The 56090-nt window shown below is 39.0% G+C and overlaps 2 protein-coding genes across 13 annotated transcripts in view; both read right to left on the bottom strand.

The window, feature by feature from the left end:
* Positions 1–4796, bottom strand: part of SLC17A1 (solute carrier family 17 member 1) — a 76958-nt gene extending 72162 nt beyond the window's left edge. For 4 of the 9 annotated variants that reach the window (XR_012025663.1, XR_012025662.1, XR_012025661.1 and 1 more), the window contains exons 1-2: positions 4615–4782; positions 3381–3460 (exon numbers count right to left, since the gene is read on the bottom strand). Coding sequence is in view for 4 of the 9 variants with exons in the window: in XM_072814321.1 (XP_072670422.1) it covers positions 3381–3414 (34 nt within the window). In the remaining 5 variants the exon portion in view is untranslated. Of the gene's footprint in view, positions 1–3380; positions 3461–4614 lie in introns of all 9 variants that reach the window. The other 5 variants (XR_012025664.1, XM_072814322.1, XM_072814325.1 and 2 more) reach the window with 3 other exon arrangements.
* A 6750-nt stretch (positions 4797–11546) lies between these two features.
* Positions 11547–51574, bottom strand: SLC17A3 (solute carrier family 17 member 3). Of its 4 annotated transcripts, none has more exons than XM_072814081.1 (14): positions 51457–51571; positions 34906–35019; positions 28457–28566; positions 24684–24883; positions 24250–24483; positions 24071–24158; positions 19005–19091; positions 14404–14528; positions 14128–14289; positions 13708–13837; positions 13466–13613; positions 13105–13195; positions 12042–12178; positions 11549–11958 (listed from the first exon to the last, which is right to left on the bottom strand). In XM_072814081.1, exons 3-13 carry the CDS (start codon positions 28536–28538, stop codon positions 12044–12046), a joined length of 1482 nt encoding a protein of 493 aa, XP_072670182.1. In that variant the 5' UTR covers positions 28539–28566; positions 34906–35019; positions 51457–51571; the 3' UTR covers positions 11549–11958; positions 12042–12043. The 4 variants fall into 4 exon arrangements, with proteins under 4 accessions (XP_072670185.1, XP_072670184.1, XP_072670182.1 ...); XM_072814082.1 differs by lacking the exon at positions 51457–51571 and adding an exon at positions 50531–50549; XM_072814084.1 differs by lacking the exon at positions 14128–14289 and having other exon boundaries at positions 11547–11958; positions 51457–51574.
* Between the last annotated feature and the right edge of the window lie 4516 nt (positions 51575–56090).

The raw sequence follows: 56090 nt of genomic DNA, 5'->3' as shown, positions 1-56090 counted from the left end.
AAGTGTGTTCATTTTCTATTGTGTAAAAAAATTTCCGCAAATGTAATGGCTTAAAACAACATCCCTTTACTAACTCACAAAGTTAATAGTGAGCATAGAGTTTAGCATAGTGTGGTTGGGTTTTCTGGTCATGGTCTCATAGGCTAAAATCAAGGGATCAGCCCAGAGGAGTTCTCAGTGGAAGGTTCTAAGCAAGGAGCAAGTTCCAACCTCATTCAGGTTATTGGAAGAATTCAGTTTTTTTCTATGAATGTGGTAGTGAGGTTGCTGTCTCCCTGCTGGCTATCATCTGGGAGCTGCTTACAGTTCCAAGATGCTGTTCACATGGCCTCCTCCAGTTCCCAAACCAGCCAGAAAGAATCTTTTATCTTGAACCCTCTCACACTTTGAGTATCTCTAACTGCTTGGTCTCTGATCTCTACTCCAGATTTAAGGGCTGGGTAATTGCCTGGATAATTGCCCTATTTTAAGACCAGCTGATTTAGGACCATATTTAAAACTGCTAAATCCCTTCAGGCAGCACTTAGCTTAGGGTTTGCTTAAATAACTGGCAGAAGGTGCGTGTACACCAGGGGCCAGAATCTTGGGGGTTATCTTAGGATTCTGACTACCATATCCCATTTTCCCCCTTCTGGTCCTTAAAGATCCATGTTCATCCCACATACAAAACACACTCATCCTCTTCCAGGGTTCTTTGAAAGTCTCATCTTATAATATCAGCTCAACTCCATTGCCTCCTCAAAATCTCATTAGCTCAAAGTCACAAATCTCTTCATCTAAGTGATCTAAAACTGATGTGAAGGGCGTTCCTAGAAACAATCCATGCTGGGGCACAATATTTCTCTATCTATGGACTTGTGAAAGGAGAGGCAAGCTCTATGGCCCCAGTACTCCTGGTAGTACAGTGGTGGAGCAGGCATTGGGCAATTGCTGTAGACGTTCCAGAAGGGGGAGCAGGAGGGTAAAAGGGCATTGCTGACTCCTAGAGTTTTAAAGTTCAGCTAGACAAATTTTGGATTTACTGCTAAGTGAGGGAAAAAAAGCACTAATACCTGGAAAACTAGTTTTCTGGACTAATCTCCCTTTGTAAATAGATAGAAACATTAGATGAAATATATTTAAAATACATTTCAGGGCATCTGGTTGGTTAAGCATCTGATTCTTGATTTTGTCGTGATCTCAGTGTCATGAAATTGAGCTCTGTGTTGGCTCCATTCTGTGCGTGGAGGCTGCTTGAGATTCTCTCTCCCTCTCCCATAAAAATCAATCAATCAGTCAATCAAATAAAATATTTCATTGAAAGTATGGATGATCTGTCAGAAAGAATGAAATATTCAGGCTAAGGGTATAGTGCAGATAGGCTTTCAAGGCATGAACTGATCATTGAAGGCAGATTTTTTTCTGAAGACATTTGATCTCAGAGATTTTTACTTGTTTTTGCTTTTGTTCTGCCTCCCAGGGCGCAGGGACAATAGGAGTCAAGTGCCAAGGCCCGGCAATGGGAGAGTCTATTAAGAGAATCTCTTCCCAGACATTTAGATGCCAAAGACCTACTGGCTTGTTGAGGGCTGAACACATTGACCCCCACTTTGCCGGGGGACCATGGAAACTTGCCCATGGTGAATGAACCATGGAGCTAGGCAGAGGGGAAAAAAAAATTCAGTCATCAGCCAGTTCTTCCTTTGGCTTGCAGCCTAAAACTCACTGTTCTTGGGCCATCAGAAAAAAACTTCTCCAACTACACATGTAGGCATATACACTGAGGATGGCTTGTTTCAAAGCTTTCTAAACCTAATCTTTAAAATTAAAAGGAAGGTGAATGGACCTGGAAAACTAACAGAAATGCTTGCAGGGGTGAGGGAATCCTTGGAGGTGAGGGGGAAAAAAAACCCTCTATAGAGCAAAGGGGAAACAGTCCTCACCATGTGCAAAGGAGGCAGACTTGATGTTATGGTTAGGGCACCCTTTCGAGTTTATCCACTTGTCTCCTCCACATTGCTCCAGGAAGAACATGAATTACTTCTAAATAAGCCTTGAGTTAAAAAGTAAACTACAAGGGAAATTCCAAAGGGCTTGGGATGAGCAAAAGTAAATACTGTGTGTCCAACTCATGGATTCTCAAGGCCAAAGATAAAATCCTGAGGATATTTGTCAAAAAAGAAGAGAGAATTTGAAGACCAAAAACTAATAAAGGTACTGAAAGAAATGTTAGCCAAAGAACTGAAAAGAAATGTTAAGCAAAAGGGCAGAAATAAATTTATGTATATGTAAATTGATTATATATAAATTATATATAGATATAAATTGATATATATCAGTTAATATGTTTTATATGCTTGTATGTAAGTTTGACTATAGATTAAACAGAAATAGAAAACTATCAAAATCAATAAATATCAAAAATAATACAAGAAGAAAATTTAAAGATAATAGACCACTCATCTTTAGATAAATCGAAAAAGAATATAATTCATTGCCCACCCCCACCTCTGGGAGGGGTGAGACACATACATAGCTCTAAGACAATAATAATTGCTTATTGTCCTTCCCCTGCCTTGGTCAAAATAAACAGTCTGCCTAAAAAAAGTTTTCAGGATATGCAAGTATTGATGCCCAAGGATAGAATGACTCAAGAACATTCATCCTGCCTAGGCTCTATCCAAGGGTCTGTCTCTTTCTCCTTGAGCTGGAACAAAAATAGAGCACTTCTGTCTCATGTTCTCCACCAAATGATTAAACTAAGTATACAAGAATCACAGTGACTTAAAGTATATGAATTTTTTTATTTGAGGTTTTTCTAATGGGAAACTATAGCAGAATTAATTTTTTCACTTTCTTTCCTAACATTTCTAAGATTCTTTATAAGGTTTTTAAAAAAGATTGTATTTATTTATTTGAGAGAGAGAGCAAGAGTGAGGGAAAGGGCAGAGGGAGAGGGAGAGAAAGAAGCTCAAGCAGACTCTGTGCTGGGCATGGAGCCTTGATATGGGGCTTGATGCCATGACCCTTAGATCATGACTTGAGCAGAAATCAAGAGCTGGATACTCAACTGACTGAGCCACCCAGGCACCCCAACCCTTTATATGTTTTTATGAAAAAAATCTTCTCACCTAGAATCTATGATGTCTCTCTCTCTCTCTCTTTAAGAGAGGGAGTTCACATGCATGTGGGGGGAAGGGGCAGAGGGAGAAAGAGAATGCTAAGCAGGCTCCACGCCCAGTGAAGAACCCTATGTGGGGCTCAATCCCATGACCCTGAGGCCATGACCTGAGCTGAAATCAAGAGTCAGAGGGCTTAACCGACTGACCACCCAGGTGCCCCTATGATGTCATATTTAAGACAGAGAAAGCCTATGTAGTGGGATAGCGAATAATTTCTACCTTTCTTGGGAGTGATCTGGTTGTCCATTTGCATAATGGATTCCAGTTTCTCCTCTTCTGACTGAAGGGTTTGGTCTCCACTGTAAGTATAAAACACTTTGGTGTCAGCATAACCCACGGAAGAACTGACCAAAAACCACCCAGTACTCCTTTTAAATCAGAAAGATTTAAAACATGCATCAAAGGGAGGCCTCCTCCTTTCACCAGTACCCATTTAACTCAACCATCTGCTTCCCTTAACATTGCACTTTTATGCTTTTTTAGTTGATTAAAAATATACATGGGCCCCTGAAAATTATTTAAAAAGAAAAAAACTCTGCCCGCCCATAATTCCATGTCCAGTGAAAACATCTCTCAAAAGTGAAATGAACAAAAACTGAGGGAATTCACCGATGGTAAACTTGCCCTGCAAGGAATGCCAAACATGTTTTTAGGCAAGAAGAGATGGCTCAAGGTCAGAAATTTGAATGTACAAAAAGAACATTGGAAAAGGAATAAGTAAAGGTAAAATAAATTAGCTGTCTTATATCTTAATAAGGCTGAAGGTTAACTGTCTACCTATTAATTTTGCCTTCTCAAGGAGAGCCAGGTCATTCCTCACGCACTCTCCCTCTTGGGCACAACCACCACTGCCAACAGGCACTGATCATGTGCTCATCAACACCTTGAGCTTTGGCCACATCAGTTTGTGTGAGCGGATTCTCAAAGGTTGGATTTGCAAAATATTTTTGAATGAGTAGCTGATCAACCACCATTATCACATGCTGAAGCATCTTTTGGGCTGCTGTTTATTTCAAAATACACACACACGAAAACACCCGTACCCACACACCACACACATAATACACATATGTCCTGTACACACATACAAACACAGCTCAACACAACACATATATATATAAACTACACACTCCACACTGCACACATCGCAAACATACTTATGCATATCTTTCACCATGCACACCAGACACCCCACATCACTCACAGATACACAAGCATCATACAACACGCACCACATGCCTCTCTTTCTTTGTCTGCCTCACACTAATCCCTAGAAATATGTTCTTTTTAATTTTCCTTGGGAACAAAAATCTGTGGAAATAGATTCCCCCCCCCCCAATTTCCCCAGCTTGCTAAACATATTTGATAAGATCTTTAACATAGAAGGCTCCCTTATCACTCTGTGGAATTGTTCGTTTCATGTCATGAGTAGCAACTGAAGAGTAAGACTGACCTGATTGAGGAGAAGCAATCCTGTCTTCCCTTGGGAAGCCTTCAAACTTTAAAATGTACTGAATTTCTGGAATTTCCAGTTTTAGTCCATTAATCCTTCACTAAATCCTTTGACTTCACTCTATCAAAAGCTTAATTTTTAACTTCACTTTCATCTTTCCTTGAATCTTCTGGGGAGGAGTGTGGGTCTTACCACCTCCCAATGGACTAGAAACCTCCTAGAAATAGGCAAACATATAACCATAGTAAACAGACATCACTCATTTCCTCCTGCCAGGAGGGAGAACCAGCCTGTTGTGTCAGTGCTCCCAGAGCAAATGTTTTCTCTTAAGCATGGCTCTGGGTATACAGTACTCTCTGACAGGCATGCCAAGGCTGTTTAAATGCCCCTAAATGCCCTATTAACATTTTGCTTTCCTGCCTGCCTTCTTCTTCCCCTTCCCTTCCATTCCATTCCTTCTCTTCCCTACCTTCCCTCTCTTTCCCTTTTGCAAAGGCTGCATCTGTCTGACATTCAAACTACTCAGAGAGAGGTACATTTTATTAAGGCATATCCTCCAAAGGCAGTGACTTCCCCAGAGGCTTCTGCGGTGACTAAGTTCTCCTGGTTCCTGCCACCTGTCATAGCAATACCCGGGGATGCTTTTACCCCGTAATTCTTTGAAGGCAATCTACTGATCAAATAGGAACATAGCCCTTAAAGCATAATAATAAATGTTTGGCACATAGCAGATACTCTATTAATTGAACCAGTTATTTTCTCTCTAGAGAAATCTTGAAAACCTTTAGCCTATTTGACCAAAGGACTTTGATGTCTTATATAGTCAGCTGGATTGTTTTGTCAGAAATCCAGGCTCTGGCTATTACAGCATGTTTGTACAGATTGATGCCAAGGCTGACAGTTTCTGGCATTCTCAGGCCTTTTAGTGATTGAGGGCCCCAGATCAGCAGTTGCTCAATGTTCGTATTTTAAATAAACAACATTCCCATCTGATGTCAATGTCTCAGGTCCTAGTTACTGATTACTCAGAGGGAACTGTCTTCCTCTGTTTGGCTCCAAAGCTTTATGTTGCTCTGTGATATACTTTAAAGGCACTTCTGGATTCTACATCTGGATTCATATTAAGTTTTTTTTTCACTTTTTTGTTTGATTTTTTTAAAAATTCAATTAATTAACATATAATGTATTCTTAGTTTCAGAGGTATAGTTCAGTGATTCATCAGTCTTATATAACACACAGTGCTCATCACATCATGTGCTCTCCTTCATGCCCATCGTCCAGTTACCCCATCCCCCATCCCCCCTGCTCTAGCAACCCTCAGTTTGTTTCCTATAATTAAGAGTCTCTTATGGTTCATCTCCTTCTGATTTCATCTTGTTTTTTATTTTTCCCTCTGCTCCCCTATGCTCCTCTGTTTTGTTTCTTAAATTCTACGTATGAGTGAGATCATATGTTAATTGTCTTTCTCCGATTTATTTATTTCTACTAGCATAATACCTTCTAGTTCTATTCACGTTATTGCAAATGGCAAGAGTTCATTTTTTTGATGCCTGAGTAGTATTCCATTGTGTGTGTGTGTGTATATACCACATCTTCTTTATCCATTCATTTGTTCATGGACATCTGGGCTCTTTCCATAATTTGGCTACTGTGGACATTGCTGCCATAAACATTAGGGTGCAGGTACCCCACTTTTCTAACTAGGTGTTTTTTTTTAAAGATTTTATTTATTTATTCATGACAGAGAGAGAGAGACAGGCAGAGGGAGAAGGAGGCTCTGTGCAGGGAGCCTGACGTGGGGCTCGATCCTGGGTCTCCAGGATCATACCCCGGGCTGAAGGCAGCGCTAAACCACTGGGCCACCAGGGCTGCCCCTAATTAAGTTTTTAAATTTAACATTGTATAGAAATTTTCAAACTTATGAGAAAGACAGAACACTCTAATATAACCATATACCCATTAACCAGCTTCAACAATTATCAATATTTGGCCAATGATAACTTGATTTATATATATATATATATGTGTGTGTATATATCTCCAGGGGTTATTATGTAGTATTTTATTTTATTTTCAAATAAAATAAATAAGATAATTTTATTTTTAAATAAAATAAATAAGATAAATAAAATAAACAAAAATAAGATTTTATTTAGTTATTTGAGAGAGAATGAGAGCATGAGTAGGTGAGTGTCAGAGGCAGAGAGAGAGGGCAAAGTAAGCTCCCCAGTGAACAGGGGCCCTACGCTAGGCTCGATCCCAGGACCCTGAGATCAGCCAGACACTTAACCAACTGAGCCCCCGAGGTGCCATTTCTGTAGTATTTTAAAGTACATCTCAGATATTATGTTATTTATCCCATAAAAAGTACAGCATGGATATATGACTCATTAGTGCTTAAAAAAACATAACTAGCGTACCATCAGTGCATCTACTAAGCAATAATCTCTTAATATCATCTAATAGCTAATTATTATGAAGGTTTCCAATTGCATCAAAGTTATCTTTTTATACTTTAATACTTGACTTATTTATTTGTTTTAAAGATTTTATTTATTTATTCTTGAGAGACACAGAGAGAGAGCAGAGACACAGACAGAGGGAGAAGCAGGCTCCATGCGGGGAACCTGATGTGGGACTCCATCGGGGTCTCCAGGGTCACACCCTGGGCTGAAGGCAGCGCTCAACCGCTGAGCCAGTGAAACGCCGGGACACCTGCACCCCGATGTTTCTAGCAGCAATGTCCACAATAGCCAAACTGTGGAAGGAGCCTCGGTGTCCATCGAAAGATGAATGGATAAAGAAGATGTGGTTTATGTATACAATGGAATATTACTCAGCCATTAGAAATGACAAATACCCACCATTTGCTTCAATGTGGATGGAACTGGAGGGTATTATGCTGAGTGAAGTAAGTCAATCGGAGAAGGTCAAACATTATATGTTCTCATTCATTTGGGGAATATAAATAATAGTGAAAGGGAATATAAGGGAAGGGAGAAGAAATGTGTGGGAAATATCAGAAAGGGAGACAGAACATAAAGACTCCTAACTCTGGGAAGTGAACTAGGGGTGGTGGAAGGGGAGGTGGGCGGGGGTGGGGGTGACTGGATGACAGGTACTGAGGGGGGCACTTGGGATGAGCACTGGGCGTTATGCTATATGTTGGCAAATTGAACTCCAATAAAAAAAATAATAATAAACCGCTGAGCCACCTGGGCTGCCCAATACTTATTTAAATAAGGATCCAAACAAGATCCACATGTGGCGTGTAGTGTTATTATGGCTTTCACCTCTCTTTAACTTTGCAACCATTCCTTCCTTCAGTTTATATTTGCTGTTACTTAGTAACAACAACAACCAAAGGAATAAAATGAGATCATTTGCAGAGTGACTCTCATGGCTGATTTGGCTAATTGCTTCCTTGAGCCTCATTTGATGAATTTTTTATCCCTATGCCCTAGAAACTGCTGGTAAATGGAGTGGCTTGCTTAGATCCAGGATAAGAATACTTTGTGCAGGTGCTGGATACTTCCACAGGGGCAGCTCATCTCACTTAGTAAGATAGGATTGCTTAGTGGGTTCAGATATTCTCAGCTTGATTTGTCCACTAATGAGGTTCTCATTTAGCCTTCACCTATGGCCTTCAATGGTTGTTAGTAAATGCTGCCTAGATCCATTAATTTATTAGAAGTTTTATTAGAAGTTTCTAATTCTATCCTGCCTTCTTCATGTAGGAACTGGAATTTTCTGCAAAATAGGAAATTTGCCTAATTGAATATTTGGTTAGTCTGAAATATAGATTTAATAGGAAAGCCAGGGGTGCCTGGGTGGCTCTGTTGATTAAATATCTGGGTTTGGCTCAGGTCATGATCTCAGGGTCCTGGGACTGAGTCCCACATCATGCTCCCTATTCAGTGGGGAACCTGCTTCTCTCTCTCCCCCTGCTTGTGCTCTCTCTCAAATAAATAATAGTCTTTTTTTAAAAAAATAGGAAAGCCAGGATACTTTATGAAGTTGTAGAATAATAATTTAGTGTCTTAACAAAAATTACCAAGGAAAATTATGATCTCATGGGTTTTACTCGATGTATTTCAGTATGTCAAGTCCCTATTTTTTATGCTTAAATTGTCCCTTCTTTGGCCAGTAGGAAGCTATTCAAGCTCTTTTTAAAAGACACAGAAAGAGAGGCAGAGACCCAGGCAGAGGGAGAAGCAGGCTCCCCGGGGGAGCCTGATACCAGACTGATTCCAGGACCTCAGGATCACGACCTGAGCCAAAGGCAGATGCTCAACCACAGGAGCCCCAAGCCCGTTTCTATTGGCCTTAAGACCTGACCCTAATTGTCTGGGATAGCTTCCGTGTTTTCTAACACACACACACACACACACACACGCGCCACATGCATGCATGCACATTCCCTATTCCAGGCTCCTCTAGTGTATTTTCTGTTCTTAGACCTGGGCTTTCTTACAGACTGCTGTTTTCTTTTAGCAAATAACACTCTAGACATAGAGATGGTCCTTGCTCCTAGGTCTCATTGCTTCTAGGCCCTTTCAGTGGAAGAACTTAAAAGAAGTATTTTTTTCAGAAAAAAATTAAGAATTCTGTCTGATATCTCCAATTCAAATTGAATGTTAGAGTGATTTTTAAAACTTCTTGACTTTATGCTTCTGAATTTTTCTCATATGTTAAACATCTGGATTCCTAATAAATAGAATTATCTTTATATGATAATGTACCTATATTAATGCTCACAAGATACTTATTAAGTGTCTACACTGAAGACTCAAAAATGTATGGCACTGCCTCAGAGCCTCAGAGACTTCAGCATATTGGTCATATCCATTTAGTACTCTCAGCACAACATTAGGAACCTGTCATTAGCGGGGCACCTGGGTGGCTCAGTCAATTGAGTGTCAAACTCTTGATTTTCACTCAGATCATGAACTCAGTGTCATGAGATCCAGCCCTGGGTCAGACTCTGTACTGAGCACAGAGCCTGCTTAAGACTCTCTCTCTCTCTCTCTCTCTCTCTCTCCTCCCTCTCCCCTCACATGTACACACTTATTCTCTCTCAAATTAAATTAATAAAATCTTTAAACAAACAAACAAACATGGGACATCCTTATAAGAAGGGGAAATTTTGACAAAGAGACAGATATGTGCAGAGGGAAGATGATATGAAGACACAGGGGGAAAGATATCTATAAGCTAAGGAATTCCTGAGGCTTCCAAAAGAGAGGCATAGGACCTATTCTCCCTCAACACTCAGAAGGAACCAACTCTGATGACATGTTCAAACTTCTATAATTGTGAGACAATAAATTACTGCTTTTAAGCCATCTAATTTGTAGCGCTTTGTTATGGCCATCCCAGGAAACTAATACATATGCATACATTTGATTATCTCATTATTAGCATTAACATAACATGGCCCCAAGTCAACTCATTATCTTCCTTTAAAAAGAACTCCTTTCCTGCATTCTCCAGCTTAGGTGTTCAGACACTCTCTGTGTAGTGTCTCAGGTTAGAGATCCAGACTCCCTAACTCCTTTCTTCTCCAGCATCCATCTAGCCAAATGCCAAGACCTTTCAACTTTCCCTCCTAAGCATTATTCATGTGTCTCTTCTCTCCATGCCACTATTACTTGTAGGGTACTCTTCAAGCTCCTTAATGTGGCAAACACAACCTTTGTGCACTGGTCGTACCCACCTCCCTAACCTCATCTTCTGTTCTTTCCTAACTGACCATGCAGGCAGGTAATTCCTTTCAGAACCTATCCTGTTTCTTGCTTTTGTACGCGTTGGGCTCCAGTGCAGGCAATCTTACCATAAAACTGCCCATTTAGCTCAAGAGTTCCTTGTGGAATGAGATCTCCCCACCCTCACCCCATGCTCTTCCACTTGGGATCAGAATTGCTTGTGTCATCTCCCCTAATGGCCTGTATGTCCGCTGCTATTGTGCTTAAGACAGTGCTGTGGCAGGCATTCTGTCTGTCCTCCACATCGGACTGGGGAATAGTGACTATGTCTAGCTTGCTTTTGTGTCCCAGTAGCCTAGTTTCTAGACAAGAACAAGACCTCAGTAATTGGTTTTTGGTTTATTCAGATTTGGCCTGTGTCTGCTTGCCCTGGTTTTCCACTCAGAACTGTGCCCATCACATCACCTCTACATGAAATGGCGTGATATCTCTACTGTCTATGTGGTAAGGATCACCAAGAGAACCAATTAAGAAAATAGCCCTGCCTCCCTGCATGTGCTCTGACCTAATGAAACCCATACATTACCATTTGACAAAAATACCAATCCTTTTTATGTTTTGAGCTTTATGTATGATTAAACGACTGAAGTAGTTGGATCCCAGAAGGAAAGTATGGCAGATTCACAGTAGGTATTTTGAAGACAGTGTTAAAAGAGACAATTTACACAGGACTGGGAATGTGGCAAAGACAAAAAAAAAAAAAAAGGCCTGAAGGCACAAGTAAAGAGAGAAGTGACCAGAATGTGTGGAGGGATTGGTAACTGTGAATTGTAGGGGAAGAATCAACCACCTACAGATCCCACAGGGAATGACCTTAGAGATAGATATTCCCTGTCCTCACTCTTTGGCCTTCATTGAAAATCCAGCAGAGGCCACTGGACAAAGCAGTGTGGAGGCAAACCATGCAAGTCAGCCTGCTGGGGCCTAAGCAGGATGAAGAGTGGAACACAGAAAGGGAGGGGCATATGGACAATATCCATCCAACAAATAGAAATTAATATTCACTTTTAAAATAGGAAACATGATCATCGTAGTGAGGTTACTGCCCTGGATTAAGAGCTTCCCAAACATTGTTTCCTGTTTTGAGATCTGGAAACTGTGAGTCTGGCCTATTTTTTTTTAAATTATTTTATTATTATTTTTTTTATGATAGTCACAGAGAGAGAGAGAGAGAGAGGCAGAGACACAGGCAGAGGGAGAAGCAGGCTCCATGCACCGGGAGCCTGACGTGGGATTCGATCCCGGGTCTCCAGGATCGCGCCCTGGGCCAAAGGCAGGCGCCAAACCGCTGCGCCACCCAGGGATCCCGAGTCTGGCCTATTGACTCTGATATAGCCATTCCTCCAATTCCACTGGTGATTCTATGAAGATGACAATTTTGTTCTTGGCTATCACTTTATTTGAAATTTCATTTGTCTTATATTTTCCTCAAAAATAAATCTTAGTAACATAAAGAACTGATCTCAGATTTGAAAAGAACTGCAGCAAATGAAATTCTTTGGGTGTGTTCATCACCATAGGCTTCTCATTTGTGAAGAAAGATGTCCGGTGACTTTCCATCATATCAAGATGGAGTAACTAAGGAAGAAAAGTGATGTGGAATTAAAAATTTCAATAGTGCTTCCCTTGTTAAATCCATAGATGAAATCACTATCCTTTACCTTCATAAACGAGTGAGTTTCCTCCCTTTTGCCCAGTCTTGGACAACTGCATCTCCACATATAAGGTAGAAGATCAATCCTGAGAGGTTAATGGCAAACAACAACAAGAAGACATTTCGCCACCCAAATTCAGAGTCCTGAGGACACAAAACCTCAAGTAAATATTACCTCTTTCATCATCATTTTCTCTATGACATCATATTAATAGTTTAGAAGACCATGTTTGCTAGTGGGTTTCCATGCCCAAATTGACAAAATAATAATTTCAAAGTGCATTTAGAGTATTCTTAATAAATATTCTTAATAAATTTCTAAGTGCATTTAGAATATTCTTAATAAATGGGACCACTACAATTAACCTATAGAACTGCATTGGTCACTGTTTACCGGAGTGTCATACATTTCCTCTTTTGTGCAAATCATCATGACACAAAATATGCTATGAGTGCTTTCTTCTTGCATTGCAACAGCATGGTGGCAACATTGCAGGCTTTGGAGAGAGGACTAAAAAGGAAGAATTCTGATTCTACATCCTCTTAGTGGAGAGACTTATTCTATCAGATTTTCAGTTTAATCATCAGGAAGTCAGGGTAATGATATACCATTCTCATAAGTGGTGTGAGAATCAGTAATTAAATGAGATCACTGCATACAATATACTTATACTCATGCCTGTATATGTCACATACTTCAGCACATCTGCTTTTATTATCTCTTTGCTTTGGGATGGTTGTGCAAATGAAAATTTCAAAATGTTGCAGAAGACGTGACAAGTTGCATCTATGCATGGAATCATCATCTCATGACATCTGTATGGCTGTATGACTTCTGTTTCAAAGACTGAATATTACCAGTAGAGCATTGGGTCCCTGGCTTCAAAATGAGTCAAGACTGAGGTCATGAAAGAAATTGTTCTACATTTTTCTTTGCTAGGCCAATCTTCATGACAAAGTTAACCCACAATTTAATCGTATTTTCTAAGATGCAAATACAATCTTTAGGTACTACCTTTATAAATGGATTTGGCAGAGCATTTTAAGAGTCCGTGACAAGAAAATTCTACCTGATTGAGGAGAAACCCACTGACAGTGGGTGCCAGGAGAGCTGCTATGTTTGCTAATCCCCTTGTGGTTCCCATGAGAAAACTGGAATATCTGTGGGTGACAGGAATGTTCCAGGCTAGATCCAGAGATGCTTCACAGTATTCTTCAGCCTTGCTCTTCTAATTACATCAAAAAGGATTTGCACTGTGTATGTTTAATAAGAGGCACTAAGACAAATCCATAATACCCCTCCCCTCATATACCTGAAAAAATGGCCACAGGACCATCTATGGTTTATTATTTCCCAAAGTTTGTGGCTCCCAGAAAACTTCAGGCTAAACCTTTTTCAGGTGTATATAAGAGTGGAAATTACCATCCTACCTTGGAGCAAGATCTAAGGCATTGATATAGATCCCTGACTGACATAAGGGGCTTAGTCCACAGGAGAGTGTTAGGAAGGTCATTGTCGTGATGTAGCTAGGGGGAAGGTAAGGCAGAGCCACAAGCAGCGCTGAAGATGGGAAATTTCCTAGGGAATGAGGAACAGACAAATTCAACCATGAGATACATCTTTGGCTGTTGTATGCTTTGTGAATCATCCGATCTTCAAGCCCTGTTCTTACCTAGAAATGTGGCAATTTTCCTCACAGTAACGAGCCTAACATTCTTGGTCAGGAGGAAATCTGCCAGGTAGCCTCCCAGGATACCAATGACCCAGGCAATGATAAAAGGAAGGGCAGACAGGAGCCCATTCTGAGGGGAAAAAAATTGAGTAAACCATTATAATAGGGGCAATGAGCCCATACCTCTTGTTGTTAAACCACTGATCATCATACTGAAAACCCTGAAATCTTACTCTTTTAAGAAAGTCAGTAGCCTCTTCAGTCATATCCTTAGAAAAAGCTACTGGCATTAGTGTTAAATATTTGATTGTTTTGTGGTAAGTGTAAAGGATAAACTTTTCTGAATGGAATGGTTCATGAAGACAAAGTGATTGGTGGGTGGTGCATACTGGAGAATGGCACAGAAGGAAAGGCACTCACATCTCTGATGTTAACACTGAACACAGAGCTGATATAAGTTGGTGTGTATGTAATCAGTATGGCAACTAGCCACTGATGGCCGAAAGAGCAGACACAGATGGACCAAAGGGGTAGAGACTTGAGCATGGCCTTGATGGGAAGAGGCTGCTTTTGAGAGCTGACCTGAAAACAAATGTACTGATTAGAACAGTAAGATCCGAAACATGCTCATGTTCATGTGACCCCGAGAAATCCCGAGGCTGCCACAAGATCTCTGGAGATGGTTGGAGTCCTTACATGTATCTGTTGGGCCAAGGAGGATATGATATATTCTTTTTCTGTGACGTTTATCCATGGATGAGAGACGGGGTCATCATAAATCAGAATAAACCAGAAAGGGCAGTAGACACAGCCGATGCCTCCTGCAAGCAGAGGATAAAATTGGTAACTGAGCTGGTTTCTGCTTTTCTTTTGTGTTGGGACATTTTTGAGTACAGGTCCTGGGCAAAGCCCATGCTCATAACATCCTCTTCCCACCCGCCACCCCCCCAAATTAGCAGGAACATAACAGTTTTCTAGAACCCTCTTTTTTTTTTTTAACATTTCTTAATTATTTGTGTTTATGGAAAGCACAGACCCTAGTGATGGCAGAAAACTTTGTATTTCAATCTTTTTAATATTATCAAAGGAAAACTACTTTTTCAACACTGTTCATACCAAATATGTGGGTTTTTCACACTAAGAAATTCTCCAATTCTCTGTGGACACCAGCTCGGCTCAATTTTTTTTTTAAAGATTTATTTATTTATGATAAACATAGAGAGAGGCAGAGACACAGGAGGACGGAGAAACAGGCTCCATGCCAGGAGCCCGATGTGGGACTCAATTCCCGGGACTGCAGGATCGCGCCCTGGGCCAAAGGCAGGCACTAAACCGCTGAGCCACCCAGGGATCCCCCAGCTCGGCTCAATTTTGACACTAACTACTGGTAATTAGTACAGACCTCATAAGGTAAGGACTTATCTTACAAGACTGTTCCACACTTCAGGTGTTAGTCATAAGCATTGGGTCCCCAGATTACCCACACTCTGACTTGACAACCAAGTTGGAGGTTCCTACAGTCCACTCAGTTTTGATAATTTCTTGGAACAGCTCACAAAAGTCAGGGAAACATTTACTTATGTTTACCAGTTTGTTATAAAGGCTATTATACAGGAGAGAGATGAATAGCCAGATGAAGAGAGATACACAGAGCATGGTCTGAAAGGGTTCTGAGCAAAAGAGGGAGGGTCATTCCCTATGGAGTTGGGATGAGTCACCCTCCCAGCACATGGATATGTTCACCAATCTGAAAGGTCTCAGAACCCTAAAGTTTAAGGATCTTTATAGAGGCTACAAAAGGTAGGCATAATCGAGTATTAACTCATTCTGCAGCCTCCTTCCTTCCTGGAGGATGGAGGATGGGCCTAGAGGTTAGGTTCCAAGCGTCCAAGCAAGATTTATTTTTTCTGGTGACAAGCCCTCATCTTGAAGCTCTCTAGGGGGCACCAAGTGTTGCCTCATTAGGACAGAAGATGCTTGTATCACTCAGGAAATTGCAAGGGTTTTAGAAGCTCTGTGTCAGAAACTGGGGGCAGAGACCACATATACATTTCTTATTGCGTCCCACTTAGCCATTGTTAAGAGGTATACAGAGGTATCTTTTTGTTTTCACTTGCATTTCCCTAAGGACTAAGGACGTTGAGCACTTTTCCCTGTGTTTATTTTCCCTCTCTAGATCTTCTTTGGTAAAATTTCTTTGTCGTTTTTTAAATCATTTTTTGTTGTTTTCTTATGATTAAGCTTTGAAATTATTTACTCATTCAGGATAAAAGTCCTAATTGTATATGTATTTTGCAAGTGTTTTCACCCTGTCTTTATTATCCTAATAATGGCTCATAAAGGCAAAGTTTTCACTTCGATGAAATCCAGCCTATCAGTCCGTAATTCATGGATCAAGCCTTTGGTGTCCTATCTAAGAAATCTTTGCCTAACTTACAAAGATTTACTCAGGTTTTCTTCTAGAAGGATACCAACTTTCGATTTTAGAATTAGGTACAGGATTTATTTTGAGTTTTTTTTTCCTTTATTTATTTTTAAGATTTATTGAGTTGGGCACCTGGGTGGCTCAGTGGTTGAGCGTCTTTCTTCGGCTCAGGTCGTGATCCCAGGATCCTGGAGTTGAGTCCCATCCGGGACTCTGCTACTCCCTCTGCATGTGTCTCTGCCCCTCTCTCTGAGTCTCTCATGAATAAATAAATAAAATCTTTAAAAATATATAACGATTTATGGATTTATTTGAGAGAGAGCATGTGAGCAGACCTGCACATGTGCACATGTCAGTGAGGGGAGGGGCAGAGGAAGAGAGAGCCAGACAGAAATTCACTGAAGTGGACTTCCTGCTGAGGCCGGAGTCCGAGCCTGCTGATCTCATGACTCTCAAATCACCAATTGAGCAGAAACCAAGAGTCTCTCACCTAACGCTGTGACACCCAGGTGCCCCTGAGTTCATTTTTGTATAGGATACAAGAAAATGGACCAAAGGTCATTTTGTGTGGGGTTTATTTTGGGGGTGGGGGACATATGAATATTTAATTTTTGAGCACCATCTGTTAAAAAATTTATCTTTTCTCCATTAAATTTCCATTGCATCTGTATGGAAAATTAGTCCACCTTCCCTGAGTGAGTCTATTTAGGACTGTATTCTGCTGCAGTGATCTACTTCCTATCTCTATGCCAATACTACCCTGTCTTGGTGACATATCATATATCTTGGCTTCAGGCACTGTTAGTCAGTCCTCCAACTCTGTAAGTCATTTGCAAAATAGTTTGGCTATTCTAGAATTTTTTTTTTTTCATGAGAATTAGGTTTCAGTGTATAGGTCTTTCACATCTTTTGTCCTATTTATCCCTATGTTACATAGTTATTGATGCTACTGAAAATGGAACTACTATCTTTAATTTACATGTCTGATTCTGGGGTGCCTAGATGGCTCAGTCCATGAAGTGTCTGCTTTTGGCTCACATCATCATCTTAGGGTTCTGGGATCAGGCCAGGTGTAGGGCTCCCTGCTCAGGAGGGAATCTGCTTCTCCCTTTTGTGCTGCCCCTCCCCCTTTCCCTGGCTTGTGATCTCTCTCTCTCTCTCTCTCTCAAACAAATAAAAAATAAAATCTTTTAAAAACAAATAAATATGTCTGATTCTTTCAACTTTGGTATGTCTAAAAATGTCTTTATTTTGCCTCTGTCTTTGAATTTTTTTTTGGTCTGGCTCCAGAGTTCTATGTTGACAGATCCCTCTTTTTTTTTCCCCCCTTTCAGGACTTGAAAGATGTTCCACTGCCTTCCTACTTGCGTTGCTTCCTAGGAGAAGGATGCACTCCTTTATTGCCTCTGTTCTCTGTGTGTCATGTAGTTTTTAGCTCTGGATGCTTTTAATATGTTCTCTTTAGCACTGGTTTTGAGCCATCTGATTACCATGTAACCTGGTGTCATTTTCTTCATGTTTCCCGTGCTTGAGGCCAAGAGACCTTCTTGGGTCTGTGAGTTTATAGTTTTCCTCTTTCCCCATGATTTCCTCAAAGACTTTTTCTGTTCCCCCATACCACTCCTCTTCTCTGAGCACACTGCTCCGTCCTGTTTCTTATCCACTATTATTGTTTTTTCCAAGGGTGATCCATTCTGGCTGATTTATGCTGCTCTTTTTAGGTTCCTAATCTTTTCTCATGGTGTGTCTAATCTGTCTTTAACTCCATCCATATATTGCAGTTCTCATCTCTAAAAGTTTGATTTAGGTCTTTTAAAAAAGATTTTCCATGTCTCCACTTATCTTCCAAACAAATTGACTTATGCTATAACACAGTTAGAATAACTGTCTATTTTAATGCCCTTGTCTGCTATTCTAACATTTGTGTTAATTCCAGGTTGGTTTTCATTGATTATTTCTTCTGATTCTGATTCTGATTCTGATTCTGATTCTGATTTGATTTTGATTCTGAGTCTGATTCTGTTTGCCTGTTTCCCTGCCTTCCCCCATGCCTGGTAATCTATGATTGGAACAATCTTGTGAATTATATTTAGTTGGGTGCTGAATATTTTTGTCTTCCTATACATATTTTCAAGCTTTTATCTGGGCTCCAGTTAAATTACATAGAAACAGTTTTATCTTTTAGGTCTTGTGCCCTCATGTTGTCAGAGGGACCAGAGCTTCCTCTGGAGCTAATTATCTCTCACTACCAAGGAAAGTTGATGGTAGTGAACTATAAGTGTTTTCAGTTGTCTTGTGGCAACAGGTACTATCTCTGATTCTCTGTAAGTACTGGATACTGTTCTTTAATCTATACCCGTGATATTTTCCCCCCTCTGGGCTCAGATGATGCCCTGATAAGTGTGCTGTTGCAGATCAAGGAGGGACCCTGTGGAGAACTGAGTTTCCTCTGCACAGTAGTCTCCCATGGGTGCTCTTTCCTGTCTCATGCTCTCTGGGCTTTGAACTTTGTCTCCTCTATTCTTTTTCTGCAGAGTTCCCTTTTCCTGTGCCCTGCCTTAGACCTTACCTCTCACAGGTCATTGTTCCTCACGGTCTTCATCCAGTTGGTGTTTAGTGTTTTCTCTCCTTAGGAAGCTGGCATCTGACCCGGGACCCCAGCATGGATGCACTTACCCTGAGACACAGCCCACAGCAGCGGCTGCGTGTCTCTCTTTCTCAGGACCCACCACTCTGCAAGCCTGTCACCTGCAGCCTGCAGGGGAGGCAGAGCACGCCCAACCACATTGTGCTAATAATGCTTATGATGGGTTAATAGCATCAGAGACTGACACTGGGAAGAAACCCCTGGGATGAGGAGATAGTTGCTTACCAAAGATATAGAAAGCAAAAGGCCACCCAAGGGTTTGACTGATGAGGCCACCCACGAGGGTGATGGTGAAGGTTCCCAGCAGCATTCCTGCAGACAGAGAGTAAGCTGTAGGGCTCTGAACCACCACTGGAGACACCGACAGAATGACAGATGACATGCAGCATCAGCAGCCACAATGAGACAGGCATATTGGAACACGTGAACTTCAGATGTATCACTTCACATGTTCTCCTGAGAATCCATTTTTCTGGCAGTTCCCTAATAACATTGCAGATGACAGCCATGCTTCTTCCTTTCATGCTACTTTAATTTTTAACCACACAAGTCATGTGATGTATGCTTATTATAAGAGTAAATTGCCACAAAGAACCAAAGTTCCCTTCATTTGTCCCCCAAACCATTTCCACTGTCTCTAATGTTAACCATTCCACATTGGCACAGAGTTGCATGCCTTTCCTCTCATTTATAATACACATCTACATGCACACTTACCTCTTTGTAAAGGCATTATGCAACAGGCAGACAGCTAGATTTGTCTGTGAGGGTGCTAATAACACTGTTTTAATTTCTCTGGCTTCACAGAGTATTCTCATACATAGTAGGGCACACTTCCTTTTTACAACTTTTTCAAAATGGGGCTGTTGTTATTTCTGAACATAGATTTAATCATCATTTCTGAACATAAGCATAATTTATTTTGGTATAATAGAATATCAGCAGTGGATATGCTAGATCAAACACTATGTGCATTTTTAATTTTGATAGATACTGTTGAAGTATCTTGCTAAAAGGCTATACCAAACCAAATTGCCAAAAATAATTGTTTTTTTTCTTCTGATCTCCTTGAGACCCTTTGATATCCTCAGAGTTTCTAAAATGTCTTCCAAATATGCATGCAAACAGTTATCTTATTATTTTCTATTTAGGATGAAGTCGAGTGTCTTTTCCTATGTTTATAATTGTTATTTCTTCTGTGAACAAAGAAAGGCAGCATTTGAAAACAGGCTGCCTGACTTTGGAGCACAGTAGATAAAGATGGAAATCAGTACCTTTTCCACCACGAAGTCCACCAAACCTTCATATTCCCCCTGAACTCTCTGCCTTTAATCCTGTTACAGTAGGGGACAGGTTCCTGCATCCTTCCAAGACCATGTCTCCTCCAGTCTGGCCCAGGCCCAGGCCACTGTGAGGATGTGCCCTCACATCTATATCTTCACTAAATTCCTCAGCAACTTGATCAGCACCCATCCATGCACAAACTTTTCTTCGTACAGCCTGGGCTCAAAACAAAATAAAACTTTCCACCTCTTCAGAGCTCCCTCCATATACTTTGACATTTTTTTCTGTTCCTTTTCAGTGTAGAAGAAAACTTCTCCAAACTTTATGCTTACTGCCTCCATTTCCTGCCCTTACATTCTTGTCAGGCCTTTAAAGAACTCCCACTTGCCAGATCCACAGTAATTTTCTCCAGGCCAGCAGCAGGTGGCTCTGTTGAGCCATCACCTCAGATTTTGTCCAAGCACTCCCTGGGAGGTTTCCCAGTCCCTTCTGCCTCTCCTTCTCTGTCTGAGGCCCAGATATTGGAGGGTCATGGAGCTCTTTCCTTGGGTTTCTTTTCTGAGCGGTCACACTCAACCAAGGGCTTCGAATACAATCTGTATCCCGAGAAATTTTGGTATGTCTTGTTACTGTCTTATTTCTACTGAATTGCAGACTATTCCACTCATAGTTCATAGCTAATGGTTCATTTATACATATTGTAAATTAATGCTCAAATATGTCACTGCAATTGTTCTCTTTGTCAATGCAAGTTGTACCATGTATGTAAGTGTATACGTAAAGTCTGTGTTTTTACTTTCTGACCTTTATTAAAGTGATATCATCCTGTATGTTCTCTTCAGGACATTGCAATGTGTGTCTTAAATGTGTTAATTTACCCCATTTTCCATCTTACATCTCTGTGTTTTAAAGTATTTTAATTGTACAATGAGAGTACCTAATTTAGCCTGTGAGCCTATCTGTTCCATGACCACTGTGATAGCTTGCCAGGTAGTGTACTTGGGGCTAACATTGCATCAAGGTGATTCTCCACCATGACAGAAGTATTTTGTTCATTCAACATTTGTGTTTCTAACACTTAGCCATGTTGCTGTATGTAATTTCAGGTGGTTTTTTTTTGTTTTCATTTTCACTTGTGTATGTTGTTGCATCATCTTCAGACTGTGTGCGTGTGTGTGTGTTTCTATCACCTCAATTATGAGCTGCCAGTTCTGTTTTATCTGCTTAGTTTGCTTGCCTTAAGTGGCTACAAAGTTTCTTGCCTATAGACGTGCCTTTGTGGTACCCCCGAGAGGAAGATTTAATATGTTTTGTCCCAGAGGCTGGCAGTACCTGGGCACTTCCACTGTTAAATGTCCTTCTAAGAAGTCTTCCTTCCATCTCATGGGCTGAATGAGTCATCCTGTTCACCAGTGTAGCCTGCTGAGTGAGAATCCCCGGGTCCCTAGAAGTGGCCATTTCTATAAGAACTATGGAGGCAGGTGGGTAGCCTTAGCTGACTCCACCTGCCAGTGGCTTCCTCTTGGCCCCCCAGACAGCCATTGGCTTTGTGTTCTCTGAACCAGAAAAGGTTTCTAGAGGCCAGTAGAGACTACCTGCTTGGGGACACTAAGATATTCCCCTAACACCAAAAACAAGGAAGCCTCTGGAATTTGCAGACTTGTAGATTCCTAAGTCTCCTCGATAGTCAGTTGACCTATTCCAGTAGCTCTATGCCTATTTAACAGGAAATGAGAGGGAAGGGAGTTGCCACTTCTATAAAGTCACTATCTTTCTTCCAAGATTTTTAAACTTGCTTTCCATCTCCTGATTCTTATATTGTATTCTGGGATAATCTCTCAACTTATTTGTCTACCTTGCTAATTTGATAGTCATTTCCCTTCATTTAGGTGTTCAGACCATTCATTGCAGTTAACTATATTAGCAATTGTATTTTTTGGCAACTATATTTATAGCAATCTGTTTTCTAAATTACTTTTTTTACATCTTTAATTGAAGTATAGTTGACATATATTAGTTTCAGGTGTACAAGATAGTGATTTGACAATTATGCACATTGCAAAATACTGCAGTAAATATAGTAGCCATCTATCATCATACAAAATTATTACAATATATTTTGATATATTCCCTACGCTGTTCTTTTCATCCCCATGATTATTTATTTTATAACTGAAGTTTGTATGTCTTAATCTCCTTCACCTGTTTGACCTGTCCTTCCCACCCTCTCACTCCACCTCTGGCAATCACTAGTTTGTTCTCTGTATTTATGAGTCTGTCGCTCTTTCCTGTTGTTATTGTTATTTGGTTGTTTGGTTGGTTGGTTTCTTAGATTCCACATGTAAATGAAATCATAGGTAATTGTCTTTCTCTGTCTGACATATTTCACTTAGCATAATACACTCTAGGTCCATCCATGTTGTTGCAATTGGCAAGATTTCATTCTTTTTTATGACCAAACAATATTTCATGATGTATACACCACATCTTTTGCCATCCATCTATCGATGGACACTTGGGTTGCTTCCATATCTTTTGCTATGGTAAAGATCGCTACAGCAAATATATGAATGCAAATATTTTTTGTATGAGTGTTTTTGTTTTCCTCAGATAAATACCCAGAAAGGGAATTATTGGACTATATGGCACTTCTATTTTTATTTTTTTTGAGGAAACTCAAAAATGAGTTTATGAAGATAATGAGGAGTGAGGATGCATGGTTGCTACACCAATTTACATTCCCCATAATGGGGCACAAGGATTCTCTTTCCATCCTCACCAACACTTATTATTTCTTGTCTTTTTGAAACTAGCCATTCTGACAGCTTTTTCTTTTTAAATAAATGTTATTATACATATTCCCTTGGATCTCTCCCATGTTATTTGTTAATCATGTAAACTTTTCTTTTAATTTCTTCTTCATTTGGATTCATTCTTGTAGTTTTTAGTTTGGTCTCTCTCTTTCGTACTCTTGCTTTCTTTCAAATGTTTGAGGATTTGAGAGGGGATATTAGTCCTTATTTATACTTAGAAGCTCCATTAGTCAACTGTGATAAGTGATACGAGTTTCTTTTATTCAAATTGGTGGACTAGTCCCCTATCAGTGAATATAAACTCTGATGACAGAAAATAATCCTCCAGGGTTGGAAAGGGCTCTACAGGGGTATGAGTTTCTTTTATTCAAATTGGTGGACTAGTCCCCTATCAGTGAATATAAGCTCTGATGACAGAAAATAATCCTCCAGGGTTGGAAAGGGCTCTACAGGGGTATGAGGTCAGTCAGGGTGTGTGTGTGTGTGTGTGTGTGTGTATGTGTGTGTGTGCATGCATTCATTCATGCCTTGTTTTCTGGGCTTGAAGAGTCTCGGGCTCTCTTGGTATCCATAAATTAGCTGAAGAGTTACACTTTTCTTACCCAGTACCTACTTCATCAGTTTTGAGTTTATTAGCCCTATTCTTTCTGTTTTTCATTCTTCCCCAATATAATGTAGACTTCTTTCTTCAGAATGTTCATTCCAGATACACTGTCTAGGGAAATCATGATCAAAAATCAGTTCTCAGAACAACTGAAAACAATTCCGAAAAAGATTAAGTTGGATCCATACCTTATACATAGAATACTAAAATAGAACTCCAATATATCAGAAATTTAACTATAAAAATGAAATTATTCAAGTTCCAGAAAAAAACATAGGTGGCTGCCTTTATAACCTTTCCAAATGTGATTCAAAATCTAGAAGCCAAAAAAGAAAAGGATGATCAATTTAACTACACAAAAATATATATTTTTAAGAATAGGAAAAAATCATTATAAGCAAAGTCATATTACAACTGACACTGGGGAGAAACAACTGAAAATAATGCGGCAAAGGATCCATTTTCCTAATTTATAAATACTTAGTCAACACTAAAGAGAAGACAAAGAAGCATTCAACAGAAAAACTGTCAAATAATCCAGGGTGAGAGTGTTGCATTGCAGCGTACTCATTTCAGTTATGTGTTTTTACCTGATAAAGCAATGGTGCAGAGTCGGCTTCGTTCATGTGGAGGACCCCATCTCTCCCAAAGCGCATTCTGACCCCCAAATATTGACCCCTGAAATCAAAATAGTTAGAGCTCTTGATGTGTGTGTGTGGTGCCATTTAGAAATTCCTATCCAGCTCATATTTATAAAATATCTGGATACCTGGACTAGCCCCTGGACCATTCGAGTTGCTATGAGGGAAATTAGTCCAAGCTCAGCTGCCAGAGGACTGAAGATAATGAGGAGTGAGGATGCAAACAAAGAAACACCAACCACTCGCTTTGTTCCTACTCTTCCAGCCAGGTATCCACTAAGAGCCATTGTCAGAGTCATGCCATAGGCAGCAGAAGCAAAGATGATGCCCTGGATTTGAGGACTCCAGTCATACGTAGGAGCCTTGAGGAAACAGAGAATGCTGCAGTAAGCCATTTGCAAGAAGGTGTTCACATAACTGAAAACACATCTTTAAATCTTTCACTTGCTTTCAATCACTATTTTCCCAAATGAAACTTTTTAACACATAAGTTATAAAAAAATAAACATTCAGACAAACAAACAGCAAAAACAAGAGCACAGCTTAAATCTTGCATTGCTACCTCTGCAGGAAGACTGTCTGGGGCATTATTTGGGCCACCAGGCAGCTGCTCAGTGGAGCCATTAAACTGGAACTGATGGTCTGTGGTGTTGACCATGGCTACCATGGTGATGTTTATGACAGTACTCTGTGCCGCTGCTATGAAGTTGCAGACATGTATGATGAGGGCTATCCCATAGCGAGTGGAACATAAGCTTAGACCTGGAAATATAACATGACATTAGTTCTCTCTTTATTAAGCCATTGTTTATTTCTCACAAGTTTTAACATATTTTTTTTTAATTTTTATTTATTTATGATAGTCACAGAGAGAGAGAGAGAGAGGCAGAGACACAGGCAGAGGGAGAAGCAGGCTCCATGCACCGGGAGCCCGACGTGGGATTCGATCCCGGGTCTCCAGGATCGCGCCCTGGGCCAAAGGCAGGCGCCAAACCGCTGCGCCACCCAGGGATCCCCCTGGTTTAAATGGCACTCTACTGGCTTTAGGAAAGGAAGATACAAAAGGAGGAAATCACTGAGTTGAACCAAAGGTGTTTTTATACCACAGCTAGACAGACACTGACTTGCTCTGAGGCATCTGTCTTTCCTATAATTCTGTCTCTCCCATTCCTTATTGTATTCTGTAGTTGATGAAATTATTCAGAGGTAAATATATATACAGTAGAAGTTACATTTTATATACATATAGATAAAATATGTATATGTGCATATTTAAATTATGGAGCTTAATTTATTTATGTAATTTATTTGTACTATGTTATAAATTATATACATAAAATGTGATTTTTTAAACTCTGAAGGAATTTTTCCTTAACGTAAATGATTATTCTTCTCTCATGTCTTAAGGCATTGAGGACAAGCTTTCATTTAAAGTTTAAAATTAAGGGTGCTTGGGTGGCTCAGTCAGTTAACTGTCCAACTCTTGATCTTGGCTCAGGTCATGATCTCAGGGTTGTAGGCTTGAGCCCCATGTTGGGCTCTGCACTCAGTGGGGAATCTGCTTGAAATTCTCTCTGCCTCTCCCTTTGCCCTTCCCTTCCCTGTGCTCTCTCTCTCTTTCAATAAATAAGTAAATCTTTATTTTTTTAAGATTTTATTTATTTATTCATGAGAAACACAGAGAGGAGAGAGAGAGAGGCAGAGACACAGGCAGAGGGAGAAGCAGGCTCCATGCAGGGAGCCTGATGTGGGACTCCATCCCAGGTTTCCAGGATCACTCCCTGGGCTGAAGGCGGTGCTAAGCTGCTGAGCCACCTGGGGTTCCCATAAGTAAATCTTTAAAAAGAAAAATTCTCTCTCTCCTCTGTCCATCCCACCCCACTCATGTGCTCTTTCTCTTTCAAAAAAAAAAATAAAATAAAGTTTGAAATTAAACCCTTAGGAAGAGTTTCTCAGAGAAACTGACAACCACAAACTATGAAAAAATATAGCAAAAAGAGTGGGAAAAGAAATGAGCATAGCATTCAAATCTAGTTTTGTATTTCTAGAAAAGCTGGCTACTGCTGGAAAGAAGCTACTGCAATAATGCAGAAGACAAGTGAGGAATATTGGTTGGGGGTGGTAGCAGTAGAAGAGTGAAAATGTAATCAGATCCCAGATGAATCCCACACTAAATCAAGGTTTCAGTTTTATAGACCAGTGGGGGAAGGGCCTTGTTCTAAGAACTAGAAGAGTGGTTCACTGAGGGAGTTCTGTGGCAAAAGCAGATTTGGGGGAAGTAGGGATGATCAAGATTATTGGTCCCACAGAGATACCTTTTAGGCACCCAAGGGAAGGTGTTGAGAACATTGTTGGATACACAACTCTAGAGTTTAGAACAGATGTAGAGGTTGAGGTATAAGACTGGGAATTAGTAAGCTACATGTGATACTTGAAGCCACGATATTTGGGAAAAGAGAACACAGAGGGGGAAGAACCAAAGACTGACTCTGACTCTCTAATGTTTAGAGAGGCCAAATAAGTGGGGAGAAAGAAAGAAACTGAAAAGGAATTGTCGGTGGGTTTGGAAGAAAACCAGGAGACTGTGGTATCCTGGAAGCCAAGGGGAAAGGGGCTTCAGGGAGGAGGCAGTCAGCAGGTGTGTCAGCTGGTCCTGTTAGCTCATGTAACATAATGACTGAGAATTAATTCACTTAATTCACTTAATTCTCACACCAATTCTTTGAGGAAGCTACTACTACTATCCTCCTTTTTATAGGTGAGAAGAACATAGGTACAGAGAGACCAGCTAACAGTGTAGATCAGGTATCTATGCTCTTGCTCTTGACCATTGTACTGAAAGTATATGACAGCTTTTATTTTGTCCTAGATGACTCCATGAGAATACCTTTGCTGTAACCCAAGTACACCCATCTGTGGGGTTTATATGGCTATATGATGTGGGATTGGAGGTCAACACCCTGTGTCTTCAGGAAGTCCTCAAAGGCACCTTTAAGGAAAGAGGTGCCTTGAGATAACAAAGGCCATACTGTTTTTTCTTTAAATGGAACACAAGCCTTTGTAGTAATGGAATAGGGGGAGCAGAATTTGGAAGAAACTATAAAACATGCTGAAATTAGAGTGAGAAGCTCAAATACAATATTTTGTAAAGGCTTTCCCTCTTGATTCAGGGCTGAGTGGTGACTTCCTTTCTCAATCAAATCAACTAATAATGTATGAATTCTCGTGGTCTCTGATTTCTCCAAGTTGCCCTGGGGGACTAGAGACCAAAGTCTAGTGAAAAGTAGTATAAACAAACCAGGAGCCTAAAGGCTCACAAACAAGAGAGTTGAATATCTGTCTTATTAGATTCCTGAAAGATTAACTAGAGGATGTATTTAAAAGGCTTAGCCTGATGCTCACTGGGTATTAAGTATTCCTTGCTACTACATGTGTCCTTAAAGATTATTTCCATCTTGTGTCAGTTTTGAATGAATAGTTCCAGACAGGTCCACCTAATAGATTGGTGCCAGTCTCATGCTGGCTGTAAAATATTTTCAAGGAATACCCTTAGCTACATGAGAATGTGTGAGTTTGTATGTGTGAGAATGTGTGCAAATTAATAAATATCTTGGAGGCATAGTTTTAACCACTGTAAGAGAGCATTGACACCATGAAATCATGGACTTTTGAAACTGGAAGGTTATATCAAATAATTCAACACTACTCTAATCAATCAGAGTCCAGGAGACTTGTTTTTTAATTTGATGTGACAAATAGATGTTAAGGTGACTCCAATGATGCCCACCTCACGGTGTTCACATACTTGTGTAATCCCCTCTACTTGAATGGGGGCAAGACCTATGAGTCTATAACATAAATATCCAACCACAAGAAGATTTTTCAGGTAAACAATGCTTTATCTATTGGATATATTAGAACAATACTATGCATTTTTTGGAAGAATGATTGAGTATTATAAAGCAAATGGAAAAGTATGTGTGTTCAAATTAAAATTTTCTTACTTTACCTAATTGAAAAATACAATTACATTTAAAATATTACATGCAATGACAAGTGGAATACACAATACTAGGTATGTACAAATTTGGTAGCAATTGTGAAAAAAATGTAAATGCATATGGATAAAAGATAATTATCAAAAATAAAAGACATGTTTTTAAGAACAATGGTATTTATTTCCTTCATATATTTGAAAAACACACATTAAGATTACCTGATTTTTAAGAAGAATTAAACAACTTATAAGATGTAAATTCATTTCTTATATTATGATACTGCACATAAAGAACCCACCATAAAAAGCTAAAACCAAGCAGTCACAGTTGAGTTTACCTTTCTTGGGAACAAGCTTCTCATCCACTTGAATATCTTGGGAGTAGTTACTCTCCCCTGCGGTGGGACTCAACTCTGCCATTGTGTTCTTTCCCACTGGTGTTTTCCACCTATCAGGGCAATATGCAATCCACAGGTGTCAGCCAAGGGAAAGAGATTCCTTTAAAACATGTAAACAGTGGGCAACAAGCAAACCAAAGCCAGGCCATTCCATCTGGGTGGGGTATAATGAGGATCATTACTCCCTCTTGGCCTACTACAACAGGTGCACCACCCCTAAGGTATGGAACTGTGTATTATTAGGATCTATAATGGTCACTATGTACCAATTTAAGAGCACTGGATTTGGAGCTAGGCATTGCCAAGTTCAAATCCAGGTTCATGATTTACCTGATGTGGCACGTGCCACCAGGTACAAATTTGTGTGTTTCAGTTTCTTATCTGTTATTAATAATAACCAGTACCACAACAGCAGCAGAACCCACATCAAGGATAACCAAAGTTCAATAGACTGCATGTGCCTGGCACTCAACAAGTGGTTGGCACACGGTTTACTGTCATTGTTGTTGGAGCCACCAGAGATGTGGGTCACCTCAGAGCTATGCTCCTCTGGAATCCTCTACTGCACCTGAGAACCTGGCTTCTAGTGGCCCTGATTCCTATACTGTGTCCCGTTTTGACCCACTGTAAGTGTTGCTGTATGTATGTCACTAATACTTGGGGATCATATTTATAGAATATGATGATACCATTTTAATCTCATATATTTTCTGGCCACAGATGATGAAGTGTCTACAAAGTTTTGGAAAAAACTAACATGGAGATCTTGACTCAGTAGTTGTTTGGGGTCCCTACATGTTGGACCCAAAACTGCCTCAAATGAATAGTGTTTCTGTCCCAAACAGGATCTGTTTGGTTTAAAGTTATAAATATCCTCTAGTTTAATTAACAGGTAGTTGGGGGGCACCTGGGTGGCTTGGTCAGTTAAGCGTCTGCCTTTGGCTCAGTTCATGATCCCAGGGTTCTGGGATTGAGCCCCAGATTGGGCTCCCTGCTCAGTGGGGAGTCTGCTTCTCCCTCTCCTTCTGCCTTTTCCCCCTGCTTGTGCTCTCTCTTGCTCACTCTCTCAAATAAATAAATAAATAAATAAATAAATAAATAAATCTTTAAAAGAGGGGGAAAAGGTAGTTGGGATTGTGAAGTTGGTTTTAACTGACCTGTAGCATAAAAAAGTGAAACCATATATATAATCTGGCAGGGAAAAATGGAGACAAAACTGGATGATCAAAATGTCATTCCTTAGCAATTGGGACTGAAAGCAAAAATAACACCCACATGTTTGAATATATACCATTTTAGCTGCCACAAATGGAGGCTTAAGACTCTGAGTTCTCTTGGTTTTTGATGTTGGATCATGTTCTTAGTTTTCCCTTTCTTTGACTCTGATGAGGGCCATGTGGCATCTGATAATTTCTTACCAAGAAATTCAATAATTTCTGAATGGGAGGGTGGTTGGCTTTTTGTAGAAGCACCTTATATGGAGGTCCTAAAAAGAAAAATATGGCAACCAAATAGGCATCCTCAGGAATGTTAATTTATATAGGGAAAATTTGTGTAAATAGACTAAGGCAGGGGAGAACCTGAATTGAGGTAAGAAAACAAGAGAACCCAAGATGGCTCCCTCAGAGAGGAGAGTAAAGCATAGGGCAGTGGGGTACTGGAGTTAGATCACATGGGCCTGTAAAAGCAGACTTAGATTTTTAGGAATTTTGCAAGCTTGTTTGGAAACAGCCACAGCCATTATTGGCAATTAAATTAAATACATTCAGAATTAAATAAATAATACTTTTAAAAGGTAAGAAATGTTTATAGCTCATGACTCCATAATTATTTCACTACATTTTCTTCTCAGGTATACTCTTGGGATCAGTCATATCTCTTGCATCTATATAGTATAAATACTATAAAAAACATGCAGCTGCATATTTCTTCCTAGTTCTGAATTAAGTGATGTCATGTTGGTAGCTTGAAATTGGTCACAATTGGAGATTTCACACTAAAAAAAAATTTTTTTTTAAAGGCAAAAGCTACAGATTTGGGCTTGATTTGTTGATTTCCTGGACTTAAGAAATTTATTAAACAATATTATGTTACAACTAGACTCACTATTGATGATGTGAATGATGTTTTTGTTTATTTAATTATTAATAAAAAATTTACTTGCTGATATTGTGGCCCTATGGTTGATGATAGAATTGCAAAAATCCAGATTGAATTCTGCAAGAAATAGAAAATCATACTGAAGTTTTATTTTTTTTTAAGATTTTATTTATTTATTCATGACAGAGAGAGAGAGAGAGAGAGAGAGACAGGCAGAGGGAGAAGCAGGCTCCAGGCAGGGAGCCCGGCGTGGTACTCGATCCCGAGTCTCCAGGATCCCACCCTGGGCTGAAGGCGGCACTAAACCACTGGGCCACCGGGGCTGCCCCATACAGAAGTTTTAGATGTGACTAGAAAACAATGTAAATATTTTAGCTTAAAACATGTTATTTTAAAAATGACATATTAAGATACTAGTATCAAAAATTTTATGTTAACCTTCAAGTGGCATTGTGAATTTTATTAACATGAAGTTAATTTGAATAATTTATGCATTTTGTAGGTAGTAATGTAGAATCAACCCTGCAACTTTATAAAAAGGTAAAAAATAATTTTAAATTTTTGGACTATTGTAATTCAGAGTGCTGATATTGATAATGGTTTCAGGTTGATAAATATAGTTTGTATGAAAGAGAAATAATTCAACAGTAGATCATCTATGACATTTAATGACAACAAATATATTGGGAAGAATTGGCAGATGAAGATTCAATTTAATTTGTCAAATTGTGGTTGAATTTCAACCATAGGCTGCCTACAGACACAGAGTGTAGCAAAAGTACATGAAAGTTTTACATCTTAAATATGTAAAATGTCTATTTGCTAATTATAGCTCAATAGACCTGGAAAAAAGCACAATATCCTATGAGAATCAATTGACTATATAGGATTTATAATAACAGTATTGTATATCTTATTATTATTCATAAACTGGGTGCCTTAGATTCTATGTATCAGTAAAATTTATAATATACCTGTATGTGTTTGTGCATGCTCTCCCCCGCCCCCGAAAGCCAGTTGTAAAATATTCACCAGCATACTATCAGGGTAAGGAAACACATCGCACATCTTCCCCTTGGGCCTCTGTATTGGTGCAGTCATTTATTGATGAACCCACATTTTTTATTTGGCCACCAGCATTTAAACATCTTCCTAGAGGGTTTTCTATCACTTGACACTCGTGTTTCAGATATTCCAGAGACACAATTAATAGGGAAGTGTCCCTCCCACTCCCTGACCCACCCTAGGAAGCAAAGGCCAGTTTCTCTACAGAAAGAATAGATATGAAATCGGGTGCCTAGGCTCCATGTTCATTTCTATTTTGTATTCTAGCATAAGATACTCAGACCAAACTCCTTTACAAAGATGAGTATATTGGGAGATTCATTAGGTCCTCCAACTTCCCACAGAGGTGGTGGTTCTCACTGACAAGAACAATAAGGAGGGATTCCATCCTACACAAGTACCATAATTAAATTCCAAGTGTTATTCAATTCCACTGACCCATGGCTCCTAGACCAATTCTAGGAAACAAAGATCCTTCCCGGTACCTGTAGCTTGTTGGCATTTCCAGGGCTGATGCTATCTGATCTGTGTAGTTTACTGCCCATCCTTTTGGTTTATGAGCAATCAGGGCATTACCTGCCTGGACAGGGTTCTTCAAACTACCTAGATTTAATGTCCTGCAATCTTCTCTATGTGGCTTCTTTCAACTGTACTCTGCACTGTTTCCTGGGACATCATAAGAATTGTGTCCTTGAGTCTCACGAACTGAAGTCTGTCATAACATCATATCTAGCCAAACTTTGCACATGATGCTGTAATTATTTCACAGACAAGCAAAAGCGTAGAGTAATTCCGGAGTAATCTAGAGATTAAGGTTATTTTATTCTCTGCTTAATGCCTGGACCACCTAATAGTAGGCCTTAAGATGGAGATCAATTTCTTATCAGCTGGGTTTGATGCTAAGTTCCACTGAATGAAAATACTATGGGATGCCATATTCCTGGTTTACCACAACTTTGCCTATTCTTGAAGGTATGCCTCTGGGACCTTTCTATCATGGCAGGACTGAGTTCTCAAACTCTCCATCTGAGTCCATTTATCCAAGATGGCAGCCCCAGTGAACCCTCTCTATTCCATAGAAGTCCATTTTCAAGTTACTTTCAACACTTATAAACATGAAATAGAATCTCAGTATTTATTAACAATGTGATCAAAATATCAGCTTTCATAGAAGTAAAAACTTAAGTAATAACTTGGATAAAGTAATCCCAGGTACTTTTAGCCTTCTACTATCTCTATTCTAGACAACCAGGACATGCCCTGTCCTAGAAACCTGAAAGTCCAATCCCAGCAGATGTGATCATATCTATGACCATTCTCCCAGGAGATTTTATAAGCATTTACTCACATAGCTAAGCAGATGGTTGTGCAGAGGCAGTGAATAGGAATTCATATAAGGGAAAGTTCTGAGAGCATTTGGCTGCCCATGAAGCATGTGAACTCCAGGAAGGCTTGGTGACCTCAAAAAGATTTTGTGGCTGGATGCCCCAGCTGTGGGGTTGCAATGGTAACACAGTTGGACCCTGGCTAACCTCTAAGGCCTAGGGCTGTACAAAAGAAGCAACTTACAGGTGTCACATATATATCAACGTGTCATATATGTGTGTTGTATGTAAATGTTTTATATATGTACATGTGTATATATCAGTATACACATATACACACATATAGATGTATATATGCAATTTTTAAAAAGGTTTTATTTGAGAGAGAGGAGAACATGCAATGAGAAGGGGGAGGGGAGAAGCAGAGGGAGGAGCAGATTCCATGCTGAGCCCTACTTGAGGATCCATCCAGGACCCTGAGATCATGACCTGAGCTGAAGGCAGACACTTAATCCACTGAGTCACCCAGGCACCCCTATATGCAATTCTTTTTAACATTAAGCTGCCTTGATTTTTCACTACTACCCAGAAGATTTCTGGTTTCCTGGGTCAGAGACTATATACGGCATCCTGAGATGTTTTTGCTTTGAAGCAGTGTTCATAGGGAATCACACTGAAGGTCAGCTTCCTGCAGACCATTAGGTTTAAAGGCTATGGGTTTCCTGCTGACAAAATCCTACTTATACCCTCTGTAAGGTCACAAGTACCATCAGAAGGTTCCAACTTCTATATTCCTGCCTTACGAACTCTCCCTGATTGTCTCCTTTCAGTTACCTTCAGCCCATCCTCCATCTTCTGTTGATCTTAGTGACCTTCATTACCTCATCTCTACATTTCCCCTTCTACCCCCTGCCATCTTGGTTTGGTTAGCTTTCCCTCATTTCCTTGCTTCATGACTCAGCATTCCTCCAGATGCCATTTTGGACCGGAACCACCCCCAGCCCTATCTGTGTCAAAGCCCTGGAACCTACTTGATGTGGGAGGAAAATCAAGAGGACAGACTTGATTACAAAAGGTCAGAGTCCTTTGGGACACCAGGAGTTGTCTGTTGCCACAGTAAGTCTCTCAGATGAAAGGCCCAGTACAGACCTCTTGGTGACAGCGAATCTTCACGTAAGGGATGGAGATGTGGTTTCCCGTTTTTTCTTATCTGAAATATATCTTTGCACATCCTACAGCTCTTCCAGTGTGTCCCACTGGCTATTGGTATAACAAGTTATGCTAGCTGCTGTTGCTAATTACTGTACCTAACAGTTCACATCCACCCTAAATGGAGATTTTGACCTCCTTATCCAGGTCAGCCAGTTGATAAATAGAAGGTCTGATACTTGTTTCCAAGCCCCTGAATGTAATCCCCTAAATTCAGCTTTTATTTATTTATTTTATTTTATTTATTTATTTATTCATGAGAGACACACAGAGAGAATCAGAGACACAGGTAGAGGGAGAAATAAGTTCTTCACTGGGAACCTTATGCAGAATCAATCCCAGAACCCCAGGATCATGACCTGAGCCAAAGGCAGACACTCAACCACTGAGCCATCCAAGTGCCCCTAAATTAACCCTTATACACCTCACTAGAGTGCCTGTTTCTTGGAAGTGTCTTGCACAGTTAACATTTTAAGCATGTTTACAGATGATCAGACACAGAACTTTAGCTCCCAGTTTATACCTCTCTTTTGCCTTGTTAAGGAAATAGGGGTTGTTATATCTTCACTCACCTTTTCAAAAATCAATATGAGAAAGCCTGGGAATCTGGGAGTTTATAAAATTGTTAGTTTGTTACACAGAAAGGACCTTTAGAGAGTTTTCATATCAACACCAGGGCAAGTGACTTACCGACTTAGTATCTGCTGGATGACTTCAACTTAGTACCCGCTCCTTCTTCGCCCTCTGGCCCTTCCTCGCTGGCAGACCCGCTGAGGACTCCTTGTTACCCTGGGGCTGGGACTGCTAATCATTAACAAATTTATCAAATTAGAAGTTGAAGGAAAAGTGGTTCCATGTCAAGCAGCCTCTGAGGAAGTTTTCAGAAATGTGCCTGGAGAAGTTGGAATCTGAAGCCCTTATGCGGCTCTGCCTACTTCTCTGCTGGTGTGAGCATCTTGTGTCTCCTCAAAACCTGAGACATGCAGTTTTTGCTTTGCTTTATGGTATCTTTAATGACTATAGTTCTGTTCTGAAAAGCAGAGAGAGAGAGAGAAAAAGAAGAAAGAAAGAAAAGAAAGAAAGAAGAAAGAAAGAAAGAAAGAAAGAAAGAAAGAAAGAGAGAAAGAAAGAAAAAGAAAGAAAGAAAGTAAAAGAAAGAAAGATTATAATTAAATACAAAAGTTTAGGGATGCATGGGTGGCTCAGTAGTTGAGCATCTGCCTCTGGCTCAGGTCGTGACCCCGGAGCCTGCTTCTCCCTCTGTCTATGTCTCTGCTTCTTTCTCTCTGTGTGTCTCTCATGGATAAATAAATGAATAAAATCTTAAAAAAAATAAATACAAAAGTCTAATACTTTTTTTTCTATTTTGCATATGTTTTTTTCCCTTTGAAATTCTGTTGATTTTTTTCTTTGAAATACAAGAGTTATAATATCACAGATAAACTTGGATTTCATTCTTGCTTTCTTTGGTCCTCTTTTGTGCTCATGGACGTGTGCATGCGCCCACAGACACAATAAAAACATTTCACAAAAATTTGGTGAGATTTCTCCATACTCTTTGATTTTTACTACCTATAGGTGTGTTCCTAAACTATATAAAAGAATGCTTTGTCTTGTTTCTCAATTTGTATACTTGTCATGCGGTATGGATTTTTCTATAACTCACTTTGGACAATAGGCAACATGAATTCGGAACACCCACATGGGCAGAGTGGAAGCCAAGCCCTCTCAATTTCTTTTGCTTGGCTCGTTTTCATCTATACTCCCATGTGGTTGAAAACATCCTCACTGCTTTTCACACTTGTTGGTAGTTTTGCTTATCCTCATCTCAGGGATGAGGCAATTCTTTCAGATTCCCAGCTTTATGTATATAGTTCATTTCCTGCTCCCTGTGAGCTCAGTGCCTGCACACCTTTCTCTGTGAGAACATTCGAGTCCATCTCTAGCCATGGAAAATTAAACCCAGTTCTGCGCTTCTGGGAGCTTGCCTTACTTCAGATCCTGTTCATCACCTTGATTTTAAGTTCCTTCTTAGATCTCCCAGAGGAGATCTCCTTCTGATTTTATACCTTTTGAAGTGTATTGTGGGGAAGTAAACCATCTCCCAGTACCCTGGCTGGGGGGGGGGGGGGAGGGAGGGGTGGTGTGTGAGCCTGGCAGAGTCCGTCACTGAGCTCAGGAATTCAGAGGGAGGAACCCCAGGTCTTGGGGATTTACAGCTACTGTTTTCCAAGCATTCATTCATTATATGTCATCCTCATACTTCCTTCAGATAAGTTTTTTAATAGTCTTTATAAGATAAGAAGAGAAAGGAAAAATGGATTTGTCCCTTGCACTTTGGGAATTTTAGCACAGAGGTCTAAGTTCATTATGCCAGGGGAGGGGATGTCACTTTCACCTTCCTGTATAAAAGATTTTTCCCTGAGTCATTTTTGAGGGACTCTGGACCCTGCAATAAATGAGTAACAACTTCTGAATTCAAATATCATGTGAAATATTGCAACTCTGAATCAGTATCCAAGTCAGAAAATGTGACTTTGGTTTTGTGATTTAATTTTTAACTTCATTTTAAAATGTCTGTGGGTTGGTTGTTCTTCCATTCTACAAATCGGACTGGGTAGAAGTAGACTCGTGTTGTTGTTGCATGGGAAAAATCCAACTTTGCTAACGCCTATAATTAATTTTTAAAAATTGGAATATAGGTTGAAATATTTCAAGTTATAGATTGTAATATCCACCTCTTTCAAATTTATGTTTTGCTTTTGAAAAAGATTGGTTTTTAAATTACTTTGTTTTAGTCATGCGAATTATTAGAGAAGATAAAGTGCATGTTTCTCCTTTGATATGAATTCACATTATCCTCAGGGTTGTTTTCATAAGACGTAGACAACTATCATTAATAATTAGCAGCATGACAATGCACCATGATATTGGCTCTGATTCTGGATAATATTTCATTAGGACTCCAGTGCACCATCCTTTCATGATCATAAAAAGCCTGTTGTTTCTAGTCTAGAAAGCCGGGAGGGGCCTCAGCAGAGGAAATAACCTCTCCTGTGCACACTCTGCCCCAAACCTCTTAATGTCCAGCAGTGACCCTACACCCAGGCGGTGTAGCAGCAGCTGTCAAGCAAACACATCAGATGAGCTTAAATCCTGAAGCAAAAGACTTTACTAAAAATAATAATGGTTATTCCCTGGGGCTTGGCTGCTTTTGCAAATGCGCTTTGAGTTTTTTAAAGATTTTATTTATTTATTTGAGAGAGGGAGCTAGAGAGCACACATGAGCAGGGGGAGGGGCACAGGGAGAAGGAGAAGCAGACTTCCTGCTGAGCAGGGAGCCCCACCTGGGGACCCTGAGGTCATGACCTGAGCTGAAGGCAGATGCTTAACTGACTGAGCCACCCAGGTGCCTCTGAAGCACACTTTAAACCATGAACCCACATGCTTATCGTTATGTCTGCTTAGAACCTTAAGTCCTCATCATGGTTCTGGCAAGTCCTTTTCTCTCCAAGTCAAACTCCTGTTTGGGGTAAATGTGGTCATCAAATGCACAGTGAGACTTCATCTCTATTACTTTGTCTTTTATCAGCTGAGCAGCATGGTGGGTCTGTCAGCTATACAACGAATTCAGTTATGTGCTGGATTGCTACATGGCAAATACTCCTTGCCTTTCCTTAGACATGGCTTTCTTCCAGTCTACTTTCCAGCTTCAATGGCTCCTATGTTAGCAACTCCAGTACCAGGAGTACCTAGCTGAAAGTGCAAAATCATATACTATGAAGGATAGCATCCATAGGAAAAAAAAATACAATTATGACAAATATAATTTTCAAGAGAAGATATGGAAGAAAATTAAGAATGCTAATGGAATGACATGTTATGCGCTTCCAGATAGGAAAGCAAACAAAATAAAATGGCTATTTGTATTGTATTATAACGATCACATTTTCTGACCAGCATGGGTTATAAATTTTTATATATCACACTAAGTTTTTATCTAGGCATCTTTACTTATTGCGTGGGACTTGGAACAAATGTATTTTACCTGTTGACACTCATTTACTTGGAGATTATTGAAAGAAACAAGGATAAATCATACAACTAGGCAAAACCACACAGTGTACCTTACATGTAATAGAAAACCAATAAGGAAAAGTCAATTGCCATCATTGTTATTATCATTATCATTGTTATTATCATTATCATTATTATTAACAACACCTCTGAACTGTCATGTAATGCTACTCATAACTGAAAGGTATTAAAAATCTAACTTATCCAAAAGAATAAAAAATGATTAAATTAAAAAGTTAGAGGTAGTAATCTATGACAAGGAAATATTTCAACAAGATTACTATGTGCAATTCACCAAAAGGAAAAGGAAAAGCATTCCCTGGAAACTAAGAATAAAACTAAATTCAGATTAAAGAGTATAAAACCTAGAACAAACATTCCACTCAAAGGTGAACCCACTGTTAAAATTAGGTACATAAAAGAGGTGCTCACTACTACATCTATTCACCACCGTGTTGGAAAGCACAACCAATACAATCACACAAGAAAGATATGTGAAATGATTGGAAAAGAAGTAAAACTATAATTATTGATAGATATGATTGTCCACATGGGAAACTAAAATCCTATTCATAAATTATTATAATTCATAAGCATTTAGCAAATTTGACAGATATCAACGTGACATTTATATTGCATTTTTAGTTACCAGCACCCCAAAAAAAGATCTTATAAAAAGTGCTATAATTCACAACTACAATAAAAGTACATAAGGAAAAGCAACAAAAGGAAATAAGGCCTAGGAATAAATCTAACAAAAATATGGCACATCTTTATGTAGAAAATTGTAAAACTTTATTGCAAGCTGTTAAAGTAGAACTAAATACTAAGTATAGAGACATGACATTTCCATGGACAGTAACTTTCAAAAATGTAAAAATCTCAGGTCTCCTCATATAATCCAAAGGTTTAACGCAATTCTGATCACTATTCCAACATGATTTTCCTTAATACTTGCTAGCTAAATGTATTTTCAAATAAAGAGTGGTTGTCTCTTACTTTCCAATTTTTATTTTTCTCCACCCCTCACACCTTTTTCAGTGATTCCTTTAGATGGATTCACTTATTTAATACTAAATATGTACTGGACACTGTTCTGAACACTTTACACATGAGAGCATTTTTCTTGCTCACTCACAACAAATCTCTATGGAAGGTACTGTTACTATGCCCATTTTACAGAGAGGTTAAGTAACTTGCTAGATATAGAATTAGGAATCCAATCACCCTGGGGATCTGGGTATATTTGTCATTTCTAAGAAAACTTTGTTTTTCCTACATCCAATTCTTGGTGTAAGAATATTACAACATTCTGGGGGGAATGGGTGAAATAGGTGATGGGGATTAAAGAGCACACGCTTCTCATGACGAGCACTGAATAATGTATAGAATTGTTAAATATTGTTGAATATTGTGTACCTGAAACTAATATAACACTGCATATTAACTATACTGGAATTTTTAAAAAAATTAATAAAAGAATATTATTCACCAAATATTTCTGTTGTTACTAATTTATGTAATTTAAATATTTATACTAATACTCATCTATTTGGAGGCGACACTAGTTTTTCCATTAACTTTGTTGCTCTATCTTTAAGGACGTCAAATTGTACTTGCTTAATGATTTCTGTTGATGGTGTTGTTTCCAAATGGAAGAATATATTTCCACAACCTAAGTGTGAATTACTACTTATGTGTGGGTTAATAGGCTTCCTGATTCCTAGAGCCTGTCTTGGGAGAGAAGGGCAGAGATTGGATGTGTCACTCGGCCTGGTGTGTGTGTGAGACACTGGCATTTTAAATATTATCTGAAACATTTTTGTTTATTATCCCTCAGTGACCGTGTTGGTCATTTAATGTGTAGCTAGATTTCAAATCTTGGAGAAAAGTGTGAAGGGTAGTTTCTATCTTCTTTTTGTTGTTGTTACTTTGTCCTCTGCTATCTTTATGAAGATGAGGAGTTTGCTTCAGGCTTGACTTGGCTTCTTTTAGTTTCCAAAATTTATATTAAAGCTTTTGAAGCAGTTCAATCCCCCCCTTTTTAAAGGATTTTATTTATTTATTCATGAGAGACACAGAGAGAGGCAAAGACATAGGCAGAAGGAGAAGCAGGCTACCACAGGGAGCCCGATGTGGGGCATGATCCCAGGACCCCAGGATCACAACCTGAGCCAAAGGCAGATGCTCAGCCACTGAGCCACCCAGGTGCCCCTGGTTCAATCCCTTTTGATCTTTCCCTTTCCCGCTCAGATTCTCACTTCTTTTTCAGTGCTGAGCCAGGATGAGGACCAAGATCATTGACCTTCATTGTTTCTACAAAGGAGGATTAGGGACCAAACTCATTTATTGACCATTGCACTGCAAACTTGAGTTTTGATTGTACTCAATTAGTTGTGGCTTTGGGGCACCTGGGTGGCTCAATTGGCTAAGTGTCTGCCTTCAGCTAACATCGTGCATGATCTTGGGTCCTGGGATCAAGCCCTGCATCCCTGCTGAGCAGGGAGCCTATGTCTCCCTCTCTTTCTGCCCCTCCCCCAACCTCATGCTCTCTCTCACCTGCATGCTCGCTCACTCTCTCAAATAAATAAATAAAATCTTTTAAAAGTTTTTTTTTTTAATTTTTTATTTATTTATGATAGTCACACACACACAGAGAGAGAGGCAGAGACATAGACAGAGGGAGAAGCAGGCTCCATGCACCGGGAGCCTGACGTGGGATTCGATCCCGCATCTCCAGGATCGCGCCCTGGGCCAAAGGCAGGCGCCAAACCGCTGCGCCACCCAGGGATCCCAAAAGTTTTTTTTTTTAAATTAAAAATGTTATTAAAAAAGTTAGTTGTGGCTTCTAGATGTCAGATACTTGTGCTTCGAAGTGACTGGAATCCAACTAAAATGGTTTTGGAAGAAAGGAAAAAGAGAAGGTGAAGACTGTGACAGGAGGCACAGTAGTAACAAGCACAGTGCTGGATACCACTGACAGTATCTAAATCTCTCCCAACCAAACAAAATGAAAACACGTCAAACTCATTTTTTCTGTCTTCTTCCACTTCCTTTTCCTAATCTTCTCCAAGAGTCAACAGACATTTCTGCAGACAATTCTGGAGTCTCATTCTTCATAACCATAAAAAGAAAGAAAAAGCAGCATGGTTAAGCTGCAGGTCTGAAATCCCAGAAAGAGTGGGATTTGCTAAGCACAAGATACTGTGCCACCATTTCAACCAAAGCATCGAGTACTCTGATTGGCTGTTCCCAACATCCCAAGATTTTTCAAATTACAGGTCACTACTCTGGTAAAATCAATTTAATGCTTCATAAGCAGCATATGTGGGTGTTGTTTTTTTTTTAATAACAAAATAGACTATGATAAAATAGAATGGAATGACTGACAATGCATCCTACTTAATAAGAGTTAAGATTGTTTCATGAAATTTTGGTTCTGAAACACATACACATATCTACATAATGAACCTGTATGTTAGTACTGCATCACAGTGTAAAAACGTATACTATTTACTGTAGGTCAAAAGGGTTGAAATTTTCTTTCTAGTACACATATTTTATAAGCTTTTTAAAATTATAATGCCTCTGCTTTATTAAATCTCTCAGATTCAATGTTTTTCTCTGGCATTTCAAAAAGATTAGCCTGGAATAGATCTTGCAAGTTCTCATCACAAGAAAAATATTTTTTTGTAACTTTGCATGAGGACAAATGGTAACTAGACTTATTGTGATGATCACTTCACAATATATACAAATATTGAATCATTGTGTTATATACCTTACACCAGTATAATGTTACATGTCAAGTGTACTTAAAAAAAAAAAAAAAACAAAAAACCCCGTGGGGCACCCCGGGTGGCTCAGCGGTTTGGCGCCGCCTTCAGCCCAGGATCCTGGAGACCGGGGATCGAGTTCCGCATCGGGCTCCCTGCATGGAGCCTGCTTCTCCCTCTACCTGTGTCTTGGCCTCTTTCTGTGTCTCTCATAAATAAATAAAATCTTTAAAATAAAATAAAAAAAACCCTGTGAATTCATTAAAATTCAATTTATTCATGTAAAAAATAATAAAACAAAGTTTTAGAAAAGGAAAAGAAAGAAAGAAAGAAAGAAAGAAAGAAAGAAAGAAAGAAAGAAAGAAAGAAAGAAAGAAGAAAGAAAGAAAAAGAATCCTCCAAAAACATTATTGCTTAACAGGGGCACGTGTGTGGCACAGTCACTTAAGCGTTGGACTCATGATTTCAGCTTGGGTCATGATCTCAGGGTGGTGAGATAGAGCCCAGCATCAGGCTCTGCACTGGGCATGGAGACTGCTTACGATTCTCTCTCTCCCTCTGTCTCTCCCCACTCACACTCACTCTCTCAAAAATAAAGAAATAAAAATAATTGCTTAACCATATACATACTTCATTTTATTGTACTTCACTTTTTGCACTTCACAGATATTGCATTTCTTACAAATGGAAGGTTTGTGGCAACCCTGCATAGAGCAAATCTGTCACTGCTATTTTTCCAACAGTGTTTGCTCACTTGGTATTTTTGTCATATTTTGATAATTTTTGCAATACTTCAAATTTTTTCATTATATATATATTTGTTATGATGATCTGTGATCAGTGATTATTGCTCACTGAAAGCTCAGATGATGGTTAGCATTATTTACCAATATAGTATTTTTTAAATGAGGTATGTACTTTGTATTTTTAGACATAATGCAATTGTATACCTCATAGACTCTGGTATAGTATAAAAATAGCTTTTTTATGCTCTGGGAAAACAAAAATTAATTTGACTCCTTTTGTTGCAATATTCACTTTATTATGGTGGTTTGGAGCAGAACTCACAATATCTCCAAAGTGTGCTTGTAATTGCATTTCAATACTCTGAGGATTAATGGTAAGATATACCCATTTCTCCACTGGACTCCAGTTTTGCATTCCTCACGACAGATCAGGATGTTGAAGCATATACACTAGCATTCTGTCCAAGGCCATGTGCATTATCAATTCCTTTTGCAATGGGTCTTTGAGCGGATGGCTGCTGCCCCTCTCACCTGGCACATCACCACAGGTGACTGCCATTACCTCCAGGCCATTCAAAAGACCGTCTGCTTCCTATTGCCTGGAGAATTTGCCAAGCAGGCAGTGTTCAAGGAGATCAATGCCATCAACAAGTATACTGACTACAAATCAGTTGCTTTGACCAGAACTTGAATATCATGAACCAAAGATGTTTTTTAGAGCCATCTTAGTTTTTAAAATTAAAGTTCTAGTTAATGCGTTTTTTGCTAATAATTCATTGGTTTTCATTTACCCAGTCAACTAGTAAATTAACATAAATTTCTCTCAACTTTAATACCTTTTCTTATGAGTAAATAGGTTTTTTGCAGTTTTTTGTTTCCAAGATTGTATTATAAGTACTATGAGCATGTGCTCTAAGGTATCACTTATGAAATGGTAATCTCTATCCTTTACTTTTTATTTACTAATTAATTAATTTATTATCCTTTACTTTTTTTTTTTTATGAGAGAGAGAGAGAGAGAGAGTGCTCTCAAAGTGCTCTTGGTAGAGGTCACACTCAGCTGTTTGTGTGTAACTTTCTGGTTGCCTTTTGCTTTCTGGGTTGTGCCTAACAAGTATTAACATAGTAAATTGAACACCAATAAAAAATAAAAAATTAAAAAAAAATTAAAAAAAAAACACTATCCAATCAGAGTGAATTTCAAACAGCTCATTTACATGTTGTCATTCTTGCTTTTCATCCAGAGACTGGGTTGCACCAATACTCATTTGAATACAGCAACTAAATAGATCTCATTTGATATCAAATGTCATCATTCTCTTAAAGTAGTGGTATGAGGCTGGATTTATGATGCCTAGGTCTTTATTTCAGGATTTTAGTATTTCAATAAATGACTCCAAGAGAAATTTTTTGCCATCTCTGAAAAGAAAACTTTCACCAAAACTCAGAAGATTTGCAGGAGAGATATTCTAGAGACAAGTAGATGTCTGTCTAGTTTAGTAACATCTTGAAACGGGTATACCCCACCATGGGCATTTCATCCAATGTTGTGTGTATTGAGAACTATTTTGTAAGAGAAATCTTCGAGTGCACAGTAGCGTATGCTTCCCACTTGGCTCATTGTAACAGGTGCTGGACCAATTTGTCTATGCATCTGCTCTGACCTGAGGAATTCACTAACCAGGCTATATCTGAAGACCTTAAGGCCATTACCAATACTCCAGCTCTATACAAATGAACTGCTGTTAAGAGGACTTGAACAACCTAAGACAAAGGTTCTTTTCAGAGCCATCAACATTTTCAGTTCATAGTTACCAATGTGCTTGTATTTCTAATACAAATATCTCTTGGTATTACCTGTTTGTGGACTGTCCAGGGTCCTGTAAAGTTGAAATAGTTAATAAAACTTTTCTTTTCTACTATTTTAAAGAAAGATTTTTACTTATTTATTCATTTATTTTTAAAGTAATCTCTACACCTAGTGTGAGGCTCAAACTCACAAACCCTGACATCAAGAGTCAGATGCTCTACTGACTGAGCCAGTATTTATATATTTATATTTATATAATATATTTAAATATATTTTAATATATTTTGTCAGAAGGAAGACAATAGCCCAAATGGATGTAAACACCTTATTGCTTATACAGATACCAGAAGCAAGATCAATATGGTGTCACCTTCTTGTTTTCCTAGTTTCACAGGATGAGAGGGACCTGGAATGGGCATATGATAAATGACACAAGTACTGGGTTGGTCTGTCATTGAAAAGCCAACTAAACTATGGCCAAGCAAATTTATAGCCTGTATTTGTGCCCAAAGGGTAGAGATAGAAAGTCCTATGCCTCCCTGGAACCAGAGAGGCAGATAAGAAGAAATTGCCTTATAGAGGCTTCCCTCAACATGTAGCTGGGGAGGCTGATGAGAAAGGACCTGAGACAGTTCCTGGTGAATGCCTCTTCACATGCTCTAAGGAGGACTACAGGGTAGTCTGCCAAGATGGATCACAGTGCAGTTGAGTCCTGCCAAAGCCCTACCTGGTGGCCCACGTGGGGATGTGCGGAGTCACAGGGTGCCAATAGCAGAACCACTCTTGTATACAAACTACAGGATTATTTTGCCTTACTGCTTGCAGTAGTTAAATTTCTTCTCAAAATGTATTGTCTAATAGTTGGACACAATGATTAAAAAAATAATAGTGGATTTGAGTTTCTCAAGGATAATATACAGACTTATTTGACATATGTTACTAACAGATATTAATGAAAATTAAATATAAAATATTAGTAACTATCCACTTAACAACTTCTAAATGACACATAGTTATTTTCTTCTTTAATTAATATCATGAAATACATTTATGATTTTTAGCATTAACAACAATAGGAGCCAAACCAATGGAATAACATCATGAAATTGCTTTTGAAAAAGGCAAAAACACTTTGTTTTCAAAAAAGGCAAAACCCTTCTCAATCTAGAATTCCATATATATCTACACTATAATTTTAGAGGGCAGGTGAGATAAAGACATTTCTAGACAAGGCTGTAATTTTTGATGACTTACAAAAGGATGTTTAACTTAATGTATAGTAAGAGAAAACAGCAAGGCTATTTTTAATGTTCAGATTTCAGAAATCTAAGAGTCGGATAACACACTTCTGGTAAAAATGTAGAGAAATAAGAAGGGCCTTGGAAGTAGTAGTCATGATCAATTTTAGAAAAAGAGTAGGAAAATGAGAAAGACTTGAGGAGCAAATTACCTGTTTCATACCCTTAGATGGACTCAGAGCCACAGAGGCAAATATTAGAGAGCTGTGCCCATAAAAATGAAATTTGGAATGCTCTGATTGTGTCTCCAAGCTCTTTAAGGAGACTGGTCCTGTTTAATCATAAACTTTTATTTTTTTTTATGTTACTTTGACAAAGAGCAAAAATTCATCCTTTCACTGGATTTTAAGCTTCTTCTCTATCTCTCCCTTACTTTCTGTGTATCCTCCAGCAACTGAGTGAGATTAAGAGCAAAATTAATCTCATCATGAGGAGGAGGATCAGGATTGCAGGTTAAGACCACTTCACTGGCTCTTGTGTTAGGGGTGGTTTTCATGGTGTCAAGTGAAAGGTTGGGGCTCACATGTTAGACTTATATGGATCACCATGCAGAAGGCCATGTGAGACCAGCTTCAGGACAGAAAACAGCTAGGGTGGAAGAGCAGACGGAATGGAAAGGACAATGGATGAACTAGCACAGCTTTGCAGACCACATGCCTGGAAGTCAGGATTTGTGCCCCATTGGCACCCATTTCTTTTCACTTCTCTCTGCCTCTCTCTGACCCTCTCTCACTTTCTATCGTTTCCCTCTTTCCTCTACCTCCCCAACCTCTCTTCTTCCCTCACAACCCCAGGCTCTCATTTCTACTGTCTTCTTACATATCACTTTCCTTCTTTTAGTCTTCAAGTGGGAAAAATCCTTTGCCTGGCAGTCTGGAATATTACCCTTACATCTTCACCATAAGACAAGAAAAAGTGTCCTGTCCAGGCTCTAGATCAGAGAGTCTCATGAAGGACTCTTACTGGCCCAGTTCCGGGTGCATGCCCAACTCTTGGACCTAATACCAGGGCTGAGGCATTAGGTAGAGCTCTCTCATTAGCTGAGACTATCTTATATGTGCCTTTGGTCACCTGGAGGGTTCTGGGTAGCTGTTACCATAGATCCAGAGTATTGCAAAGCACAAATCTTGATATACCAGTGAAATCAATTTGCACGGCTATGAAGAACCTTCTTGATAAATGAACTATAATAGGAAAGACCAAGGCTTTATTCAAAAGAATTGAAAATCTCAGAGTATATCTCATGTAATAAAGGTAATTATTTTATAAATATTTTTGTTTCAGGGCATCTGGGTGGCTTAGTTGGTTAAGCATCTGACTTTTGATTTCTGCTCAGGCCATGTTCTCAGGGTGGTAAGATCGAGCCCAATATGGCGCTCAGTGTGGAGTCTGCCTAAGATTCTCTCAATTTCCCTCTGCTCCTCCCTTCCCCCACCCTGCTCATTCACTCTCTCTCTCTCTCTCTCTCTCAAAAATAAATAAATAAATACTTAAAAATAAATATTTTTGTTATGGTTACATTTGTGTTTATGAATATTCTTGATAGAAATAAGATACTATGTATTATACTATGCAATATTATCAGAAAAGTTTTTAAAAAATCATCTGCTGCACAGTTTTTATATTTCAGTTATATTAATAGTTTCCCACAATTAATGCACTTTAATGTATTCTTCACAGTAAATGGTGCCATTTCTTAGTCTTTCAAAAAGGTTGTGTTATCGAATGATTGCTCAGTCACATAACATCTTTACTGTTATTGCATACATTGGTGTAGTGAATACATATACTAGTTTCTCCATCTATTTTTAAAATCTAAACTTTGTTTTCATTTTGTTCCTTATGAAATTCACTTGTTTATGTGCCCATTTCTACATTCTATCTCTTTATTCTATCACCCACCTCAATTTCTTTTGCAGTTAAAGTAATATACCTTTCTCATCAATGGACTCATACTTGTTCTCTGAGAAATTCAGCTTCGAGAACTTTAGTTTGACATGACTGCAAGTATAGACAGCCCAAATCACATAAATGTTTCAAAATTGGTCTTTTATTTATTTGTCTTCTTGGAATATGTATAAACAAGCATGTTTCTTTCCTATATTGCTGTTTTTAGGAAATTCTGGGTGTACTAACAAGCTGCATTAAAAGAATATTTAATTGATTCTTAGTCACACATTGAATCGTTTTTTATTACTTCTGAAAACCATGGGCAACTTAAAATTGATAGTGTTTTCGAACTTCCCTTGGCTGTTAGTAGACCTGAAATAGTAACATTATCTATATTTTTCCCTCTTTGAGATATAATTGACATGCAACATTGTGTAAGTTTAAGGTGCACAACAGGACAATTTGATATACAAATATATTGTGAACTTATTACCACAATAAGATTAGTTAACATATTCATCACCTCACATAATTACCATTTTGTGGGTGTGTGGTAAGAACATTTAAGATCTACTCTCTTAGAGACTTCAAGTATATGCAACAGTGTTGTTAACTATAGTCTGTGCATTAGATCTCCAGAACTTATTCATCTTGTAACTGGGAGTTTTTAACCCTCTAACCAATGTCTCCTTTCTTTTTTTAAAAAAATATTTTATTTATTTATTCATGAGAGACACAGGGAGAGACAGAGACATAAGCAGAGGGAGAAGCAGGCTCCCTGCGAGAAGCCTGATGTGAGACTTGATCCCAGACCCTGGGATCATGTCCTGAGCCAAAGGCAGACAGACGTTCAACCACTGAGCCACTCAGGTGTCCCCTAATGTCTCCTTTCCCCCACATTTCCAGCCTCTGGCAACCACCAATCTACTCTCTTTCTATGAATTTGTTTTTTTAAGATTTCATGTATAAGTGAGAATTGCCTTTGCCTTTTGGGATAAATCTCAATTGTAATGATGGATATCCTATAATTGCCACCTCTATGAGGCTTGCAGATATGTGTAATTTTCTGGATATTAAATAATACTTCAACAAAAATTATTTTAAATGAGATAATTGCTACTGTCTTTCCTCTAAGTACTTGCCAGCTCTAAAATTCAGAATTCTTCAGTACTGACTATTACATATTTTGAAACAAAAGCTCCATTGTAAATACAATTTATTATTTTGCACATGTAACACATTCACAGGGTTTGGAATTCAAATCTACAGAAAAGATAATAAAAAACAAGCAACCAAAATAAAACCAAACAAATTCTGCTTAGCCATCTTCTCTAGTTCTTTAGTTCCTTCTTGAAAAAAACAGAGTCATGCCTCCTTATAACTTTCAGAGACAATTAGAAGTATTTTTTTCTTTCTAAGAGAATGGATGGCATGCTCTTCTTCAGTAAATTAATACACATATATTTTTTCTTTTGTTATTTAAAAAAATTGGAAACAAAAAATACCCAATATTCATCATCCTAACCTACCAAAAACTGTCAACTATATATATTTTTCTTTTTTCTTTTTTTTTTTTTATATATATATTTTTCTTGTTGGCTTTTTTACCCTGCTTGTCTTTTTACTTGTTTGGACATCAGTACAGAAAAATTTTAAGGCAAGTACTTTAAGACGTTTCCTTTTCTCTTTTATTACAAAACTTTAAGAGCGCCAGGGATTCTTGAAATAATAATAATTAGCTATCATTCAACACATTGTTATCTCACATCTATTTGGTGTCAGGCTATTTGTTAAGAACCCAGAAGAAAAAAAAAAAAAAAAAAGAACCCAGAAGAAAAGCATGGCTACCACCTTCTAGGAGATTGCCTTCAGACAGAACAGAGAAAGGTGCAGAACTTTAAAATAAGGTATGACAAGATTATCTAGGCTCACTGATTTGCTTGGAATCCTAGGAGAGGGATTGTTTGCTAAGAGTTTTCCAGGTGGGAAAGCACATGCAATGGGAAATAAATATGAAAGATTGGCTAGCTTGGGAATCAGGGAGTATTTACTGTGATTAGCGGAGAGTCCTGGGGTTTGATGCCTACAAAGGACTAAGGTTTGCAGATGCTTCTACACACATGAGATGATGGTAAGCAAGGAAGTTACAAGCCTAGGGAAAGGAGGATAGTTGGAAGCCAGTAAGAAATGGGGAGAGGGAAAGAGAGCCACAGGATCTCAGGGCATAGATGGCAATGCTGAAATCAGAGTATAAATAAAGAGGACAGCGGCAGATGCTATGAAATCCTTCCATGGAGCAATGGGACGATGACCCTGGAATTGCTGAACCAGCACCAGCGACATATTCAGTGCCAAATTATATAATGGAAAACAAATCAAATGTTGCTGGAGAAAAACCCAGGGAAGAGAGTTTTCAGTAGTAAAGTAGACAAGAGAACCCACTCAGCTTACTAGGGTGCCAAAGGTGTCTTCCAGATTCCAGGAACTTGGGAGAGAGAGTTGGCCAGGTTGGATCCAGGCATAGAGCCTGTTCACCTCACAGTATAATCAGCAATAGGCAAGTGAGAGCAGGTCCTTACAAATGCGGCAGTATTTAGTTAGAGTTCTTGATAAACTGATATGCTGGGGACTTATTGATTTTAGGATAGAAATGGAGCAATATGCAAGGTAAGTGGGGGTGAACCTCAGGCTGCCTCCCAGTATTCCTCTTGTGCATACCTGGAGAGCATGCCGGTTCTGGTTATATGGTTCCTTGTTGTGTTTTGGAAGCTTTTACTTCATCAGTCTTATTAGCCTTCATTTGAAGTCAAATGCCAGATAATAACCTTCTGTCTTGTAAGTGGAATCATTTTAACTAAAGCATGATTTAGCCTTGGATCAAATTTCTCCTTGCTGTTTGCTATTCTTTTATAAGTTCCCTTAAAACACACGGTAGAAAGGCTCTCAACACCCTGCATGAAAAGCTAGTAACTTCCATAATCGTGTTCATTTATGTGTGCCTCAAAATCATGACTCTTCAATTTCTGAAAAGAACCATATCACATCTTGCAAGATTTCCTGATCATTGAGATCCAGCCAATCTCTCTGTATGCTAAATCTTACTACATATCTTTTCTGTCTCTGTTGCCTCATTTTAAAATGAGGGCAATAATGCTCCCTCACCACTGGGTTGGTTGTCATAAGGATAACTGGCCTATAATAAGCAGGGCACAAATGTTGGTTATGTTATATTATTATCTCTATTATTCACCTTCTTTTTATACATGCTGGTTCTTTTGCCTAGAACACACTCACTGTTTTTCTTTATGTAGTAATTCCTGTTAACTTTCAGAGCTAGGCTCAAGCCAATGTCACTTTCTTGATGGGGTCTTCCATGGCCACCTAGTTCCCTCAAATCTCTCCTGTCGTTTGACATTGTCTTCCATTAGTGCTCATTCTAATTGTAATATGGGATTGATGATGGAGTTTACCACTTAACATCTCAATTGTAATATGGGATTGATGATGGAGTTTACCACTTAACATTTGCTGCTCCCGTAAAACCCATTCCTCCATTTCACTTCCCCTCTTTAGGACTTTACTCAAATGTCTCCTTTCAGTGAGTCTTCCTTTCCTGTTTAATTTTTCTCCTTAACACTTCTTACCATCACTCAACATGTGGTTTGTTTACTGACTGCCTTGCTTCCTTCCATATGGACATGGATGATATCTTTTTGCTCAGTACTCTAGTCTGAGTTCCACAGCAGGCATGGGATATTATATCCTCAGAATGTGGATATGTGGAATGTGGAATGTGTTTCCATTTAGGATGTGGGCTTCCACGGTGAGGAGAATATTGACATCATTTGTCATTGTGCCTCTAGCACCTCACCCAGAGACACAGAGAAATTGCTCAAAGCTTACATAAATGAAGAACAAAAAAGATAAGCTCATCCAGAGGCCAGGCTACAAGATAGCCGATCTTTTTCTGAAAGGACATGGAGAGCCTCAACCTTAAGACCAGAGGCTACTCTTGAGAAGGAACTATTAAATTACTGTTGAAAACTCATAAAGATTGATAATAATTGACTTTGAAGAAATATATGGGGGCACGTCAGGGCTCAGTTAGTTAAGCATCTGCCTTCGGCTCATGATCCCGGGGTCCTGGGATCGAGCCCCACGTGGGCTCAGTGGGGAGCCTGCTTCTCCTTCTGCCCCTGCTCATGCTCTCTCTCTCTCTCTCTCTCACTCACTCTTAAAAAGGATATATATGAATAGTGATGATATCTGCATGGGAAGAAGAGCCTCTCACTTCATTGTATCTTACTTATAATTTTCTAGGCCACTAATCTGAACCTGTTTAACACATTTTAGTTCTTCCCTATATATGTGTGTGAAGCCAAAGACCCATGTACATCCACCCTTGGAGTGACAGCATCTACATGTACCATACAATGGAACAGCTAAAAAATCATTCCTCAGAATTATGTCCAAGAACCCTAGCAAAATTTATAGCTCCAAATGCCAAATTGGCCTTTTCAAGCTCCTGGGTGATAACAGATTTGTAAGTAAGGATATTGTGCACCAATTTCAATGATGCTCAGCCTCTCTGCTTCACTGAGACTTCTATGTCTGTGGCACCCAATTTCTATGCTGGGTCCCCTAGAGACCAAGGGTAGAGGTGGATTTGGATCCATAGTGTTAGACCATTGAGGATAATTCACCCTTAAAACTAGGGGGCACTTTCTGGATCTGAAGAGTCACATGTCAACAGGGAGAGGGTACTCCCTTGGTTTAAGAAAAGTAATTAGACATGACCACTCAGAACATGGTTTCAACACAAACCAAAAGCCATTACATTCTGGTTGGTGATGTCCATGCACTCAGCACCCTCTGCATACTTATTAATTTGAAATAATCATTGCATAAACTGATATCACTTGGAGCAAAGCTCAGGTCCTAAGCATTGTAGTGGCACCCAGAGTAGCAAGGGGTGGTTCCAAAGGAGAAACCATCCTCACTTTATTTTGGCAAGCAGCTGGCTCAGATAGAACTCGTTCTATTCTGCAATAATTAAAAAGGAAACAAAATAGATTTCATATAAACTTATTCTCAAGATTCCGTACCCCTTCTTTCTAGTGTTACAATTTTATTTTGAGGAATTGTCTTTCGCATTGTATGAGAACATATTGTGGTGATGAGTCTTGGTGTTCCGATCTCCCTCTGAGCTGAAGGGGTCACTTGAGACTTTGGCCATCAGATCTTCAGGCTCTGTTAAAGCCAAAGATTGAGCATTTCACCTAACTTCCACCAATTAAATTCTCTCCTGAGACCTTAAATATTGAGAAGAGGGATGGGAGAATGGGGAATATAGAAGTTGAAACCATTTATTTCAGCAATGGAGCAAGCTGCTATAGCTACGAGACATTCTGAAGCTACCTTTCTTTGGGTTTCACTTTGATATTTGGAGCAGCCCCACTTCAGTTTCTTTGACTAAATCCATGATGGCATAAATGATCCATTCTGTGTCTATAGCTACAATCCAAAACTCCTTTTAACACAAACTTTTAAAAAAAAATTCTCAATATGAAAAAAAAGGAAATTAATACCATGGACTATAGAGAATGAACACGTTTTTCTTGAGATTTTTCTCAAGGGAATAAGAGTAAAATCCTAAAACTTTGTAAAAGGACTCAAAACAAATAAACATCCTATGAAGCAAGTTATAAAAATCAGAATATAACGTTACACTAAGAAGAAAAGGGGGCAATACTCTTGTCAATAACGTTATCGAATACAAGATACGTTAATACGTTGTTAATAGTGTTATGGAGATTTTTGGAGTGGGATGTCTGGATGGCTCAGCAGTTGAGTGTCTGCCTTCGACCCAGGGTGTGATCTTAGAGTCACGGGATCGAGTCCCACATGGGGCTCCCTGGATAGAGCCTGTTTTTCTCTCGGCCTATGTCTCTGCCTTTCCCTCTGTGTCTCTCACGAATAAATAAGTAAAATATTTTTTTTAAAAAAGGGAAATTTTTAAAGAAAACCAGAAATGGTAAGCATTAGAATGGATACTGCTTAAAAATAGACCATTTATGGAGAGAAGCAGTCTTCAAGTTTTTTTGATTGTGTACTGCATAAAAGAATTTTGAAAACTTTAGCTACTCCCCTGAACATTTTTAATTTGACATCTAAAACTTTTCATCAAAAATATAAATGAGTTGCTTAATAAATAAAACATTAATCATTTTATATGACAAAGAGGATAAATTATTAAAATTAGAATAAACACTTCATGACAAGTCTGATTTTAATAGAGGTTTGAACCACCTTACTGTAAAATTCATACCAAATCTAGAAGTAATCACATAACTTTCTCATCTGAGGTTTTTGCCAAATATATCTTGAAACTTATTCCAGCTTTAATTCAAATAACTGGTTCTCTAATGTGCTCTCTTGTTCTGAACTCAGAACGTTCCAACTCTGGTCAATCTTCACTTATAATAAAAAAACACAAAAAAGGCAACGAAAGGTAAGAAAGCCAAGAGCTAGGTGAATATATTAATCATTAACAGGTAATCCCCAATCTGATACTTGGAATCATCCCTTTGTTGACAACCAAGAGGTGTTTACACTCTAGGCATCGGCTCACAATAAGTTGTGGATGCCTTTCTTTTTTTTTAATGTGAAGAGGAATAGTGTGGACTTAGGCATATTTTCAGGCAATTTAAGAAATAATTTGTAACTTATAGAAGTTGGAGAAGAGCTTGGGAAATGTGTCAGTGTGCTTCCAGCAGGGAGAAATCCAGGGAGAAAGCAAAGTGAAGATCTAAGGATGAAGTCAGCAGAAACTGGGAGATAGATAACAAGGTTCCAGTGTACAGATAAGTAGATGAGGGATTCTTAACAAATAGAGAAGAATCATTAACTTTTTTTTAAATTGAAGGAAATTCCAAGACTACTAGCTGGAAAGCAAATTACTCATGACATGTAAGGCAATGTCAAATTTAAAGTGATTCACAGCTTGGATGACATCTTGGTGAAAGTATAGAGTTTTAGGGAAAAGGGAAAAGAGAGCACCTTTTTGTGGAGAGTAGGTAGGTAAAGAACACCTACCTACACACACCTGTCCTACAAAACTTAGTTGGCTGATCAGACTTCTTTCTTGCATTAGACACCAGAGACTCACAGGAAGTCAATAGGACTTGGAAATTTTTGTGAAACAAAACTTTTCCCAGCTAACTTAATATTTTAATGTATTAAGGCTCCATAATGTTAGTATGGCATATTAAGAAAGGAGTTATCTGCTATTCTGGAGCTCAGAGGTTTTTTTTTTTTTAAAAAAAAAAAAGATTTATTTATTCATGAGAGACATAGACATAGACAGAGGGAGAAGCAGGCTGCTCACAAGGAGCCGGATGCAGGACCTGATCCCCAGACCTGGGATCACATCCTGAGCCAAAGGCAGACCCTCAACTGCTAAACCACCCAGGTGTCCCTGGAACTCAGAGGATTATCCAAGTACTTTCCCAAAATAATCTCCATTGAAATATTTTGAGGAGAAGAAGAGAAAGGAGGGTGGTAATAATTATAATTTTAAAAAGTCAGTGGCCAGAACCAGACTAAAGTAAGTGAGAGGTGCCCAGGATGTGACAATGAAGAGGTGCTCACTCTCATGTGCCAATTCTGTGCTTACATGAGCCTGACAAAGAATGTCTTCTTAAATGTTGCTCCTTGGACACCTGGCCTGTCTCACCCTAGGGCCTTTGAATTACATCCAAATCACAGTAACAGGGAGGCCTGGGTGGCTCAGGGGTTGAGTATCTGCCTTTGGCTCAGGTCGTGATCCCAGGGTCCTGGGATTGAGTTCCACATTGGGCTTCCCACAGGGAGCCTGCTTCTCCCTCTGCCTATGTCTCTGCCTCTCTCTCTATGTCTCTCATGAATAAATAAATAAAATCTTTAAGGAAAAAAAACCCCATGGGCAGCCCAGGTGGCTCAGTGGTTTAGCGCCACCTTTAGCCCAGGGCTTGATCCTGGAGACCTGGGATAAAGTCCCACGTCAGGCTCCCTGCATGGAGCCTGCTTCTCCCTCTGCCTGTGTCTCTGCCTATCTCTCTTTCTCCCTGTGTTTCTCATGAATAAATAAATAAAATCTTAAAAAAAGAAAACCCAAAACCCAAATCATAGTAACAAGTAAATGATTCTTAACAGAATGTAATTCTGGTATGGAAAGGAATTAATGAAACAGTATACATTAATTATACATTAATAATTGCAACAAGTCAGAGCACAATTT

This window comes from Canis lupus, chromosome 37, assembly GCF_048164855.1.
Source record: "Canis lupus baileyi chromosome 37, mCanLup2.hap1, whole genome shotgun sequence".
NCBI lineage: Eukaryota > Metazoa > Chordata > Mammalia > Carnivora > Canidae > Canis > Canis lupus.
This window is presented reverse-complemented; position numbering and strand designations above follow the sequence as displayed.

Coding starts and splice junctions, on each gene's coding strand:
- SLC17A3 (XM_072814081.1), bottom strand. CDS start 28,538: ATGGCAGAGTTGAGTCCCACCGCAGGGGAGAGTAACTACTCCCAAGAT. Junction 13,196..13,465: donor GCCTTAGATCTTGCTCCAAG/GTAGGATGGTAA, acceptor TGTCACCCACAG/ATATTCCAGTTTTCTCATGG. Junction 12,179..13,104: donor GTGGGTTTCTCCTCAATCAG/GTAGAATTTTCT, acceptor TTGTGTCCTCAG/GACTCTGAATTTGGGTGGCG.